Source organism: Trichosurus vulpecula, chromosome 8 (genome assembly GCF_011100635.1).
Source record: "Trichosurus vulpecula isolate mTriVul1 chromosome 8, mTriVul1.pri, whole genome shotgun sequence".
Classification (NCBI taxonomy): Eukaryota; Metazoa; Chordata; class Mammalia; order Diprotodontia; family Phalangeridae; genus Trichosurus; species Trichosurus vulpecula.
Genome location: NC_050580.1, coordinates 174,483,545 through 174,555,633, shown reverse-complemented (window position 1 = coordinate 174,555,633; position 72,089 = coordinate 174,483,545). Strand labels below are relative to the sequence as shown.

The window sequence follows — 72,089 nt, the reverse complement described above, 5'->3', positions numbered from 1 at the left end:
TTTTTTAATAAATTTATTTATTTTCAGCTTTCAATATTCACTCCCACATGATTCTGAATCCCAAATTTTCTCCCTATCTCTCCCCTCCCACCGCACCAGGACAGAGCACATTTTGATTACCCCTTCCTCCAATATGTTTTCCCTTCTACTACCCCCCACTCCCTTCTCTTATCCCCTTCCATTCTATTTTCCTGTAGGGCAAGATAGATTTCTGTACCCCGTTGCCTATATATCTTATTTTCCAGTTGCATATAAAAACAATTTTTAACATTCATTTTTAAAACCTCGAGTTCCACATTTCTCCCTTCTTCCCTCCCCACCCACCCTCATTGAGAAAGCAAGCCATTTGATATAGGTTATACATGTGTAGTCATGCAAAACACTTCTATAACAGTCATGTTGTGAAAGACTAACTACCCTCTATCCATTTATTCTATTCTCTACTTTGACCTGTGTAACAACAATGTTACTTACAGCTACTGTGGCTGTGTAAGGCCAATAACACCAGCACACAGGAGGGCTGCTAGCACAAGTTCTTTAATCTGTTTTTCTAAGGAAAGCAATTTTAGAGGGTTTATAATCTCACTTTAATCACATGTACATATATCATTCACTTAGTTCAGGGGAAAAAGTCAGCATTCTGAACTTCAGAGCAAATACGAACAAATTACAAGCAGAAATTATATAAACAGAGCAAAACAACACAAATCAACAGACAGGATTCTATTTATCTGACCGTAGCAATACATACACAGTTACCAGAGAGAGAAGCACCAACATCTGGGTTTTCAAAGTCAAGGGGCTCTTTAAGGGCTACCCAGAGTCTCCACACCAACACTCTTCCAATAAGTGAGCCCCCAACAAAATGCTAACCTCAGAGTATGTATACACTTCTTCAGGGTCAGAGTGCCTTACACCTCTCGAGGGCTTCACATCTCTTGAGGGTTTCACACCTCTCATGATCTAACTAGCAAAAGGGTCTGGGCCTTCCTACAAACAAGGGCAAGACTCAATCAAAAGCACTTGATTGCCTTAGTGCTGAGAAGCACTCCAAAACAAAAGACAACAAGAAGTTCAACTTTGCTTGCCATTACACCCCGTTTCACATTTTAGGAAACTGAAGCAAACTAAGGTGGAATGACTTACCCATTGTCACACAGCTAGTAAGTGTCTGAGGATGAATCTGAACTCAGGTTTTTGTGACTCTAAGCCCTATGCCCTATCCACTATACAACCTAGCTGCCTAGAAACTTGGATGGACCTTCTATAATGAACTTATGGGAGGAAATTGAAAGTCACATAGGATTGACAGGTATTGATGGGTAGATTCTGACATCATTGAAATAACAAGGTCATTAGACTATTGGGTATTAGAGGCAATCAATTTACAACTTTATCCTATACCCATTTCCTCCAAGATAAGACTTAATGTATGGCTAGGATGGGCTATATCTTTTATTTTTATTTTATTGTTTAGTTGTTTCAATTGGATGCAACTCTTCGTGACCCTGTTTGGGGTTTTCTTGACAAAGATACTAAAGTTGTTTGCCATTTCCTTCTCCAGCTCATTTTACAGATGAGGAAACTAAGAAAAGCAGGATTAAGTGACTTGCCTAGGGTCACACGGCTATTAAGTGTCTGAAGCCTGATATGAACTCAGGTGTTCCCGACTCCACCAATATGACTAAAAACATGACTCAAATATGACTAAAAATATTTCTACAAATCCAAAAAGTATTTGACAAATGCAAGTTCTTATTACCCATCTAATGTTGGAGTCACATAACAAATGCCAAAAGTTTTTGAGATGCCAAAGGATATTACAACTCAGTGAAAAGGATTTTTTTGAGATTTTTTTTCAAGAGTAGAAAGGAGCTGAAGAAAAATGAACTTCTAAAAAATAACATTACTTTTTTCCAAAAATATTTCAAGGTTACGAGATATCATTTCAACTTTCTAAGACCTGAAATGTAAGTAGGTCTTTGCCTCTCTCCTCACTGTTTTCTTTCCTCCAATATCCAGAAAACATTTACTTTTTACTCTTCTTTTGGTTTCTGACAAGTTAGGAGATACCTGTATTAGGAAGTTGGCAAGATTAGGGTGGAGACAAGGTTTCTCCCCAGAGAGTTCTGCTGACTACTATGAACCAGAGTTGTGAGAGTCTGTGAGTTTATATAACATCACAAGAAAGCAGAAACAAAATGGGGAGCTTTTTCACATACTGCAGGTATTTGATTATCTGGAATAGCTCTGTTGGCCTGATTTCTCTCTCTCTCTCTCTCTCTCTCTCTCTCTCTCTCTCTCTCTCTCTCTCTCAGTATGGTCCCTTTGACACCATGGTCACATCAGTAGAATCCAGCTGACCTGTTTCTAACTGGTCTCTTTTGTTTATATTTTAAAAATTCTATTTAGATAATAAGGAAAATTCTTCTCTTATGCATTGTAAGGTGATTATTGTGCTTCTTATGTAATAAAGCTCACTAGATTCTTGATCCTTTATCTTTTGACAGTCTTTAAAAGGGGTACACACTTACAATGGCCCCACTCTACCTTATGGCTTAAATGCAGTAGCAAGCTTGAGACAAATTGAAAATTAAATTAATAAATGTTTGGTACAAGCACATAATGCCATTTACTAGCTGTAATCAGTGCAGGACTCTCAGTTGACAGCACTTGAGAGACAACAGAAAAGAGTGGTTTAAATGGTCCATTCCATCACTTCATGCTGTCAGCCATAAAAAGGGGAGTCACCCTGGAGTTGGTCTCTGAAAATTGTTACTGGTTGGATCCTGTGCCTTGAATACTCTCCCTCTTCATCTCTGCCTCCTGGCTTCCATGGTTTCCTTCAGGTTCTAGCTAAGCGCCACCTTTCATGAGAAGACTTTTCTGATCCCCTTTAGTATTAATGCCTTCCTTTGTTGATTATCTTCATTTTGTTTCAAATATGTCTTATTTGTCCATAGTTATTTTCATGTTCTTTCCCTCATTAGACTATCATCACCTTGAGATCTGGGGTTAGCTTTTGCCTTTCTCTAAATCCCCATCACTTAGCACACTGCTTCATCATATTTGTTTTTCAGTGGTTTTCAGTCACATCTGACTCTTCATGAATCCATTTGAGTTTTTTGGGAGAGATACTAGAGCCATTTGCCATTTCCTTCTTTAGCTCATTTTACAGATGAGGAAACTGAGGCAAACAAAATTAAGTGATGCCAAGGGCCACATGGCTGGTAAGTATCTGCGGACAGATTTGAATTCACAAGGATGAGTCTTCCTGACTCCAAGCCCAGCACTCTATCCATTGCTCCACTAGCTGCCCCTGGCACATAGTAAGTGCTTAATAAAGATTTACCGACTGCTTAGCTCTCATCTATGTGGTGCTTTCAGGTGTATAAAGCACTTTACATATATTTTTCTATTTGATTTGATCCTTATAAGAATCCTGTGTGGTTATTATCCTCATTTTAGTTGAGAAGACTAAATCACAGAGCTATTAAGTGTATTAGGAAGGATTTGAACTCAGGTCTTTCTGACTCCAAGTCTGATATTATGCCATCTGTTTTAAAAATAACAAAATTGATATTATCAAGAAGTTTACAATCCAACTAGTAGTACTTGGAGTCAGAGGGCTCGGATTCACATTCAGGCTTTCACACTTAATACCTTTTAAACTTGGGAAAATTACTTAACTACTCTGGGCTTTGGTTTCCTTGTCTGCAAAAAGAGGGGATTGGACTAGATCACCTCTAAGTTTTGGATTGCTCTCAATCTCTCAGCCAAGGATCCTAGAAGCTTATGACTTTAATAAATATGCTACAAAGGTCAAATGTGATAATAACATATTGGGACCTGGATAAAGGGCTATCAGATTCATGAGGAGGAAGCAATCACTTTAAGTTGGGGAAATCAGGGAATATTCAGAAGAGAAGCTGGCATGTAAGCAGATCCTTGAAGGAGGATAATGATTTCTGGAGGCCAATATAAAGAGAGAGTATATTGCAGGCATGGTAGACAACCTACAAGAATGCACAAAGTTCAGAAAATGAATTAGGAAATTGGAAAACTAGTAGTCTAGTTTGATTGGCATGTAGAGCATGAACTGGAAATAGAGTCAATTGAGGCTGGACATGTATGCCTGACTCAAACTTAGGAGGGATTTTATATGGCAGACTAAAGAATTCGTAATGTTTCTTTTTCCTCTTCACCCTTCTGCCTTTCAGGTACATCTTCCAATTTTCTGAACCATATAAAACAATCTGACTGTGATATAGCAGAAAATCTTCAATATCTCCTTATCTATTGGCTCCTTTCCTGCTACCAACAAAAATGACCCAGATCTCAAGACCCCATCATTAAAGGAAACCCGGCCATTTCTCCAAGTTGTCATCCTATACCTCCTTCACAAATACAACGATAAACTGGTGATAAGCATTCCATTTATTTTTTCAACCAAGCTCCTAGATAAATTGTTTACCCATTGCCTCTACTTCCCTTAAGTCCACTCCCTTCACAATTCCTTTCCATATAGCTTTCAACATTCTTATGTGAGTAAAATTGTTTTCTCCTAGATTACGTGCTTAACTGCTAAACATGATGGCCTTTTCTCAGTCTTCTGCCCCTTTAGCCTGGCTATAGTTTCTTGCTACTATTGGCCACAATCCTCCTCCTGGACATCCTTTTTGTCCTTGCCTTCTGGATCCCTACTCTCTCCTGATTCTCTTTCTACCTCTCTGGCAATGTTCCCCTAGTCCTTCTAGATACATTGTTATCCATTCTTTGCTTCTACAACATTGATGTATCTGAAGCCTATCCTGAGACCTCTTCTCTATACTTTTGCTCTCTCTTTGACCTCATCCTTATGAATTTAATTATTGTCTCTAAACAGATACCTCAATAACTCTCAAATTTTATTTTCACATGTCCAGTGGCCTTCTGAGAATTCCACCAGGATATCACAATCATAACTCAAACCAAAATTGTTCAGAACAGAACTCACAATCCTCCTATCCCCAATCTTCTTTTCTTCCAAACTTTCCTATTTCTGTTGAGAACATCATAATCTTTCTAGGCACCCAGATTCCTCAGCTTGTTGGAGTCATCCTTGACCCTTAACTTTATCTCACTCACCATATCCACCTTTATCTCACATTATTTGTCTTCATGAACTCTCTGTTCCAGACCAGAGGCTCCCAAATCTTTAAAAAATTACTCGGCCCACCCTGCTGGAAATCCACTTTCTTTAAACCTTTAATGGTTTAAAAAAAAATATATATATATATATGTGTATATATACATATATATCATTTCAATTATAGATATATACATGTACATACACATATATATTAAATGATGCATCTTACATTTAATAATTTATTGTTAATTTGTGTTATTTTTCCTTCATCGAAATTTTGATGACATGATATTGCATCATGTAACTGTATGGTATCATATTGTAAACAAGTCATTACACACACATATTCCTGCTGATGTATGCTGGACTTCCTGACAGTACACTACATGCTTGCCTGCCAACAATTGCTTGTTAAGACCTGTCAGCAGACTTGACCACTGATTGGTTATAACTTGTGTTTTGTGTGTTTATTTGGAAAATAATGTAATCACTGTGAATTTAACTCTGTTATACAACAGATGAAACATGTATGAACAGTTTTTCGAAACTTTCTTTTCTTCTCTTCTTTCTTTATGCTTCCACCACCCTCTTATTTTTATTCAATGCCCCCCAATTGCAGCCAATACTACTACTACTCCCCCTGGATTGTTCCAGCACCCCAAGGGGCAGTGTTGCCCATTTTGGGAGCCTCTGTTCCAAACCATACAGACTACTAGATGTTCCCAAAACTTGATACCCATATCCCACCTCTTTGCATGATCCCAAGCTCATGCCTCAAATATATTTTTTACTCATTGCCAACTCTCAGAATTTTCAACTTCAAGATTCAGCATATATACCACTAACTCTGTGAAGGCTTCCGTGATCCCCGCCAGGTCCCATTTAGTATTCTCTACTTTAATTTACATTGTACTCATTTAGTTGTACATAAATGATACCCCACTTCACCAAGTAGAATACAAATGCATTAAAGGTAATGACTCTGCTTTTTTTTTAATCTTAGTGACTAGTCATTTCAAATACTTTGTAGATGCTTTTGTTGATGCCAGCATTGAGCAGAAGGAGATCAGGATAGATGGCATCTGAGAAATTATGCAGTAGTTTCAATAATCTTCAGTTGCTATCGTAACAAAAGCTCTTCTAAGCGATATCAATATTCTTTTAGTGTTACTATATAACTATGGATCACTGAATGCTATAATCTCAGAACAGTCAAAATTGCAGCCAACTCAAAGGACAATGGAAAGATACATTGTGGGTGGGAGCAGGCTATAGGATATTATCAGTAGCAAACCATAAGAGGAAAAGTACCCTAATATAAATCAATGTTATATTTAATAGCCAAAGGAGGTATGACTGCTGTGTAGTGAGAACAAGAGACCATAAAGACATTCTGAGAACTACAGTAGAACCTCTGAGATACAACAAGAAGCAGAGGAAATTCTTGAAAACTGTATGCATTCTTCTTGGTGGATTTCTAGAAGGATATGGATGAGAAAGAAGAGGAGACACATTGCCACCTGCATTCATGGAGGGGGTACCCATTTTGCTAATATCACATATCCATCTGAGTGTATTAGGTAATTCCTACCTAAAGATTGGATCCACTGTCATCCTAAAATCTATTGCTTTCATGTTTTATTTTAAATAATGGAAAACACTAACTACCTATTCTGAAAATTAGAAAATGGCATATCTCATTTTATAGAAAAGAAAATCTATTTTCAATGAAAATATAATTCATTTTCTATGGTTTTGGGATGTTGACAATGACAACTTTTAAATTCATGTTGCACTTTCAGAACTATAGGCAAAAATGTATTTCTACATTGTATCTGTCTTAGTGGATGAATGCAATTAAACTGAGTACAAAATCCTATAACATTATGCATGAATGTTGGTTATCCTGGGATATATAAGAGCATTAATGGGATTGGAGAATAGAAATTGTCAAAAGCTTCTCAAAATTCTCTTGGACCAAAACATCTTTTTCATTCCAGTGATGAGTTTCTAGTCTATAACTTTCCTTAGTTAGATATGGCCCATTAACAGCACACAGATGTTACTTAGGCAGCCCTCATGTTTCCAAGTGACAAATGAGGTTCTAGAGTGAGATGCCTTCATGCCACTCAGTCAAGTATTTTAGCTGGATTTTTTTAATGGGCTGATATGGTTCCATTCAATAAATATCAATTAAGCATCTATTAAGTCTTAGTATTAGTCTAAGGTATTGTAACAGGCTCTAGGGGTAGAAAGATGAAAAATGGCATGATTCTTGCCCTTCTTGAAAGACTATATAATAATTGGAGTGGGAAAAGGGATCAGAATGCATGCATATGTATGTATATACACACATATGTATACATACACAAAAATAGAAATATGACGTAAGGTAGAACTCTGATAAGGGAAAAGGAGGCATCTAGACAAAATGATACAAGAAAATTTGAATAAAATAATTTTAAAACCACATTTAGCTACTTTTTTCGGTCTTGGATAGTTTGGTTTTGCTCTAAGAAATTGAATGCCTCATTAGAATGAATAATTCTATTTCTCCCCAGAACCATAACTAGGGAATAACAACTAGAGTTTTGCTCTAGGGCATTGAATTTCAAGGTCCCTTACAGTACTTGAGGTCCTCCAAGAGCATAGAAACAACAAAGTTTCATACCTGGGAAACATGAATAATTATATCAGCTCCTTTTTCACTCTGACCTGGGTATAGACCAGAGGTGGATTAGAATCTCTATCACTTTATTCTTTACATTTTGTTTTACTACTTCCTGGTGCCTCATAGATTCATTAGCTTCCACTTGCTCAACTCTAATTTTTAATGAGTTAGTGTTTTCATTTTGTTTTTGAGTCTCCTTTTCCATTTGGTTGATTTTACCTCTCAGGGTGTCATTTTCTCTCTTTAGATTCTGTATCTCCGTAGCCATTTCATCAATCTTATTCTTTAGGGACTTGATTTCGTCTTCTTTTAGCTCCCTAATTTGGTTTTTAAAATCCTCCTTTAGCTCTTCCAGCCATGCTTTTTGGGCTGGAGACCAGTTCATATTACTTTTTGAGGTATCAGACACGTCTATAGTGTCATTGCCGTTCTCTTCCATATTGATATTTTGATCCTGCCTGTCTCCATAAAAAGAATCTATTGTCCTCGGTTTTTTTGTATTCTTCTTCATGTTTGTTGTTTTCCCTTTTCCTGGCGTTACAACGAATTTCTATCTTTGGGCTCTCTGTCCCAGCTTTCTTATTCTGGGGGTTGTGAGTCTAGAATTATAACCTTCAGTTTCCTGAGGTGTGGGGGAGGGGTCTGGCTCCCTGGCATCTCACTCCCTATGGGTGCTCTCCAGCACTTGCTTTTCAGCAATGGTCTCAGCTGTTTGTTGTTTGAGCTGATGACTGGCGCTTCCCCTGGGGGAGCAAGATTACGTCTGGGCTCCTGGTGTTGACCCCTGCCGACTCTGCCCCTCTGGGACTAATGAGCTTCTAGTATTTGTCCTGTGAGGCCCTACTACTTTCTCCTCTGTTTCAGTTCTCTTTTTTTTTTTTCCCGAGGAATTCTTAGGGTGAGGGGGGGAGGGATTAGAGCCTTTTACCTGGCCATTGAGTCTTCCAGAAGTTCAAGAAGCGAAGTTCCTGGGTTTTGCAAGCGTCAGGAGTGGGTGTTTTCACGGCCGGTGGCGTTGCGCTGCCTCTCGTGGCTCCCACAGACTGCCGTCCTGTGTTGGGAGTCCTGGGGATCTCTGCCGGTTTCGGGCGCCCAGCTTTCTCCCAGCCTGTATCCCACGTGGATTTCCCGGCCGGCCACTTCCGCTTTGGTCTGGAGCAGCTCCGCAGCCAAGCACTCTCCGAGCCTACAGGATCATGTCTTCAGCCTTTCAGACTCTCCCGGCTCAGAAATTGGCCCCACGCAGACTGCTCGTGTTTTCTGACTCTCTCAAATCTGTTCAAATTCACTTTTTTATAGGAATCTGACAGACCTTGTGAGAGAGCTCCGGTAAGACGCTGCCTTCATGCGGCCATCTTGGCTCCGCCCCCAGAGAATCTCTATCACTTTAACACTGGAGTTGAATCCAGGACTTAACTTATGAATCAGTGATCAGAGAAAAGGTATAGGAACAAGGGTTGGCATAGAATTCTGTTTTTCTACACTTGCAGAACCTTCCACCAAGCTGAGAGGGTCTGGGGCTAGCAACTGTCTACTAGAGCTTTACACAGGGGCAGGATTTCAGTTTTGTTGCCTAGACCTCAAAAGTGGTCTGGATTCTGGAAAGTTCAATCTGGGGGAGGGGGAGGGCAGTGATCAAACTATACCCCAAAGAAACCACTTAGAGTACACTGAAAGTTTGCAGCTCCCTGGCCTGAGCTACCTCTGTGACCCTTTAAAGAACAGAGCACTCCATACCCAGAGAATACTGTGGAAAGATTTCAGATAATACAAGCCAGAAAAAGTACAAGACCCCAAAATTCCCTCCAGAGGCGTGTAGAGAGAGCCTGGCTCAAACACACAGCTCCAATTCAAGAAGGCTGGAAGAACGAGTAAATTTTAAAAAAAGAAGATTCCTGTGTCAGGGATGCCCAAGATACACACCTAGAAGAAGAGAATAATTTTAAAATATCTAAAAGCAAAGCCTCAAAGAAAAAACATAACTGAGCAATGAGCCACTAGAATTTTTAGAAGAATTGAAACAGGTTGTTATTAAAGAGCTAAATATAATATGAATGAAATGAGAGTAGTTAGAGGATGGAATTGAAAAAGAAATTTGAAAGCTTTGGGGGAAAGACTTGAAAGGAGAATTAAGGGTTTAGTACAAAACCTTATATAAGTTGAAAATTATAATCAACAATTATAATCAACAAAATAGGAGATAACGATTCCACAGGATGAAAAGAAATACTCAAAGTCAAAATATTTTTTGAATTCCATATTTCATTTTTTTTAAATTTTCAGCATTGATTTCCACAAGATTTTGAGTTAAATTTTTCTCCCCATTTCTACCCTCCCCCCACTCCAAGATGGCATATATTCTGATTGCCCCATTCCCCAATCAGCCCTCCCTTCTGTCATCTCACTCCCCCTCCATCCCCTTTCTACTTATTTTCCTGTAGGGCAAGATAGATCTCTATGCCCCATTGCCTGTATATCTTATTTCCCAGTTGCATGCAAAAACAACTTTTTTTGAACATCTACTTTTAAAACTTTGAGTTTCAAATTCTCTTCCCTCTTCCCTTCCCACCCACCCTCCCTAAGAAGGCAAGCAATTCAACCTAGGCCACACATGTATCATTATGTAAAACACTTCAACAATACTCATGTTGTGAAAGACTAACTATATTTTCCTTCCATCCTATCCTGTCCCCCTTTATTCAATTTTCTCCCTTGACCCTGTCCCTTTTCAAAAGTGTTTGCTTTTGATTACCTCTTTCCCCTATCTGACCTCCCTTCTATTTCCCCCCCTTTTTTATCCCCTTCCCCCTACTGTCCTGTGGGGTAAGATACCCAATTGACATTATATGTTATTCCCTCCTCAAGTCAGTTCCGATGAGAGCAAGATTCCCCCTCACCTGACTTCTCTTCCCTTCCTACAGAACTGCTTTTACTTGCCTCTTTTATGTGAGATAATTCATCCCATTCTATCTCTCCCTTTCTCCCTCTCTCAATATATTCCTCTCTCATCCCGTAATTTGATTTTATTTTTTTAGATATCATTCCTTCACATTCAACTCACCTCCAGCTACCCTAATACTGAGGTCTCTTGAATTATACACATCATCTTTCCATTTAGGAATGTAAACACAACAGTTCAACTTTAGCAAGTCCCTTATTATTTCTCTTTCTTGATTACCTTTTCATGCTTCTCTTGATTTTTGTGTTCAAAAGTCAAATTTTCTATCCATCTCTGGCCTTTTCACTGAGAAAGCTTGAAAGTTCTCTATTTTATTGAAAATCCTTATTTTGCCTCAGAGCATGATACTCAGTTTTGCTGGGTACGTGATTCTTGGTTTTAATCCTAGCTCCATTGACCTCTGGCATATTCTATTCCAAACCCTTCAATCCCTTAATGTAGAAGTTGCTAGATCTTGCGTTATCCTGATTTTGTTTCCACAGTACTCAAAGTGTTTCTTTCTGGTTGCTTGCAATATTTTCTCCTTGACCTGGGAACTCTGGAATTGAGCAACGATATTCCTAGGAGTTTTCTTTTTGGGATCTTTTTCAAGAGGCGATCAGTGGATTCTTTCAATTTCTATTTTACCTTCTGGTTCTAGAATATCAGGGTAGTTTTACTTGATAATTTTTTGAAAGATGATATCTAGGCTCTGGCTTTTAGGTAGTCCAATAATTTTTAAATTATCTCCCCTGGATCTATTCTCTAGGGCAGTTGTTTTTCCAATGAGATATTTCACATTGTCTTCCATTTTATCATTCCTTTGGTTCTGTTTTATAGTATCTTGATTTCTCATAAAGTCACTAGCTTCCACTTGCTCCAATCTAATTTTTAAGGTACTATTTTCTTCAGTGGTCTTTTGGACCTCCTTTTCCATTTGGCTAATTCTGCCTTTCAAGGCATTCTTCTCCTCATTGGCTTTTTGGAGCTCTTTTGCCATTTGAGTTATTCTATTTTAAGTTGTTGTTTTCTTCATTATTTGGGTGGGTGGGGGGGTCTCCTTTAGCCAGTCATTGACTTGTTTTTCATGATTTTCTTGCTTCACTCTCATTTCTCTTCCCAATTTTTCCTCTACTTCTCTTACTTGCTTTTGATCCCAATTTTTCCTCTACTTCTCTTACTTGCTTTTGATCTCTTCCATGGCCTGAGACCCATTCATATTTTTTGGAGGCTTTTGATGTAGGCTCTTTGACTTTGTCAACTTCTTCTGCCTGTATGTTTTGATCTTTGTCACCAAAAAAAAAGATTCTAAAGTTAGAGTCTGAATCTCAGACCATTTTTCCTGCCTGTTCATGTTCCCAGCCTTGGGAACATGACCCTTGAGCTTTTTCTCAGGGTATGACTGCTTGTAGAGTAGAGAGTACCTTGTTCCAAGCTTTAGGGGCTGAGCTGCTATTTTCAGAGCTACTTCAACACAGCAAGCTCTGTCCCAGTAGCTCTCCTCCTCCCCCCAAGAACTGCCAACTAGGACCTTGGATCAGATCCAAGCAGGGCAAAGCAGGCTGTGCACTCCTGCTCTGATCTGCCACTTAATTCCTCCCACCAGGTGGGCCTGGGGCTGGAAGCAACTGCAGTTGGAGCTCTGTAAGCAGCCGCAGAGTTGTACCACCTTTCCTGCCCCTCTGGGCTGGGGCCAACCTCGCAGTCCTCTCACTATGATCCAGCAGTTTTTCCGCTAACCTGCACTGTTATCTTTGGTATTTGTAGGTTGAGAAGTCTGGTAACTGCCACAGCAGCTCAATGGTTCAGGGCCCTATGGCCTGTTCCACCTGGCTCCATTCTGGTTGGTCCAGGCGCAGCCCATGCTGGGCTCTGCTCCATTCTGCTCCCAGCTCCATGCAGTAGACCCTTCCCAGCGACCATCCAGGCTATCCTGGCCTGGAGCCCTGCTTCCCTCTGGTATTTCATGGGTTATGCAGCTCCAGAATTTGTTCAGAGCCACTTTTACAGGTGTTTGGAGGGACCTAGGGGAGAGCTTAAGCAAGTAGCTTTGTAGCCGCCATCTTGTGAAAATATTTTATTTATTTACTTATTTAACATATTTAGTTTTCAGCATTGATTTTCACAAGAGTTTGAATTACAAATTTTCTCCCCATTTCTACCCTCCCCCCACTCCAAGATGATGTATATTCTGGTTGCCCTGTTCCCCATTCAGCCCTCCCTTCTGTCACCCCACTCCCCTCCCATCCCCTTTTCCCTTCCTTTCTTGTAGGGCAAGATAAATTTCTACACCCCATTGCCTGTGTATCTTATTTTCTAGTTGCATGCAAAAACTTTTTTTTTTGTTTTTGAACATCTGTTTTTAAAACTTTGAGTTCCAAATTCTCTCCCCTCTTCCCTTCCCACCCACCCTCTCTAAGAAGTCAAGCAATTTAACATAGGCCACACGTGTATCATTATGTATAACCCTTCCACAGTACTCATGTTGTGAAAGACTAACTATATTTTGCTCCTTCCCAACCCATCCCCCTTTATTGAATTTTCTCCCTTGACCCTGTCCCCTTTCGAAAGTGTTTGTTTTTGATTACCTCCATCCCCATCTGCCCTCCCTTCCATCATCTCCCCCCTTTTTTATCTTCTTCCCTCTTCTTTCCTGTGGGGTAAGATACCCAACTGAGTATGAATGGTATTCCCTCCTCAGGCCAAATCTGATGAGAACAAGATTCACTCCTTCCCCCCTCACCTGCCCTCTCCCCTCCTCCCACAGAACTGCTTCCTCTTGCCACCTTTATGTGAGATAATCCACCCCATTCTATCTCTCCCTATCTCCCTCTCTCAATATATTCCTCTCTCATCCCTTAATTTGATTTTATTTCTTTTAGATATCTTCCCTTCATCTTCAACTCACCCTGTGTCTGCTCTCTCTCTCTCTCTCTCTCTCTCTCTCTCTCTCTCTCTCTTTTTATATATATATATATATATATATATATATATATATATATATATATATATATATATATAGATACATATATATACACACACATACACATACATATATACATACATGCACATTCACTTTATATATATATATATATATATATATACACACATAAACATATATATGCATATTCCTTTCAGCTACTATGATATTGAGGTCTCATGAATCATATACATCATCTTTCTATGTAGGAATGTAAACAAAACCATTCAACTTTAGTAAGTCCCTTATTATTTCTCTTTCTTGTTTACCTTTTCATGCTTCTCTTGATTCTTGTGTTTGAAAGTCAAATTTTCTATTCATCTCTGGTCTTTTCTCTGAGAAATCTTGAAAATCCTGTATTTTATTGAAAGTCCATATTTTGCCTTGGAGCATGATACTCAGTTTTGCTGGGTCATCTCTCTCAAATGAAAAACAATTGTCCTGGGAAGATAGATCAAGGAGATATAATTTAAGACCTTAAGCATCACTGGACATTCTCAAATTTATGCCCTACTGTTGTTTTTTAGTTGTTTCTGGTCATGCCTAATTCTTTGTGACAACCTCCACCCCCTCACTTTGGGGTTGTCTTCGCAAAGATACTGGAGTAGTTTGCTCTTTACTTCTCTAGCTTATTTTACAGATGAAACTGAGGCAAACAGGGTTAAGTTACTTGTCAAGAGTCTCACCACTAATAAGTGTCTGAAGCCATATCTGAACTCATGAAGATGAGTCTTCCTGACTCCAGGCATGGGACTTTATACATTATACCATCTTGTTACCCCCAAATCTATGCCTTGCCATAGCAGGCATAGCATATTTGAAGAATTCATTTGAGAATACTATTCAGACTTATTCAACCATAAGGTGAAGTGAATAGAGAAATAATATACTATCTGCCTCCTGAAAGAAATCCCCAAACAAAACTTAAAGAAATTAATCCTCCTATTAACACTTATACATATGTTGTAACAAATCATGGGATCTGTTCCTTGCCAAACCAGGAGCAAATAATGCCTTGAGTTTTCCAATAAAAACCTTTCTATCAACTCTTAAGCATAGCAGTCCCTTAGCTTCTTCTAGAACTATGGCCCTGTTTAGATGTCCCTGAAATATGCCAGAATGAATAGGATCATTCATGTATATACCTTAATGAAATGTTTATTCTATTTAATAAATTTATATTTTGGAGCAAATTTCTAATTTGTATCCATCTCTGCCCTCCTCCCTTATCTCCATCCTCTCAAAAAATGAGCAAATTAGATGACATTGATGAAGCATCTTTTACTTTTGCATGTCCAAAGGGACTGGTTTGGTTTCCTTATTTAAGGCTCCAGCATGAGAAGCAAGGTGATATTGGATCTTTAAGTGTGGGTTCGTGCATTCTCATATGCTGCAACTGGAAGCACTGAGGAGAAAATTCAAATGGCCTTAGAGATGATTAAAATGTTTGTGGACTTCTGTGTCATGGAAGGGGTATGAATTAGAACAGGTGACATGGTGTACTGGAAGGACCTTTGGCCCTTTAATATTTTGTTTCAAGATCCATCATGGCTCTGTGACTTTGGGCAGGTCGCTTAATGTTTCTTAACCTCAGTTTCCCCATTTGTAAAATGATGATACTGTCATTATGAGAAAATCACATGGTGGACACTGAAGACACTATCTTAGTTGTAGTCATTCTCATAAGAGGGTTGTTTTAAGTGTCCTGTAACAATACTAAAAAGTGTCATATAGCTGAGAATTGGGTGTAAATATTCCAGAGTATTTAAACAAACACGAAAAATTTAGTTCTTCCTTTCACTTCTATGAAATAAGGCACAGTAGAAATCAACTGGGATTCCATAGGAATGTTGTTTGGATTTTTGCAAATAGACCTTTTCCTAATCTATATTAGTCTTAATGAAATTCAACAGGCAAGGGAAAAGGTCAAGAACTGATCACATATTGCTGATCACGGCATCTGCTGATGTTTCCTTAGAATTTAATTCCATGGACTAATAAAACATACTTGCTATTAACATGCTTGAGAGGATGTGGGGAAAAATATATGGAATAATTACATTTGGAAAGCCAAATAAAATGCAGTATTTTCAGAAAGATACACATGGTACAACCAAAGGGGTAGCATGCCATATTTACTATTCTGCTTGTATAATACATATCTGGTTAGTTATGTTACAGCTGAAATGTGAAATGTCAGTTCTTATTAATGAAAGAGAGAGAGAGGGGCAGACTTAATGAAGAGTGACTTATGCACATCAAAAGACTGGGTACGTATATGGAAGCAGACTCATAACACAAATGTCATCTAGTTGGAGGTTGTTTGTAATTCTCTGGAAATGTAATGCAGGAATGCCCATGGTCAGACTGAGAAAATGATTCAACGCTTAATGCTCCCCCACCAAATCCAATTGATTGTGAATAATATCATCCATTACACCAACCTGTCTCTAAAAATTAGTTTTTATTTATTAGAGTAGCAACTTCAAGTCATCATGACTCACTGAATGGGAGGCAGATCACCTAGCTCCTACATATCTACTCCAGCAAAATCCTGACACACCTACCAGACTAAAAAATGATTAAAAATTCAATGACAAATGATAGTAAGGGACTCCTTCCATTCCAGAATTTTACATAAAATCTGTTTGACAGCCCAAGGGCAATAAGAAAAGGTGCCACTGAAAAGCTGACATCATTGTAGCTGCCTAGTATGACTAGATGGACTAAAATATGACCTTATGTCTAGTAAGAATCAAAGATTTCCTAGAGAAAGCCCTATGGTGGTCATAAAGTCCCAGATTAAGGATCTTGGAATCCCAGAGGGAGGAGTTGACTAACACCACACCATGCAGTGTATGAACACAGACAATCCATGTGCAGGGGCTCAGAGATCTCACCTCTGAGCTTGGCAGGAGGGAAGTTGGCCAGAATTTGAAGCAAAGTTAATTTTGGTGCTAATGTTATTGGGGGAAAGATTACACTGAATGGACCACAAGGACAATCTAATATAACAAGTTTTATGTTCATCTAAATGATTGGAAAAGGAAAAGACACAGAGAAGCCTATTATTTGACATCATGCAGACTTCTTTTTAAGTTTTTTTTATTAAAATCAACCATTTAAAATTAAATTTAGCAAAGTTAATTTATGTATATAGACACAAGAAGTAGCATAACATAGCTGATAGAGTGCTGGGTTAAGAGTCAGATAGATGGAGGTTCAGTGTCACCTCTGACATTAGCTGTGTAACCCTGAGCAAGTCACTTCATCCCTCTCTGTACTGGTGGAGAGTATCTTCACACTGGGAATTAACCAGACTGAGGAAATCAGAAATCACATTCTTTGTGATTGGGTATACATGTAGCTGAAGACAGGACTGCCAACTGAGAGACCCTGGTTTATGGCTAGCCTACGTATTTGTTTGCTAAATTGGCAGTTCACTTCTGGGTCTTTTCAAAATGAAGTGGATAAGTGAGATAAGCATTATGATAATATTCTATAATGTGCTGTTTTGCCCATTAGGATGCAGGCTCCTTGAAGGCAGTCAGTATCTTTTTTTTTCTTAGATTTGTATTCTCAATGTTTATTATAGTGCCTAGAACATAGGCACTTAATAAATGCTTTATCTACACTAATCTTTAAATTTTTAAGTGCTATGTGCCAGGAACTATGATAGGCAATGGGGATATAAATACAAATGATAGTTATGGGAATTTTATCATTATGTGATTAGTAATGACACAATTAAAAGAAACAAAAATCATATTAATATCTAACTATCTTAGGTGATCCTAAATAAGTCAATTGTTTTCCACTTTACTTTGCATGCTACCTAAGATTCCACCTAAACCATCCTTCTGCTTTCTTCAGGCTAACCATCTCTAGTTCTTCTAGCGTCTATTGACAGGAAATTCTGTTTAATAAATGCACGTGACCACAAACCAAGCCATTGGCTATGGTATTTTATTTCAAAGAAAAATGTTGTGGTATCAGAAAGACAAGGATCAATTGAAAGGCATATTCTTTGCTCAAAGATCCAATTTGAAGGAAAGGCAGTTTAGAATGATTACTTCAAAAGGCATTAATGCTTTTCTTAAATTAAACTGGGCAATGCTGATAAAAGTCAGAAAACAGATTATTCAAAATGTTGGCTAATTGATGTCATTAGACTCCATTTTCCCTTTTAGGTACAAATGGACTTCTCTGACTTCCCCTTTGGGAATAAATTGAAATCTTTTTTCAATAAGCTTGCATTTAGTTCTGGCTTTTCTAATATATGCTGTGAGACCTTGGCCAATTCACTGAAAATGTTCAAAGTCTCAATTTTATTCTCTCTATTAAAACATTTTATTTGGTACTTCTGTACACACACACACACACACACACACACACACACACACACTCACAAACAGAATAAGTGCATCCACATCTCTAGCTCTAGATCTATCTTTCTATCTCTATCTATATATTGTTTCCCTCTTCCCCTCCCCACACCCCCTTCTTGTAGATTTTAAGCTCCTTCCAAGGAGGGATTGCTTCATGTTTTGTTGTTATATTTCTAGTGCTTAGCATAGTGCCTGTTAGTAGGCAACTTGTAAATGTTTGTCATCCAGCATTTATTTTGGATCTTTGTACCCTCAAGCACTGTGGACTGAGTTCTTCCAGCTCTAACATTCCATGACTATGTAAACTAGGTTGGGGGGGGGGTAGGGAGAGTCGTCAAGTGCAAGGGGTGTTTGGAGCAGAATGGGAAGAAAGGGGGGGCCACACAGAGTAGGCTGGCTCTTCATTCACCAGTCTGCTCCTTCCCTTCATCAGGAAGATGTATAGTCACTTTGTAACCACAGGGGTTTCAAGTATTATCCCAGAGACTGCTTTTTAATGTGTTGAATGGATATCTTTGTTTTGTTCCAAGAGAAGCCACTTTCTCAGCTCAACTATTGATTTTCTTTAAGTCAAACAATACCATAAGACCTATGTTTCTTTGGCAGAGAGTGGGTCTTTGGGGGAATGAAAAGCTGGAACTACACATGGTCCCTATCAAAGCGGACACATAAAAGTTGGTATTTTCTTTTTATTACTTGAGGAAAAAATGTGCAGTGGCAATTATAGTAGCCAAATGCTCTAAGCTCCAATCTATTTACTGTGCCTGATCTGGCCACAATATGAAGATATACTCTAGAGTGAGGGGCGGGGGGAGGGGAGGCTTTAATGTCCTTTTAAGTGAAAACAAATAATAAGAGAAGAAATGCAGGAGAGCTCCTCTTTGGAGGAGCAGCAAGCACACAAATCCCCATCATTTGTTAACAGGATTTGTGCTACTACCTCCCCCTCATCACTTTGAAACTGATTTGAGCTGTTCACATGCCTCTCAGAAAACATCCTCCTGTGTCATTGTTAGCAGGGCATCCTTCTGTTTCCTGGCTTCTCCCTAAATGTAGTCAAAAAGATCACACTAAAAGCCTTTGGGTATCTCCAATCCACATAACAGGAATAAAGTAAATGCTATATAATTATGTTGTATAGTTTGGCTCTTTTGGTGTATTAGATACAATCCCGAAAAGCTTTATGGAAAGTGGTAATTTGTAGATTCAGGTAACAAGAAGTTGCCTTTCCTGTAGCTGTGTTGTTTATTTTCTGTCATTGCTTCTTCTGTTACTGCCAATAAAAAAATGTAGGTTTCTCAAGGGTTGAGATTGTTTCATACTTTGCTTCCCCATCCCTCATGCCTACCATAATTCCTGGTATACAATAAATGCTTAAGAAGCACTGGTTGATTGATTGTTACTTACTCATGGCCGCAGTTCAGAGGTGTACAATTGGGGATAGGAAAGAAGAGGAGGGTACGTGCTCTTGAATTAAAATGTATATTCTAATAGGAACCACATGAAATGCTCATGATATTACATATGTGGCTAGACAAAAAAGAATAAAAGAATCCATGATATCAAGGACCTCGCATTCTATTTGGGAAAACAACATGGGCATATATAAATGTATACAAACACAAAATGCAGGGTGGTTAAATACAACGTAAGAAGGGATAGCACTAGAAACTGGGGAGCTGGGATCAAGAAAAGCTTTGTGTAGAAGGTTGCGCTTGACCTGAGTCTTAAAGGAAGATTAGTATTCCATGATGATGAACTATGGAGGGAGTGCATTGAATATTGGGGCTTACTCATATCCCTGGGAGATGGATAGAAACTTAAGGTGTATTCTAACAAGAATTATACATCTTTTAAAATAATTTATTTATTTTTAGTTTTCAATATTCACTTCTATAAGATTTTTAGTTTTAAATTTTCTCCCACTCCCAGTCCTAGCTCCTTTGCAAGATGGCATAAAATCTGATATAGACTCTGCATATACATTCATATTAAATATATTTTCACATTAATCATGTTGTGAAGAAGAATTAGAATCAATGGGAGAAACCTTGAGGAAGAAAAAACACAACAAAACAACAACAAAAAGGGCAAATAGTATGCTTCTATTTGCATGCAGATTCCATAGCTCTTTCTCTGAATGTGGATAGCATTTTCCATTGTGAGTCTTTTGGAGTTGTCTTAGAACCTTGCATTGCTGAGAAGAGCTAAATCTATCAAAGTTAGTCATTGCGTAATGTGGCTGTTACTGTATACAATGATCTCCTGGCTCTGCTCAATTCACTCAGCATCAGTTCATATACGTGTTTCTAGGTTTGTTCTGAAGTTCACCGGGTCATCATTTCTTATAGCACAATAGTATTCCATTACATTCATATATCATAACTTGTTCAGCCATTCCTCAATTGATGGGCACCTTTTCAATTTCCAATTCTTGGCCACCACAAAAAGAGCTGCCATAAATATTTTTGTATATGTGGGTCCTTTCTTCATTTTTGTGATCTCTTTGGGATACAGACCTAGAAGTGATATTGCTAGATCAAAGGGTAAGCACAGTTTTATTGCCTTTTGGGAATAGTTCCAAATTGCTCTCCATAATGGTTGGATCAGTTCACAACTCCACCAACAATGCACATCTTCTCCAACATTTATCATTTTCTTGTTTTGTCATGTTAGTCAATCTGATATGTGGGATGTGTTACCTCAGAGTTGTTTGATTTGCATTTCTCTAATCAATAATGATTTAGAGCATTTTTCATATGACTATAGATAGCTTTAATTTCTTCATTTGAAAACTGCATGTTCCTATCCTTTGACCATTTATCAATTGAGGAATGACTTGTAATCTTATAAATTTGACTCAGTTGTCTATATTTTAGAAATGAGGCCTTTATCAGAGACACTGGTTGTAAAAATTGTTTCCCAGTTTTCTGCTTCCTTTCTAATCTTGGCTGCATTGGCTTTGTTTGTTCAAATACTTTTCAATTTAATGCAATCAAAATAATCCATTTTGTGTTTCATAATGTTTTCTATTTCTTGTTTGGTCTTAAATTCTTGCCTTCTCCATAAATCTGACAGCTAAATTATTCCTTGCTCTCCTAGTTTGCTTATAATATAAGCCTTCATATCTAAATTGTGTATCCATTTGCACTTTATCTTGGTATACAGTGTAAGATGCTTGTCTATTCCTAGTTTCAGCAATACTGTTTTCCAGTTTTCCTAGCAGGTTTTGTTAAATAGTGAGTTCTTGTCCCAGAAGCTGGAGTCTTTTGATTTATCATACAGTAAATTACTATAGTCATTCACTACTGTGTCTTGTGTACCTAACCTATTCTACTGTTCCACCACTCTATTTCTTAGCCAGTACCAAGTAATTTTGTTGGTTGCTGCTTTATAATACAATTTAAGATCTGGCATGGCTAGGCCACCTTTCCTTGCATTTCTTTTCATTAATTCCTTGATATTCTGGACTTTTTGTTCATCCAAATGAATTTCATATTTATTTTTTCTAGCTCTATAAAATATTTTTTGGTTGTTTGATTGGTATGGTACTGAATAAGTAAATTAATTTAAATAGAATTGTCATTTTTATTATATTAGCTCAGTTTACCGAAGAGCCACTGACATTTCCCCAATTATTTAGATCTGACTTTATTTGTGTGAAGTGTTTTGTAATTGTATTCATATAGTTTTTGGGTTGTTTTGGCAGGTAAGCTCCCAAATATTTGATAATGTCTGCAGTAACTTTAAATGGAATTTCTCTTTCTATCTTGCTGTTGGGCTCTATTAGTAATATATAGGAATGCTGATGATTTATGTGGGTTTACTTTATATCCTAAAACTTTGTTAAAGTTGTTATTCCAAATAGTTTTTTACTTGATTCTCTCGGATTCTCTAAGTATACCATCATGTCACTTGCAAAGAGTAACAGCTTTGTTTCTCTTTGCCTGTTTTAATTCCTTCAATTTATTTTTCTTCTCTTATTGCTAAAACTAACATTTCCATTACAATATTGAATAACAGCGGTGATAGTGAACATCCTTTTTTCACCCCCCCATCTTATGGCAAATGCTTCTAGCTTATCTCCATTACATGTAGTACTTGCTGATGGTTTTCAATAGATGCTACTTATCATTTTAAAGAAAGCTCCATTTATTCCTATATTTTCTAGTGGTTTTAATAGGAATGGGTGTTGTATTTTGTCAGATGCTTTTTCTGTATCTATTGAGATAAGTATATGATTTTTGTCAGTTTTGTTGTTGATGTGGTCAATTATGCTGGTAGTTTTCCTAATACTGAACCAGCCTTATTTCCTGGTATGAATCCTACCCGGTCACAGTGTATTGTCCTTGAGATAAGTTGCTGTAATCTCTTTATTAATATTTTATTTAAAATTTTTGCATCTATATTCATTAGGGAAATTGGTCTATAATTTTCTTTCTCTGTTTTGGCCCTTTGCGGTTTAGGTGTCAGCCTCATATTTGTATCATAAAAAGAATTTGGTAGGTGTCCTTCTTTGCCTAAGGGATCAGACATTTTTTAATTGCCTATGTAACAAGGGCCATCCCATGGACCTTGGTAAGAATTTCCCTTCCTAGTTCCAGTCAACTCTGTGTGCACTTTAAGGCCTGTTTTCTTCCATGTGATAATCTCCCTAGCATTTAAAGGATTTTCCATTTTGATATATTATGGTGAACCATGGGTAGTTACAGAGTTCTCCCCCTGACCTATGACACTGGTAGAACTGAGGTGCTATGTCAATTGAAAGAATGTTGAAATAGATCAAGCATTTTCACAACTTAAAAAAAAAAATTGTCAGATTAGTAAATGGATGGTTTGATAGCACTTAGAAAAAGTAGTAGTAATGTGATACTCTAGAAAAAAAATTGGTTTTCAGGACTCATTTTTCTCTGATTAGCTGTCTGTAGTCTAGAGATGCCGCCTATTCCAGTCCTGCCCCTTCTGTGGATTACCCATATCTGAAATCTTTCTTAATGGATACTACTATGTTCTGCACAAGCTGCATAATTGATACGACTCTGCCTTTGACATTAAAGGCAGGAAACTAATTGGATAAGGCCAAAGTGGACTCTACTCTCCCACAGAACAGCTATCACTCTTCTGGATTATCCCATGTCATTATTGTGTGGGACATCCCATGTGTCTTACTCTGAAGAACTAGCAAAATTCCCTGCATTCCAGATTAGGAAGACAACTGCCTTGTACTCAGATGATCAATTCCTTTTCTCCTTCTGGTGAGCCTGAAGATCATCATATTCAAAGCTTGAACCCTGTGTATCCTACTTCATTCACACATCTGGTTGTATCATTTGTTTCTAGCTGCTATAGCCTTGATCCTTCTTTCATTTCCCAACCACCCTCCAACCTACTCACTTAGATGTGTAATAATAATAATGATAACAGTTAGCATTTATATACAATGCTAGTCCCTGTGAGCTGGGGTTAGTTGTAGTTTTCTAGCAATTAGCAAATATTATCTCATTTGATCTTTACAACTTTGGAAGGTAGGTATTATTATTGTCATACTCATTTTACAGTTAAGGAAATTGAGGCAAACTGGGGTTAAATGACTTGTCCAAGATCACACAGCTAGTACATGCCTGAGGCTAGATTTCAACTTAGATCTTCCTGAAACCAGGCCAGTGCTCTACATACCATCTAACCTCCCCCTAGAGTTAAAGTCTAAAGTTAAATACCTTCCTTTTTGTGAGGTAAAGTGTACCAATTAAAAAAATAATTTAGCTTTAATTTGCTTCTTCCATGGCAATATTTAAGTTCCAGGGGAAAAAAAAAAAACAACAACAGTTGCTACAGTTGCTACAGGCTAGGGTAGCTAATTACTAGGTACCGGAATTCCATTTACTATCTTTGTCATCCCAGAGTAATCTTGCTTCCTCTTTTGTTAGGGTGATTATATTATTAGATCAAGGAGATAAACATAGCAAAAGAATATGCAGATTTCAGTAAGTTATTTCACAAAGTCTTATATCTTTGTAGGTAGGAAGAAGAAATGTGAGTCAGACTATTATACAGTTAGGTGGATTTGATAAAAGTGTTCTTTAATGGATGGATGCAGTCATATCCTTGAACCAACTTGAATGTGTGAACCAGAGCTGATGGTTAAATTTTCACTTTGAACATTTAAACCTTGGAAATCACCAAAGGTTACAAATCAAAGTTTGATTATTATTTTGTTGATTATCTAATCTTTATAATTTGATGGAGAAAATGTGAGTTATGCAGATTAAACTTAAAAGTGTACATTCTCTCCTTGCCCCCCACCCCCGCCAAAGGGAGAGAGCTGGATGTTAAACATTTACCAGCACATCTCTGGATAAACGGACATGGAGCTAGTTTCATGTATTATGTTGTAGAGTGTAGTTCTCAGTCTTTCCCTGTTCAATAGTTATCAATGACTTTGGTGAACACATAGATACTATGTGCTTCCCTAATTTCCAGTTGGCAAAGAGGTAGAGCTCATACATCAGAAGATATAAACATGATTCATAAAGTTATCAGCAAGCTGAAACATTAAGCCAATTCTACTTCTATTCCTAATCAATTTCTTCTTAATAAAAGCTTGCATGTGGTTCAAAAAAATCCAGGGCTGTAATGGAGTGCATTTTGAAAAGACTTGAGATGTTTTAGTGGATTGTAAACTCAATATAAGTTCATGATTTTGCATAGCTGGCAGAAAGACAGTTTAGGCTGTAAAAATAGTAGAATACTGGAAGGTAGTGCCAATTATCTTACACCCTGGCCAAAATACATCTGGCTTATATTATTCAGATCTAATCAACATGTTTTAAGAAGATTATAAATAGAGGATGACCAGTGAAGAGAGTCCAGGAAGGTGAATGGATTTGAATCCATGCCACATGAAGAAAGTTTGACATAAACAAGAATTTTATAGAAGAAAATATTAAAGATATAACTGTCTTAAACAGTTCAACTGCTATCATTAAGAGAAGTTTCAGATGATCCTAGATGGTGGAGTAGGAGGAAGTAGTACAGACTTGCTCTCCCCAGCAAATATTCTAACAAAGAACAAGTTATAGTGAGGAAATCTAAGGAAAAATCACAGGAAGTCATTTTTTCCAGCCCCCTTCAACAGAGGGAGACCAAGAGAAGTCTGCAAACTGGAGATAAGGTCTATCCAGGAGAGTGTTATACATAGCTTTCAGCAATGGGAGTTAACTGAGGCCTATAGCTGTGCATGAGGGCAAGTAGGGGTTCCAGATCCATCACAGACAGGCTTGATGCTATACCAAGAACAGGAACATGGCCAAATGCTGCTGTCACATGTACCCCAAAGCTAGGTAGACTGAAAAATAGAGGCAATCTTTGGAGTGGTAGATAAGGACAAAAATTATTTACGGGTTTGAGGCAAGCAGCAGCTGTATGTATATGGTCCTGGGTTCCTATCTCCAGCCTAGTGTAAAGCCTACAGGAGAATAAAAATATCAAGGAGCTCTGATCAAGATGGGAGAGGGCTGGGGGGCAGAGTCAAGATGGCGGCTGGAAAGCAGGGACTAGCGTGAGCTCCCCACCAAGTCCCTCCAAAAACCTATAAAAATGGCTCTGAACCAATTCTAGAACTTTAGAACCCACAAAACAGCAGAGGGAAGCAGGGCTCCAGCCCAGGACAGCCTGGATAGTCTCTGGGTGAGGTCTATCCCACATGGATCAGAGAGCACAGTGGAGTGGAGCAGAGCCCAGTGTAAGCAGCATGGACCAACCAGACCAGGAGCCTGGCGGAGCATGTCCTAGTGCCCTGAATCAGTGAGCTGCAGCAGTTACCAGACTTCTCAACACAAAAACACCAAAGACAACAGAGAAGGTTAGTGGGAAAAGCTGTAGGAGTGGAAGGAGTTCTCAGTTCGGCTATGCCCCGGGGGCAGCGGAAGTGGGGCAGCTACAGAAGTACAGCTGCAGTTGCTTCCCGCCCCAGGCCCACCAGGTGGGAGGAATTAAGTGGTGGATCAGAGCAGGAGTGAAGAGCCTGCTGAAGATCTAAGTCCAGTCCGGGTTGGGGGTTCTTGAGGAAGGAGGAGTCTGGTGTGGCAGAGCCGGCGCATCCCCCCAGTCTTGGAACATAGTTCTTTAAACTCTACAAGCAGTTGTACCCCACTGAAAAACTCAAGGGTCAAGTTAGTTGGCTGGGAATATTGCCAGGAAGTGAAAATGCACCCAGATCCAGTCTCAGACTTCAGATTCTTTCTTTGGTGACAAAGAAGACCAAAACATACAGACAGAAGAAGTTAACAAAGTCAAAGAGCCTACAACAAAAGCCTCCCAGAAAAACATGAACTGGTCTCAGGCCATGGAAGAGCTCAAAAAGGATTTGGAAAAGCAAGGTAGAGAAGTAGAGGAAAAATCGGGAAGAGAAATGAGAAGGATGCGAGAAAACCATGAAAAACAAGTCAATGACTTGCTAAAGGAGACCCAAAAAAATACTGAAAATTATACTGAAGAAAACAACACCTTAAAAAATAGACTAACTCAAATGGCAAAAGAGCTCCAAAAAGCCAATGAGGAGAAGAATGCCTTGAAAGGCAGAATCAGCCAAATGGAAAAGGAGGTCCAAAAGACCACTGAAGAAAATACTACCTTAAAAATGAGATTGGAGCAAGTGGAAGCTAGTGACTTTATGAGAAATCAAGATATTATCAAACAGAACCAAAGGAATGAAAAAATGGAAGACAATGTGAAATATCTCATTGGAAAAATCACTGACCTGGAAAATAGATCCAGGGGAGATAAGTTAAAAATTATTGGACTACCTGAAAGCCATGATCAAAAAAAGGGCCTAGATATCATCTTTCAAGAAATTATCAAGGAGAACTGCCCTGATATTCTAGAGCCACAGGGCAAAATAGAAATTGAAGGAATCCATCGATCGCCTCCTCAAATAGATCCCAAAAAGAAATCTCCTAGGAATATTGTCACCAAATTCCAGAGTTCCCAGGTCAAGGAGAAAATACTGCAAGCAGCCAGAAAGAAACAATTGGAGTATTGTGGAAACACAACAATAATAGATTCTGGCAGCTTCTACATTAAGAGATCGAAGGGCTTGGAATACGATATTCCGGAGGTCAATGGAGCTAGGATTAAAACCTAGAATCGCCTGCCCAGCAAAACTGAGTATCATGCTCCAAGGCAAAATATGGATTTTCAATAAAATAGAGGACTTTCAAGCTTTCTCAGTGAAAAGACCAGAACTGAATAGAAAATTTGACTTTCAAACACAAGAATCAAGAGAAGTATGAAAAGGTAATCAAGAAACAGAACAAGAAAAAGAAACTGCAAGGGACCTACTAAAGTTGAACTGTTTTGTTTACATTCCTACATGGAAAGATGATGTGTATGATTCATGAGACCTCAGTATTAGGGTAGTTGAAGGGAATATGCATATATATGTATATATATATATACATATATATATATGTTTATGTATATATATGTATAAGTGAATGTGTATGTATGTATATATGTATTTGTGTATATATATACATATATGTATATATATATATATATATATATATATATATATATATAGAGAGAGAGAGAGAGAGAGAGAGAGAGAGACAGAGACAGAGAGAGTGGGCACAGGGTGAGTTGACGATGAAGGGAAGATATCTAAAAGAAATAAAATCAAATTAAGGGATGAGAGAGGAATATATTGAGAGAGGGAGATAGGGAGAGATAGAATGGGGTAAATTATCTCACATAAAAGTGGCAAGAAAAAGAAGTTCTGTAGGAAGAGAAGAGAAGGCAGGTGAGGGGGGAATGAGTGAATCTTGCTCTCATCAGATTTGACTTGCGGAGGGAATACCATACATACTCAATTGGTTATCTTACTCCACAGGAAAGAAGAAGGAAGAAGATAAAAAAGGGGGGCATGATAGAAGGGAGGGCAGATGGGGGTGGAAGTAATCAAAAACAAACACTTTTGAAAGGGGACAGGGTCAAGGGAGAAAACTCAATAAAGGCGGATAGGTTAGGAAGGAGCAAAATATAGTTAATCTTTCACAACATGAGTATTGTGGAAGGGTTATACATAATGATACACATGTGGCCTATGTTGAATTGCTTGACTTCTTAGGGAGGGTGGGTGGGAAGGGAAGAGGAGAGAGAATTTGGAACTCAAAGTTTTAAAAACAGATGTTCAAAAACAAAAAAAAAAGTTTTTGCATGCAACTAGAAAATAAGATACACAGGCAATGGGGCGTAGAAATGTATCTTGCCCTACAAGAAAGGAAGGGTCAAGGGGATGGGAGGAGTGTGGGGTGACAGAAGAGAGGGCTGACTGGGGAACAGGGCAACCAGAATATATGATGTCTTGGAGTGTGGGGGAAGAAATGGGGAGAAAATTTGTAATTCGAACTCTTGTGAACAGCAATGCTGAAAACTAAATATATTAAATAAACAAAAAAAAATGGGAGAGGGCTTCAGTTTATTCATTCTGAATCTCTAGAATTTTCCACAGGGGGTGGCAAGAGGTAGGGAAAACCTACAATTTTTTTTGCTTGTTCTCCCCAAACCCAAACTGACATCAGGAGCTTATAACACTCCTACAAAGAGGGGAGTGATCAGATTTTTCCCCAAATTATAGTTCATGGAAAACTTGTAGATTCCTATCTCAAGCCACCCTCAGAATCCTTGAAGAACACAACGTATGATACCCCATTAGCAGCAAGACACAGAAGAATACAAAAGAAGATGTAAGAAAGTCCCAGAATTCCTTCAAAAGTATGCTGAATCCGGCCAAAATTCAAAGTCTAAATGCAGGAAGTAAGACTGGAAGAATTGTTATGATGAGAGGGATGTTAAATCTAGTATATCACAACCAAAGATTGTTAAAACAACAACAAAAAGGACAAGTAGCAATTATGACCACAGAGAAGGATACAGCATAAAAGAAATAAACAGGGTTTCCCCTTATGCTGAAATTACTATAGACAATGAAGTAATAACAATAAAGTTACATGTACAGAATGGCAAAGCATCTCAATAATGATAGGAAAATCTAAATGACAAATTGGTAGTTGTGTTGGTAATCAAAATGGGCTTCTTAGCACTTAGTTCAACAAGTGCCCTTGAAGAGTTTGGCCTTTGTTTCCTTCGATTAATTAAGTATATTTGATTGTGTCTTACTAGGTGCTAAGCCCCAGGCCCAAACCCCTATTAGGTGTAAAACCTTAGTGGGTATGGATTGGCAACTAAGGTGGGGCTAACTCGAGGGAGGGCCTACTTTACATGTCTGCAAGAGCAGAAGCTTTTAGACCACGTGGGTTTAAGTCCACCTCTCTGTGACGATTCTAGGTCACGTGGGTGAGTCACACCGCTGATGCTGAAAAAGATATAAAAACCAGGGATTGGCTGTTTATTCCTTATAGCTCTTTGCTGCAGCAGTGGTGGTGGGTGACTCTGGGCCAGCCCTTGTTCTGAGCTCCCAGGCTGAACCTAGATGTTGGTAACTATGAATTGTATTGGGTCTGTCTGTTGATATTTGTAATTTGTTTGTATTTTTTTCTGAAGTTCAGTGTACTGGCTTTTCCCCCTGAACTATGTGAATGCTGTTTGTAGCTGAATTAAAAGTAAGCTTGTCAACCCCTTCACCTTGGTTTCCTTAGTTAAGCAGATCAAAAGAACCTGTGCTGTTGGCAGCTTTCTGGGTGCTGGATGTGGGTGGATCTTATACCCCCACAGAAGCTGCTAGCTAGATTGTTGAAACGGTAGTATCAAAACAAAAAAAAAACAACCAAAAGCCATCATTATTTATAATTATGAAAAATAGAGGACTTTCCAATAAGATCAAGGGTAAAGTAAGGATCCCTATTAACACCACTTCTCTGACACAGTGCTAGAAATATTAGCTATAGCAATGAGACAAGAAAAAGAAGTTTTGCTTTTTCGTAGAAGATATTGTAGTTTACTTAGAAATCCCTCGACAGCTAGCTAAAAATTAATTGACACAATTACTAACTTCAACAAAGTTGCAGGATATAACATAAAATCAGACTTAGTATCAGCAATTCTGCATATTATGAACAAAGCCCAGCAGGAAGAGATAGAAAGAGAAATTCCATGTAAAATAATTATAGAAGGTAGAAAATACTTGGGAGTTTACCTTATAAAACACAAAGAGGAATAAAATGAATGCTACTATAAAATACATCACATAAAATGAAAATACTACCAAAATTAATTTAATTAATCAGTATATTACCACACAAATTAGCAAATGATTATATTATAGAGCTCGGAAAAACAATGAAATTCATCTAGAGGAAGAAAAGTTAAGCATCTCAAGGAAAATAATGAAAACAGTGAGAAAGAAAGAAGAGAGTAGAAGTACCGGATTCGAAAAACTATGCTAGAAAGAAATTATCATTAAAATGATTTAGTACTGGCTGAGAAATCGAGTGGTCAATCGGTGGCACCAACTAGGTATACAACATATAGAAGAAAATAAATACAGTACTCTAGAGTTTAATAAATACAGAGACAATTTTACTGGGGTAAGAACTCACCATATGACAAAAATGCTAGGAATAATGGAAAACAGGCAGAAACTAGGTAGAGACCAACACTGCACATCATATACCAGTGTAAGGTCCAAATGGACAAATGACCTAGATAAAAGAAAAATGACATCATAAACAAATTAGAAGAGCAAGAAAAAGTAGCCTTCAGAATATGAATGGAGGAAAGTCTATGGCCAAATAAGTGACAGAGGGTATTGCAGACACAAAATGGACAATTTTTTGATTACATAAAATTAAAGTTTTTATACAAACAAAACCAATGAAGCTAATATTAGGAGGAAAAAATAAATGAGGGAACAATCCTTGCAACCAGTTTCCCTGATAAGTGTCTAATTTCTTTTTTTTTTTTTAAATTTCCAAAATAATTTTATTGTCAGGATTCTGTACTTTAGTTCTCCTTCTCCTGTACAGTCTTGGTACCCCGGAGTCGACCAGTACGCCGGGCAGCAATGAGACCGACCTTTCGTCCAGCTGGGGCGTCTCTTCGAATGGTGGATGGTTTTCCAATATGCTGGTGATTACCTCCTCCGAAGGGATGTTCCACAGGATTCATGGCCGCACCCCGGACACAAGGCCAGCAGTTTCTTTTGGCCTTGTATTTGTGGTAGGCACGACCTGCCTTAAGGATAGGTTTATCAATACGACCTCCTCCAGCAACAACACCAACCGCAGCTCTGTTTGCGGAGGAGATCACTTTCTTAGAGCCTGAAGGTAGCTTTACGTGTCTTCTTGGTTTCAGGATTGTGAGAAATCACTGTGGCGTAATTTCCAGATGCACGGGCAAGCTTACCCCGGTCCCCAGGCTTTTCTTCAAGACAGCACACTATGGTCCCTTCAGGCATAGTGCCAACTGGGAGGACATTGCCAATGTTGAGCTGAGCTTTCTTACCATAGTACACAAACTGGCCAGTATGGATGCCTTCGGCAGCAATGAACAACTCTGTCCTCTTTTTAAATTGGTAAGGATCCCGGAAAGCTACTTTTGCAAGAGGAGCCCCTCGGCCTGGATCATGGATTATGTCCTTTACGATACCCTTAATGTAGCCATGCCTCTCGGCGAAGTCGACCGCCCGGAGCTTGGCGGCCCCTTTCCTGTGCTTCACTTGAGCGCGGAAGACGGAGCCCGCACCCTTCCTCTGACCACGGATCACTCGGCCCATCCTGCGCGGTCTGGCTCCGGACTTGCTAGAAAGAGCAAGTGTCTAATTTCTTAGACACACACACCCACACATATACATGGATCTAACTTAAATTTATTAGAAAAAGAGCCTTTTCTCAATCGATAAATGGCCAAAGGATATGAACAGCCAGTTCTCTGGGGAAGAAATCCATGCTATCAATATCCATATTTTTAAAATGTTCCACATCACTAATAATTAGAGAATTTGTTTTGTTCAACTGTGCATATTTGTTACAAGAATTGTGTTTCTCTCCCTCCACTCCCCCCTCCCCTGCCCCCAGATGAGGACAAGGAGGCGAGAGGGAGACAGAATAGATTCTTTATTAATTGAAATAAAATTAAATTTGGAAAATGTGAATACATTTGTTCACTATAGCTCCAAAGGGTAGAGCTAAAACCAGTGCATAGGAGTTAGAAGGAGACAGGGAGATGAAACTAAATAGATAAGAAAAAGTTCTAACAATAATATCTGTCTAAATGTGTAATTGCTGTTTCACAAAGGTACAATTGTCTATCAATGGAACTTTTCATGAAGAAGCTGGATGTCTACTTATCAAGGATATTTTAAAGAGGATTTCTGTATTGGGTAGAATGTTGGGTGAGGTACTTCTAAATTCTCTACTTATCCTTTAAGGCCCAATCAAACCAAGTATCCTTTTCTCCATTAAGTTTTCTTTGATCCCTTCCCTCATCAGATTGACTCTCGTCTGGATGTGAACTTTCCTTTCTCTGAATTTCCTCAGCACTCTGTATCTCTTATGAAATTCTAATTCATTTTACAATTATTTGTTCTAGACTTGGTGCAATGGCTAGAGAGTTAGACCTGGAATCAGGATAACCTGAGTTCCAATTCTGACACTTACCAGCTGCATGGCCATAGGCAAGTCACTCATTCTCTCTTCTCTTAGTTTGCTTATCTGGAGAATGGGGATGATAACTGCACCCAACTTCCAGGGTTGTTTTGAGGATAAAATGAGACAATATTTGTCAAGAATTTTGGAAACTTTAAAGTACTATACAAGTGCCAGTTATTATTTTCATCTCCCATATAGGACTAGAAGATCTTTGAAGGCTGAGACTCGCTTTGTACCTTTAATAGTGCCCTATAAAAATAGTGCCTTATACCTGAGAAATGGAATAAAGGATTGTAACAACAATGTTGCTAACAGCTGTTGTAGCTGTGTAAGGCCAACAACACTAGCACACAGAAGGGCTGCCAGCACAGGTTCTTCGATCTGCCTTTCTAAGGAAAGCAACTTTAAGGGGTTAACAATCTCACTTTAGTCAAACATATATACATCATTCACTTAGTTCAGGGGGAAAAGCCAGCACCCTGTACTTCAGAGAAAATACAAACAGAAATTACAAACACATTATATAAACAGAGCAAATAACACAAACCAGTCTATCCACAGCAATACATAGTTACCAGAGAATCACCAAGAAGCACCAGGAAGCATCTGGGTTTTTGGAAAGCTGGGGGGGCTCCTTAACAACAGCTACCCATAGTCTCGTCTGGTCAAATCACACAACATTCTTCCTGTGAGTGAGAGCCCCAAACAAAACACTAAGCTCTGAGTTTATATACCCTTTTCAGGGTCAAAGGATGCCACAACCATGTGTCGCAAACCTATGTGAACTAGGCTTTCCTGTGTTTCTTAAGCAGGTCATCAAAGACTCCTGGATTTAATCAAAGAAACAAAGGCCAGATTCATCAAAGGTACTTGATTTTACAACAATGCTCCAAAACAGAAAAGAGTGAAAAAAAGTCTCACCCTAATTACCAATACAAGGATAGTCCCAAGGTTGGGCATGATTATAAAAGATGAAATAGTCCTGTGTAGAGAATGAGGGTCAGCAAAAGTATTGCTTTGTTACCCCCAAGATAACAGGCTGAAACGAAGGCCTCATTTTGAATAGATATTCTGTTGAGAGGATTGGTAGAAAGATTTCGTTAAGAATTGCACAATATGCAAAGTTAAGAAGGGAGTACTCAAACAAATGAAATCAAAGTCATGAAAATATGTATCTCGGCACCTTGTATACAATTCTGCTTGAAGTATATGTTCAATAAATGGTTCTTGGATTGAGATGAATTATTCTTTCATCACCAATACATTTCAAATGGGGGCCTGCCATACAAATGTTTTATGTATGCAGCATAATTTTTTTTTACAATTCTTTTATCTTATTACCTCATAAAACTTTTTCTATATAGAACTTATTATTAGTATTTTTAGTCTCCTCCATTATATCCCTTCCTTTCAATTCCCTCCTCCCCCAAGACAAAAAGAGGAAACAGAAAGCTAGCGTTTGAGGATCTCTCATGAAATACGTAGACCTGGTGGTTTAGACCTAGAAAGTCTGAATTTTTATCCCAACCCCTATATTTGGGAACCGATCTATAAGGGCACAATATGCCATGGCATTATAAGTTTATGCAACCGTGGTGTGGGCATCAGTGCACAACTTATCCATAAATGCTCAACCACATTGTTTTACAGAACATTCTACATTCACTGTATACATGTGACTGAACCAATGGCAATGTTTCAATGGTGGCAACATTTAAATTGTAGACTAGAAATAATCATTAAAATGTTTTCCTTTTCTTTATTGATAGGCAGAGTGGTATGGTGCAAAAAGCACTGGATCTGGAGTCGGAGTTCAAATCCTACATCTGATGCTTGCTACCTGTATGACCTCTGGAAAGTTACATAATTTCCCTGGTCTTCAAATTCCCCATCTGTAAAATGACAGGGTTAGATTATACGACTTCTAATATACCTTCTGGCTCTGGATTTATTATCCTTAGATATTAAGAAAACTTTCAAATATTGATTTTGAAACTTACTAGATATGTGACCACAGGCAATTAATTGACCTCTGACTCTCAGCTTCCATATCTGTAAAATGAGGATAACACTGCTCAGACTTAACACTTGTTCAGTTGTGTCCAACTCTTTGTGAATCCATTTGTTTTTTGGCTTTTATTTTTTGACAGATGTTGGAGTGGTTTGCTATTTCCTTCTCCAACCCATTTTACAGATGAGGAAACTGAGGCAAACAGGGGTAAGTGACTTGACTAAGGTCACAAAGCTAGTAAGTGGCTGGGGGTGGAATTGAACTTAGGTCTTCCTAACTCCAGGCCCTACCTTCTATCCACTGTGCTACCCAGCTGCCACAGCACCATCTAGCTGCAAAAAGCACTTAGTAATCTTTAAAGTGCTATAAAAAAGTGGAAGTTTTTTTAAATGGCAACCAACCACATAAGCAATATGGGGAAGAATTCTGTATTTAATACGCAGCATGGCACCCTCAACCTCCACTGTACCCATGCATGCTGCACGATGGTCACACATATCTGCAGACCAATCCAATGCAACAAACATCAGCTCTGCACTTATTTGCAAGTCATTGTGCTAGTTCTGAGGGAACAAAGTCAAAATGAAAAATGTCCCCTGCCCTTAAAGAGCTTATATTTTACTGTAGACAATGTGGAAGCAGGTAAGTGAAAACATGATAATGAGCTGGGAGACAACACTAATGATCAAGGGGATCAGGAAAGCCTTCATACAGGAGACAACAAATGAGCTGGGCCTTGAAGGAAGCTAGGGATTCTAATTAGGGCACGTGAATAGGAGGTACTTTTCAGGAGTGGGTGACCGCTTTAAAGATGAAACTGGGAACTGGAATCAAGAAAATCATGAGTCATCTGGCTCCAATGGGGACATGTGATATAGTTGTATGTGTGTGTGTGTGTGTGTGTGTGTGTGTGTGCGTGTGTGTGTGTGTTTTCCTTTTTGAAAAGACAGGATTCTTTCCCTGACTACCTTCCTAAATATTTCCTCAGCATTTTATTCTTTGGATTCTTACTCAGCAACCATTCATAACATCATAAGGCCATAGATTTAAAGCTAGAAGGGACCTAAGTGAACATCAAGGCCATTCCCCTAATTTTACAAATAAAGAAAGTGAGGTTCAGAAACCAGTCTTGCTCATAATAACACCACTCCAGTAATAAACATCACATGTAGATTGGAGTTGAACCCAGGACCTCCTGACTCCGAGCCTAGTGTTCTCTCTACTACCTCATAATGACTCTCTGGTTTCCTTTCAATGGCAAAATGTCTGCCCTCCATTCTGACTGTAACCTTATGTGATAACACAATCATTTCACCTGGAAAATCATTATTCCACTCTAAAGCTGGGAGGAAAAATGTTCTCTAGTACCTCATCTGTCTTAATGAACTGAGGCTAAAAACCAGAATATTCAGCATCATTTAGGCTTTGGAGGGTAGGAAGCCTCACAGCATTCAATTGCTTTTAGGTTAAAAAAATGTTTCACCTTAGGTACTTTGCCTTTAAATAAATTAATCTTTTCGGGACACTGTTGGAAACCATTCTAAACAAACAAACACCTGTTTCTTCTCAAAGAATCAGTTTCCCACTAGAATTTATTGTTCAAGGAGTCATTCAGTGAAAAGCTCTGGATTAGAAACCATGAGGGCTGAGAATTATGAAGATGTAGAATATGTGGTCCCTGCCTCCAAGGAGCTCACAATCTTAAATTCAGAAAAGACACTAAATCCTACCCAGGAGTTAGGTGGGTGAGCCCTAGGGCTAGATAGAAAAGCTAATTGCGACACAGTAACAGCTGGAAAGGTAGTGATTATACTGGCTGTCATTTGCTGATTAAAATTGCCTTGTTCTTCCATTAGAAACTGAATTTAACTAGAGGTCTCTGGTTAATGCCAGTGGCTGACAGTTTTTAACCACAGCAATAGGAAACAAGGAAAGAAAGCACTTATAGAAAACCCAACAAGCCATGTAAATGAATGTACTGCGAAACACCTTTTTACACAGTATAGTTGAAAGATAGGCTACTGTGGTTAATTAAATGTTGTACCACTTGTTGCATGTTGGGGGTTGGATTACTTGCCACTAGAAACGTTATCGGGCTTTCATGACTATTCTCTTCCTTACTCATAGAATTATAGATTTAAAGATGGAAGGGACCTGAGGGGTCATTGAGGCCACCTCCCCCTGCATTTTACAGATGAGGAAGCTGAAGCAGAGAGAGGTTAACTGATCTGTCCATAGTTACAGCATTTGTAAATTAAAAGGAAAGATTTGAATCCAGGAAAGATTTATATTTACATATAAATATATTTATAATGTAAAACATTTATATAATATTATATAATTATAATAGATGTAATATAGTATACATTATAATAAAATATTTATTATATAAAATTCACATATAAATAAGGAAAGCTTTACCTGAATCCACGTCCAGTGGTCCTTCCATTAAGCCGCCAATTTTTGTTCTCTATAGCTCCAATGGGTGGAGCTAAAACCAGTGCATAGGAGTTAGAGGGAGACAGGGAGATGAGACTAAATAGATAAGAAAAAGTTCTAACAACAATATCTGTCTAAATGTGTAATTGTTGTTTCATAACGGTAGAAATGTCTATCAATGGAACTTTCATGAAGATGCTGGATGTCTACTTATCAAGGATATTTTAAAGAGGATTTCTGTATTGGGTACAATGCTGGGTGAGGTACTTCTAAATTCTCTACTTATCCTTTAAGGCCCAATCAAGCCAAATATCCTCTTCTCCATTAAGTTTTCTTTGATCCCTTCCCTCATCAGATTGATTATCATCTGGATGTGATCTTTCCTTTCTCTGAATTTCCTCAGCACTTTGCATCTTTTATGAAATTCTAATTCGTTTTACAATTATTTGTGTTCGGTACATCTTGGTGCAATGGCTAGAGAGTTGGACCTGGTAGGGGCCTTAGAAGTCATCAAATCCAAACCACTCATTTTACATACAAAGAAACTAAGGTCATAAAGGGGTAGAGTCATAGAGTAGAGCCTAGAGTCATACAGTTATTGTCTGAGGAAGCATTTGGAGTCCAGGAAGTATAACACTGTTCGTTGCAACGTGCTGCCTTCTGACTTGAGTCGTTATTTTGTAAACCTCGTGGCCAGGTCTCTATATGCAAAGGCACAACTCACAAATCCATGTTTAATGAAGTGGATTTATTGAAGTGAATATAGTACAGCCAGGCAGGTCTCAAGATGATAGGAAAGGGGACTGGAATGGAACTACCTCTGACCGATACGCCTTCTTAGCCTGAGAAGAATTTTCAGCTCTTCACATCCAAGGTAAATTCACCCATCTGCGAAGGATGGTGACAGCTTGTGGCTCAGCATCTCTGTTTATTCAGAAAAAAAAACATTATTTTTCTCTAAAAATATTTAGGAGTGTATATACCAAGATTCACCCTGGGACTCTATAAATCCAACTATAAAATATACATTGAAGAAAAAGAGATAGACCTAAATAATTAGAGAAAAATTAATTGCTTTTTGATAAGTAAAGTCAATATGATAAAATGATAAAACTACCTAAATTAATTTATATATTGAATCAAACTCCCAAAATAATATTTTGCATATTTAGAAAAATAAAGAAATTCATATGAAGGGATAAAAAGTAAAAATAATCTTGAGTAATAATGAAAAAAAGAGGGAAGGAGCTCTATCCATACCAAATATCAAACAATATTACTAGCAATAATTGTTAAATGATGTGGTACCAGTTAAAAAGGAAAAGAGAGGTCAATCAGAGGAATAGGCTAAGTACCCCAAACATGGGAGCAAACACAGTAGTACTAGGAATATATCACTTTGTAGTCACTGAGGCACATTCCTCCCTAATCCCATCCTCATGAAGCCTACTGGCATCACTCATATATCCCCAAATGCCACTCAAGCAAGGGTCTATATTTTATATCATTGATATAGATGGGCAAAGTTCTAGACAGCATAGTTCAAGCCTGGGGAAGATACTTCCGTTACCTGGGTAATGGTCTTTTTGTTTATCCTTCATTCTCAAAAAGAAGCCATGACATCACTGAATATGTCTTGACTTGCATGTGAATTAGATTTAAGTGAAGCAGAACTGCCCAAAGTCATCAGCCTCTCTTTCTCTTCCAGAGTCATCAAAGTCCAGTGGCCTGACAAAAGTCAAGACAACTGGCTGTGGTCCAGGATACGGTGGATGCCCTTGCCATCTTTGATGTCTGACCAACCTCTAAGCATTCTACAGCATCTGCTTTGGTTGCCTTCCTGTTCATTGAAAGAAATTATCAGTCTATTCTACATGTTTGGGGCAGATATTCCCTTAACTCACCAATCAGTTCAACACCTGCTAGTTACTCTCAACCTGCTTTAGCCTGTTGGCTGAGATGGTTTTCCTAGGGTGTGGCCACTGCCCAACCAACAGATTTTTGGAGACCCAGGTGAAAGTAAGGTGACAAGTAGATACCAAAGGTGGGTTAGCAGCCATGAAAAAGGCTCAGCAACAGGTGCCAATCCTTCCTGAGCACCCCATCCATCCCAATAACGGTCTTACTCTGCATGTCTCAGTTTGCCACCTGATTATCCTTACATGGTTCCTGAAATTGGTATTCTTGCAGGCTTCTCAGGACTCCTATTGATGATACATGACTCATGTTTTGTTCATTCCCTGCCTATCTGCCTCCTTAAGATAAAATAGGCAAGAAAAATTTTCAGATTAAATAACTCTATTAAGATTATTTCTAGAGGGGGCAGAGACAAGATGGCCGCGTGAAGGCAGCGTCTTACCAGAGCTCTCTCACAAGGTCTGTCAGATTCCCATAAAAAGTGAATTTGAGCAGATTTGAGAGAGTCAGAAACCGCGAGCAGTCTGTGTGGGGCAAATTTCCTAGCCGGGAGAGTCTGAAAGGCTGAAGACACGATCCTGTAGGTTGGGAGAGTGCTCGGTGCGGAGCTGCTCCAGACCAAAGCGGAGAAAGCTGGGCGCCCGAAACCTGCGGAGATCCCCAGGACTCCCAACACAGGACGGCAGTCTGTGGGAGCCACGAGAGGCAGCGCAACGCCGCCGGCCGTGAAAACACCCACTCTGACGCTTGCAAAACCCAGGAACTCGGCTTCTTGAACTTCTGGAAGACTCAATGGCCAGGTAAAGGGCTCTAACCCCTCCCCCCCTCACCCAAAGAATTCCTCGGGAAAAAAAAAAAGAGAACTGAAACAGAGGAGAAAGTAGTGGGGACTCACAGGACAAATAGTAGAAGCCCATTAGTCCCAGAGGGGCAGAGTCGGCAGGGGTCAACGCCAACAGCCCAGATGTAACCTTGCTCCCCCAGGGGAAGTGCCAGACATCAGCTGAAACAACAAACAGCTGAGACCATTGCTGAAAAGCAAGTGCTGGAGAGCACCCACAGGGAGTGAGACGCCAGGGAGCCAGACCCCTCCCCCACACCTCAGGAAACTGAAGGTTATAATTCTACACTCACAACCCCCAGAATAAGAAAGCTGGGACAGAAAGCCCTGAGACCCACAGATAGAAATTCGTTGTAAAGCCAGCAAAAGGCAAACATGAAGAAGAACACAAAAAAACCGAGGACAATAGATTCTTTTTATGGAGACAGGCAGGATCAAAATATCAACATAGAAGAGGATAGCAATGACACGGAAGATACATCAGATACCTCAAAAACTAATATGAACTGGTCTCCAGCCCAAAAAGCACTGCTGGAAGAGCTAAAGGAGGATTTTAAAAACCAAATTAGGGAGCTAAAAGAAAATATGGAAAAAATGGAAAAAAGGGAGAAAAAATCCACTGATGAAATCAAGTCCCTAAAGAATAAGATTGGCAAAATGGCTACGGAGATTCAGAATCTAGAGAGAGAAAAAGACACCCTGAGAGGCGAAATCAAGCAATTGAAAATGGAGGCTCAAAAGCAAAATGTAAACACTAACTCATTTAAAATTAGACTTGAGCAAGTGGAAGCTAATGAATCTATGAGGCATCAAGAAGTAATAAAACAAAACGTAAAGAATGAAAAAATAGAAAAAAATGTGAAATATCTGATTGGCAAAACAACTGACCTGGAAAATAGATCCAGGAGAGACAATTTAAGAGTTATTGGTCTACTGGAAATCCACGATGAAAAAAGGAGCCTTGACAGTATCTTCGAAGAAATTATCAAAGACAACTGCCCAGAGGTCCTAGAACCAGAGGGCAAAATAGTCATTGAAAGAATTCACCGATCACCCCCTGAAAGAGATCCCAAACTGAAAACACCAAGAAATATTATAGCCAAATTTCAGAGCTATAAACTCAAGGAGAAAATACTGCAAGCAGCCAAAAAGAAGCAATTCAAATATCGTGGAACTACAGTCAGGATCACGCAGGATCTCTCAGCTTCCACATTAAAAGACAGGAGAAATTGGAATATGATATTCTGAAGGGCAAAGGAGCTGGGACTACAACCAAGGATCAACTACCCAGCAAAACTAAGCATAATTTTCCAGGCAAGGCGATGGACATTCAATGAAATAAGGGAATTCCAGACCTTCCTGATGAAAAGGCCAGAACTCAATGGAAAATTTGATCTCCAAATACAAAACTCAAGAGAGACATAAAAAGGTAACCAGGGGGAAAAACCCCACAAACCTTATTAACCAATAAGGGCAGGTTGTTTACATCTTTATGTGGGATTATATCATCTTATGTATGTTTTTTATGTGTATATATATGTATATGTATATACATATACATATATGTCATTCTTGTGAATGGTACAACTATTATGACAAATGAAAGGGATATACATAGGTTGTGAATGCCTGTATAAATTAACTGATGTAAAGATATAAACTATAAATAAGAGATATAAAGGGAGGGCTATGAGGGAAGTGGTAAGGAGGTAGTAGAAAAGGGTAAATTACACCAAAGGAAGTGGCACAAAAACATATTATAGTAGAGGGAAAGAAGGGAGGGAGAAGAGCAGTATTTGAGCTTTACTGTCATCTGATCTAGTTCAAGAAGGGAATAACATACTCTGATAAGTTTAGAAATCTAACTTGTCCTACGGGAAGTGGGAGGGTAAGGGGGGAAAAAGGGAGGGGGGTGGGCAGAAGGAAGAGGAGAAGTAGCAAGTGGGTAATGGTAAGATAAGGGAGGGGAATAAAGAGGGAGGGTTAACTGAGGAAAGCGGCGGTCAAAAGCAAAACTTTGTTGAGGAGGAGAAGGGGAAAGGGAGAAATAAAAGCATAAACAGGGGGAATTAGGATGGAGAAAAAGACACAGATAGAAATCATAACCCTGATCGTGCAGGGGATGAACATTCTCACAAAACAGAAGCAGATAGCAGAATGGATTAAAAACCATAATCCTACAATATGCTGTTTACAAGAAACGCATCTGAAACAGGGGGATACACATAGGGTTAAGGTAAAAGGCTGGAGTAAAATATATTGTGCCTCAGCTAAAGTAAAAAAAGCAGGTGTAGCAATCCTAATCTCAGACAAAGCAAAAGTAAAGATAGATCTAATTAAAAGAGATAAGGAAGGACATTATATCCTGCTAAAAGGCACCATAAACAATGAAGCAATATCATTGCTTAACATATATGCACCAAGTGGTAAGGCATACAAATTCTTAGAGGAGAAGTTAAGGGAGTTACAGGAAGAAATAGACAGCAAAACTATAATATTGGGAGACCTCAACCTCCCCCTTTCTGAACTTGATAAATCTAACCTCAAAATAAATAAGAAAAAAGTTAAGGAGGTAAACAGAATTTTAGAAAAGGCAGATATGATTGACCTCTGGAGAAAATTGAATGGGGATAAAAAGGAATATACTTTCTTCTCAAAAGTACATGGCACATACTCAAAAATTGACCATGTACTAGGGCATAAAAACCTCACAATCCAGTGCAGAAAAGCAGAAGTAGTCAATGCATCCTTTTCAGATCATGATGCAATAAGAATCATTTTTAATAAAGTACCATGGAAAAATAAGCTAAAAACTAATTGGAAACTAAATAATTTAATTCTAAAGAGTGAGTGGGCCAAAGAACAAATCAGAGAAACAATTAATAATTTCATTCAAGAGAATGACAATAATGAAACAACATACCAAAACTTATGGGATGCAGCAAAAGCAGTTCTTAGGGGAAGTTTTATATCTCTAAATGCCCACATGAATAAAATAGGGAAAGAGGAGATCAATGATCTGGGCATACAGCTGGAAAAGCTAGAAAAAAAGCAAATTGAAAATCCCCAATTAAATACCAAATTAGAAATAATGAAAATCAAAGGAGAGATAAATAAATAAAACTGAAACCAAGAAAACTATTGAATTAATAAATAAAACAAAGAGCTGGTTTTATGAAAAAACCAATAAAATTGATAAACCTTTGGCCAATTTGATTAAAAAAAAGAAAGAAGAAAATCAAATTACCAGTATCAAAAATGAAAAGGGTGGGGTCACCTCTAATGAAGAGGAAATCAAAACAATAATTAGGAATTATTTTGCCCAACTGTATGCCCATAAATTTGACAACCTTAGAGATATGGATGAATATCTACAAAAACATAAACTGCCCAGACTAACAGAGAAGGAAGTGAAATTTCTTAATGACCCCATATCAGAAAAAGAAATTGAGCAGGCCATCAACGAACTCCCTAGGAAAAAATCTCCAGGGCCAGATGGTTTTACATGTGAATTCTATCAAACATTTAAAGAACAACTAATTCCAATACTTTGTAGACTATTTGGGAAAATAGGTGAAGAAGGAGTCCTACCAAATTCTTTTTATGACACAAATATGGCACTAATACCCAAACCAGGTAGAGTCAAAACAGCGAAAGAAAATTATAGACCAATTTCTCTAATGAATATTGATGCAAAAATTTTAAATAAAGTATTAGCAAAAAGATTGCAGCAACTCATTACGAGAATAATACACTATGACCAGGTAGGATTTATTCCAGGAATGCAAGGCTGGTTCAATATTAGGAAAACTATTAGCATGATTGACCATATCAACAACAAAACTAGCAGAAACCATATGATCATCTCAATAGACGCAGAAAAAGCCTTTGACAAAGTACAACACCCATTCCTATTAAAAACACTAGAAAGCATAGGAATAAGTGGAACCTTCCTCAAAATTATAAATAGCATCTACCTAAAACCATCGACAAGCATTATTTGTAATGGGGATAAACTAGATGCATTCCCAATAAGATCAGGGGTGAAACAAGGATGTCCATTATCACCCCTATTATTCAATTTGGTACTAGAAACATTAGCTGTAGCAATAAGAGAAGAAAAAGAAATTGAAGGAATTAGAATAGGAAAAGAAGAAACTAAATTATCACTTTTTGCAGATGATATGATGATTTATCTAGAGAATCCTAGAGAATCAAGTAAAAAACTACTTGAAATAATAAACAACTTTAGCAAATTTGCAGGATATAAAATAAACCCACATAAATCCTCAGCATTCCTATACATTACTGACAAAGCCCAACAGCAAGAGATAGAAAGAGAAATTCCATTCAAAGTTACTGAAGGCATTATAAAATATTTGGGAGTCTATTTGCCAAGACAAACCCAGGGCCTATATGAACATAACTATGAAACACTTTTCACGTGAATAAAATCAGATCTAAATAAATGGAGAAATATCAGTTGCTCATGGTTAGGCCGAGCTAATATAATAAAAATGACAATTTTACCTAAATTAATCTATCTATTCAGTGCCATACCAATCGAACTACCAAATTTTTTTTTTTACTGAGCTGGACAAAATAATAACAAAATTCATTTGGAAAAACAAGAGGTCTAGAGTATCTAGGATATTAATGAAAAGACATGCTAGAGATGGTGGCTTAGCCACACCAGATATTAAACTGTACTACACAGGAGCAGTCATCAAAACTGCCTGGTACTGGTTAAGAAACAGGGGTGTGGATCAGTGGAATAGGATAGGTACACAAGTAGGTGAAATCAACAAGTTTAGCAATCTACTCTTTGATAAACCCAAAGAGGCCAGTTTCTGGGCTAATAATTCACTATTTCACAAAAACTGTTGGGAAAATTGGAAAATGGTAGGGCAAAAACTGGGCATAGACCAATATCTTACACCATATACCAAAATAAAGTCAAAATGGGTTCATGATTTAGGAGTAAAAGCTGATACTATAAGTAATTTGAGAAAGCAAGGAATGGTTTACTTATCAGATTTATGGAAAAGTAAAGAATTCATGACCCAACAAGATATAGAGAGCATTACAAAATTCTCTGGATCGCTGCTGATTAGAGAAATGCAAATCAAAACAACTCTTAGATACCACATCTCTCCTGTCAGGTTGGCTAAAATAACAAATCAGGAGAATGATAAATGCTGGAAAGGATGTGGGGAAATTGGAACATTGTTGCATTGCTGGTGGAGTTGTGAGCTGATCCAGCCATTTTGGAGGGTGGTGTGGAACTATGCCCAAAGGGCTATAGAAATGTTCATACCCTTTGACCCAGCAATACCACTTCTAGGGTTGTATCCCAAAGAAATCATGCAAGCGGGAAAAGGACCCATATGTACAAAAATATTTATAGCAGCTCTCTTTGTGGTAGCCAAGAATTGGAAATCAAAGGGATGCCCATCAATTGGGGAATGGCTGAACAAGCTGTGGTATATGAAGGTGATGGAATACTATTGTGCCATAAGAAATGGGGATGATGCAGACTTCGTAACAACCTGGAAAAACCTACACGACATAATGCTGAGTGAGCGGAACAGAGCCAGGAGAACGTTGTGCACAGCCACAGATATATGGATTCCGTGAGGACCAACCCTGACATACTGAGCTTTTCTCAGCAACCTAAGGGGCAAGGACAACTCCAGGGGGTTCAGGATGGAGAATGCTATCTTCATCGAGACAAAGAACTGCGAAGTTTGAATACAGACTGAGGCACACTACATGCTCGCCTTTTTTGCTTCTCTTTTGTTTTTGTTTTTGGGTTTGGTTTTTTTTTTTTTTTTTGGTTCTGTTTCTACTTTCTCATGATTCATTCCATTGGTCAAAATTCTTCTCCACGACTTGACTAGTGCATAAATTAATTCAATGCGAAGTTATACATGACAGTTATATGAGACTCCATGCTGTCTTGGGGAGGGAGGGGGGAGGGAGGGGAGAAAAACTGGAACTCAAAACTATGTAGAACCGTGTGTGGTAAACTAAAAATAAATAAAGAAATTTATAAAAAAAAGATTATTTCTAATACTAAAATAACTCATCATTGTGCCAGCAGCCACTCAAACCCTGCCCTGCTTTCCCCACCAAATCCCCACCAATCCTGTTCTTTACCTTGCAAATTTTCTAACTTCTTAACTACCCTAACAGTTTGACTTTTTGATAATAAAAGTTTACTTTAGAATCAAATATGCATCTAAGAGCTGAGGGGACTCCGAAGAGCAGAGATCAGAGGAGGTCCAGGTGAGGAAGAGAAACTTTGCAAAGGTGTTTTGAAGTAGATTTTGAAGGAGACGGGACCTGAGAATAATCAGAATGAGGACATGCTGGGTGGTGGATCTGTTATGAAAATATCTGTGTAGTTACTAATTGGTGAGTAGTGCTGATTAGTGCCAATTTCTGGCAAACTAGAAATCTGGCTCTCTGTTGAGAGGAAAGGAGGCCAGGAAAGACAGGTACTAGCAGTAAGTCAATGATAGTAAGTGGCACTGCTACTCTCAGCTGAATATAATATGAACAATTGGATTTTTGTCTAGCTCCCTGATCCATAAGAGGAGTGACTTGTCTACACAGAATTTGTTGTTACCTGGTTGTACTCATGTGTTGTACTGTGGGACTTTGTGAACTTATCCCCTCTTCACTTTCTCTCCTTTGCCTGTTGGATTGGCATCATTACCCTCATGAGTACCTACTCTCTAAAACCTTATTGATTTGTGGTCTGTACTTTGAAAGGGTTATTTTTTTCTCTAAAAGATAAGCTGTTTTGTGTTGTGTCCTGTGTTTTCCTTTTTTAAAAAACAATATTTTAGTTTTTCCAATTATATGAAAAGAATTTTTAATATTCGTTTAAGAAAATTTTGAGTTTTAAATTCCCTTCTGTTCCTCTCCTCCCCCAGGATGACAAGCAACTTGATACAGGTTATGCATGTGCAATCATGCAGAACATATTTCCATATTGGTCATGTCGTAAAAGAAAACACAGACTTAAAAAAACATAAAGTGAAAAATACCATGCTTTAATCTGCATTCATGCTCTATCACTTCTTTTTCTGGAGGTGGCTAGCATTTTTCATCACGAGTCCTTTGGGATTATCTTAAATCATTATATTGCTGAAAAGAGTTAAATTATTCATAGTTGGTCATCATACAATATTGCTATTACAATGTACACTATTCTCCTAATTCTTCTTACTTCACCTTGTATCAGTTCATATAAGTCTTACCCGGTTTTTCTGGAAGCATCCTTCTCGTCATTTCTTATATCATAATAGTGTTCCATCACAATTGTATACCACAGCTGGTTCAGTCATTCCCCAATTGATGGGCATCCCCTCAATTTCCAATTCTTTGCTGCCACAAAAAGAGGTCCTCGAAATATTTTTGTGTAAATAATTTCTTTTTTATCTCTTTGGGTACAGACCTAGTAGTGATATTGTTGGGTCAAAGGGGGTGCACTGATTTATACCCCTTTGGGTATAATTCCAAATTGCTCTCTAGATAGTTGGATCAGTTCACAATTCCAACAGTGCATTAGTGTCCTGATTTTTAGATATCAATATATTGTTCTCAGATAGAGCATGTGCCAGATATTAAACTGATAAGATCAGAAACTATATTTGATCTTAGCCAAAAGGCTGAGTAGAATTGAGTAAATGTTTTCTACAAAGGAGTGAACAACATAAGGAAGGGAACCCACGACCAATTGTTTTTTTCCTAGCCATAATACTGTACTGTGCTTCCTTGCTGATCACATGAAGAGGATTTCAAATGGATATGGAAATAAGTATGCCACATTTGAAGGTGGAGCAAAAGAGAGGAAAAATAAACAACAGGGAGTATTGACTGCCTTAGAACAGAAGACCTATAATGACAGTAACAGAAATGGTATTGGAAAAATAAACATAGCACTTTAGAGCGGAAGGGGAAAAGAGAGGACCATGTTGTGGGTTGGACGTGACTCAGGAAATTGCCCTGGTACATAAGGTTTGATATTAGAAAAAAAGAGACATCATAGATTCAACAGTTAACAAAAGGAAATTGACTTAACCATAGCAGGAGACAAAGCAGCATGGAAGACACCCGGAGTTGTTTCATGTGAGGAAAGCTCCCTCCCCTGAGTTGTTCATTGTTTTCCACCAGCCAAACATCTGGAAGAGTCTCTGGAGCTCATCCTGTCTGCTTATAAGGGGGGACCAGGAAGTGAACCATTAGTCTTCTGAGCCAAAGATGTCTTGAGTATGGTTTCAATATCTTCCAAGGAAAAGCAATTAACCCTTGTACTTATTGGTGTAGAAGAATGCCCTGCCCAGCAAGAAAGGGGGGCTTCTTTGATTGTAGCATTGAGTCAACTTCCAGCTTCAAGAGAGAAGATAGCAGAGATCTTATGTTGCTGAAGGAAAAAACTCTGGGAATTCATGAGAGGAGTGGGCATTCTCTATCATGTCTGTACCCCAACTTATTATTCTAAAGGCTTTTGGGAGTTTCTGCTTGGATGAGAGCAAACCTAACTAGCTAGTTGGGCTATTATTCAGACTGAATCCCGATGGAGAGGGACTAGAGTAGAGGTTTTTCACATGGGATTCATGATCTATTATTTTTAAAGATGCTAATAGCTCTTTTTCAATATAATTGGTTTCCTTTGTGATCCTCTGTATAACTAGGTCCTGATTAGTGTGAATAAAGGAATCCTGGGAAATAGCCACATTACTTGGATTCACACTGATATTTTCATTTGCTTGGAAGCAATTACCCTATTTTACATAATTATAACTTTGAATAATGCAAATCCAACCACTTCACATGATTCATAATTCACAGTAATCAGAACAAAGCAATGTTTTATTTTATACATTTATAAACATTCTGAGAAGTGTTCAATTAGGCTTCCCTATTCTGTCAAAGGTATCTAGGACAAAAAATAGACTAAGAATTCCTATCTCCAGACATTTAGTTTTTCTCACCCACCATGAACCCAAACACATTTTACCTCGTGTTATCTATTTATTTTGGCTATATCTTTGATCTTTGAAGTAAATGTAAAAAGACAGTGGAGTTCACTATATTACTGATGAGTTCAATGTTCCATATTGGACTGACTGTTCCATCCCATATTGCCCAGTGGACAGAATGACTTGGTTAGAAATATGAATCAAAGACCAGGTAAACTGTCATTTCCATGGAACAAATTCTCAGGATTCATAGAGCTATTCAAGACTTACTGAGTTAAAATACGACCCCCTCTGCTAGGTTCATATTGGTGGCTTTGGTTCTCTGAGCTCCTCTTTACTTCTCTGTCAGGTTTCGCTTCTGTCTGTGAGGCCTGAAACCTCTACAAACAGCTTTTGTTCAAAGTAAGTCCTCATTATACAAATGTGTTTGCGATGTGAAATTCAGAAGCACTACAAAGGAATAGTTACTCCAACATCTGAAATACTCTTTCCCATGAAATGCAACCAGTGGTAAGAGGGTTCCAAACAGGCCAACTCACTGATGTCATGGTGGCACAGGGTAAAGCCATACTCCCACTCCTAGTAGGGATCCTAGAATGAAAGGAAACCAAAAGAGTGGACATTATTCTTTGGGCTTCAAACATTTGAACCTCTTAGGATGAACATTTCTAAGACATCAAAACATCCTTTGTTTCTCAGAATAATTGAGAAATACATGTATATATCATTAGTGATCTTACTATGGGGTGATCTTACTCTGTCTTTATTCTCAGGTCTCTAAAATTTTCATTATATTCAATTCTAGTACATGCTTATTTTTGTGTGAGTGTGTTTTTAAACAATAGGCTTTAAGTATCCTTATTTGAAATAAACATTAAAGTGTTACTCCTATTAGGGAATGAAATCGGGTTCTGTGGGATACATTCAAAACACTAAATAAGACAGATTTTAGATTTGGAAAGATTTGCAGTAATTAGGTCACCTGAGGGAAGAGCTGGTGAAAAAAATGATTCTGTACTTTAAAGAGTTATCATTGCCAATTGGGTCCTGAATCACTTGTATAGAGCTCCTATTATGAAAATGCTACATAAGTTAGAAACCAAGTTCACAATTTTTTAAAGGAGAGAGAAGAAAGGCATTCCTGAAGGAGATAGATGGGGTGAGGGGAGTACAAAGTCTGAACATATGTAACTTACTAATTTCTTAAATTGGCACCAGACTTAGTTTTGTTGTTTTTATTCAGTCATCCAGTTGTTTGTGACTCCATGGACCATACTGTCCATGGGTTTTTTGTGGCAAGGATACTGGAGTGGTTTGCCGTTTCCTTCTGCAGTGGATTAAGGCAAACAGAGGTTAAGTGACATGGCCAGGGTCATACAGCTAATAAATATCTGAGGCTGGATTTGAACTCAGGGCTTCCTGACTTCAGGCCCAGTGTTCTATCCACTGAACTACCTAGCTGCCTAGACTTAGTTTACCCTCCTGCAAATCACTTAATGTCTCTATAAGGGCCATATGTTTGAAAGGATTTGTGTGTGCATGTGTATGCATGTATTTTTACAGGTCAAATGAAGGCTAATATACAAAGCAGGGAATGATTTGTAAGTTTATTGAGGTCCTCTTCAAAATCAATCAGTCAAAAAAGCTTTTAATCATCTCCTATGTGCCAGGCAACATATTAACTATAAGAGATAGAAAGGCCTAAAGAGTCACTGACTTCTAGGAATTTGCCACACTCTATAAAGGGAAACAACATGAACACATATATATCTACAAAAGAAATGTATATTGAACATATGCCAAATAGACACAGGTTAATTTTTTGGAGTGTGGAGAATCACTAGAACTTAGAGGACCAGAAAAATCTTCATGTAGATCAGAGTATAGAAGTTTGAAGTGGGGAGACCAATTAGCAGGCTAACTGTGATTGCCCAAGTAAGAAATGATGAGAGCTTGAATTAAGGCTGTGGCTATGTGAGTGGAGAGAAAAAGTACACATGCCAGAAATGGTGGAGAAAAGTTCACGGAGTCCCAAGCCTGTTTCATAAGCTGTGCTTTACTCCCAAATAAGAGACTAAAAAGTCCTTAGTGGTAGAAAAAAATCATCATTCTTGGGATTGCTATAGAAGGGAGTGTAGAGGGAAGTTCCCCATACTTTGGCAACCATTCCGAATGATGGTCCTTTTTGCTACCTCTCATATCGTCAGAACTTTATCTAAACTATAGGCTATTATAAAGCACTTTGCCAGTAGGATCTCACATTGTTATGCTGAGTTAACATCAGATTAAATAGCTATACAAATAAGAAAACCAGTACCAACACTAACAGGCATTAACACAGGACATTTGATTTCTCAATGATTTCAAAGCACTTTCCACATGCTGTGCCATACTCTTCCTTTTTGCTACTTTCTCATGAGTTAGGGAAGAGGGTGATATTATTAACTCCTTTAGCTGGAAGTGTAGCCTTAGTTAAGCTCCAAAACATTGAAATGACAGGTGAAGAAAAAAATGACTTTGGTTGCTTCTCAGCAATGACTAAGTACAATGTAAACCTTTGAGAGGCAATATTAAATATGGGACTTTGTTCATGGAACTCGAAATTGGGTCCCAAATCAGTGGAGAGCGTCGGCAATAGGGGCCATTATCTAGACATAGGTGCAGTCTAATAAATTTTATGACAGGTTAAAAAACAAAAAATGACACTGATTTTCAGTAGCGATGGAAGGCATACTACTATATTCCTTAATCCGGTGGGAGTTAAATTATTAGACACTTCAACAGCTCCCTGTATTCATCATATCATGGCCTTATATTATGTTCACTAGTGGATGGGAGAAATGGGGTAAACTCTCACGGAATACTGAAGAGGATCCAAGTTGATACTTCATGATCATTCTGTTTTCTCCCTTGTTAGCTCTGTGATACTCACAGACTCACTGGACCTTTGTCATATCATTTGTCCAACAGGAATAAAAATGATACTTGCCAGAAGGCAGATGACTGGACCAGAAACATTGATTAAGTGTATTGCGTATGAGGCAATAAGCTTGGTGCTTGAGATATAGATGCAAAAATGAAATAGTCTCTGCGGTTACTTTCAAATAAATAGAAGTTACATTCAAATAAAGTACCATCTCATGTACACAAGTTAGTAAACACAAAATAACATATGTACAATACAAATATGGAAAGAGTTTTCATTACTAGGGCCAGGAGGGGTCAGGAAAAGGCCTTATATAAGAAATGACATTTGAATTGTGTTTTCAGGAAGTTACAGATTCTATGTGGTAGGGGTAAGAAGAAAGTGCATCTCAGACACTGGAGACTACTTATGTAAGGCTGTAGAAGCAGGAGGAAGTCTGTTATGGGAGTGAAAGGGAGACTTTATGAAGGGAAGTGATATGATCATCTTTTGATGTGCCCTATAGTCCTAAGATCTATCTATGCCATAATCTCTATTCAAAAGGGAAAAAGAATATCTCAGCCATTGATAATTTTAAGTATTGTACTCCATACCACTCAAGTTTCAAATGGTGTCACCAAATTCCTTTGGTTCATATTTTCTGGATTCAAAAAATCTAATAATGTGTTAAAAATGTGGTCCTGTAATAACAGTGTACGGGATAGCTACATGTGACAGCTCCAATCCCCTAAAGTGACATAAAATCAACTCCATTTCTTAAATCTACACCATTTTCTCCCTTCCACTTTGAATGACTTTATTTAGGCCCTTGCTATCTCTCACCTCATTAGTATAATATTTTCCTAAGTAGTTTCCTGCCTTTCATTTTCCTCCTTTGTCCAATTTATCATCCATACTGTTTTTCCAATAACTTTCCTTTATATTATGTCGCTCTGATCATGCCATTTCTCAGATCAAAATCCTTCAATTTGTTTTCCCCATTGCCTCCTGAATTAAATAGTCTTGCTCCTTATTCTGGTTTTCAAGACTGCACAATCTAGATCCAACCTGCCTTTGAAGCTTAAACTCATTCACATGGTTTACATTATAGCTAAAATGGAATGTTCACCACCTCCTGTTCCCATTCTTGGTGTTGTCCCATCATTTTTTTGTTTTGTCTCATTCTTCGTAACCTCACTTGGCGTTTTCTTGGCAAAGATACTGAAGTGGTTTGCCATTTCCTTCTCCAGCTCATTTTACAGATGATGAAACTGAGGCAAATAGGGTTAAGGTACTTTCCCAGGGTCACACAGCTTGTCTGTGTCTAAGACCAGATTTGAACTCAGGCAGATGATTTTTCCTAACTCCAGGCTTGACACTCTATCCACTGCACCACCCGACTACCCAACTCTATCCCCATTCATCCCTCTTCCAAATACATGTCATAGCTTATGCTATGTACTAGATAAGGAATGAGAAACCCTGCCCACCCCACCCCCACACATCAAGGTCCAATTCAGGTGCCATCATCCCCTGGCTTCAGCCCTCACTGATTATCCCATAAACCACTCACTATCCCCTACCCCATCTCCAAGCTGGAAATGACTTTTCCCTCCTCAGACACCTCATAGCATTTTAATTGGCTCTCTCAATTACCTTCCTTGTAGCCTGCCTTTTATCATAGTTATTTGAATATGTGACATACTTTCTATTAGATTGTAAGCCCCATAAGGGCAAGGACTCTGCCTTATCTCATTTTCGTAACTACTTTGTCAGATACAGAGTGTCACTCACAGGGCAGATGCTTAATGAATATTAGTTCAATTGAGACCCTTTTGAAGCAGATTTTAAATTGATCAAGAAGTAGAACCTTCACATCATCTGGTGAAGGATACAAGGTCCTACCATTATATGTACTTACTTACACATAATATATTTGTATATATATATATATATATATATATATATATACATATATATATGTATACACACACACACATATACATATATGTATCTATACGTGCGTATATATAATACACAGATACATATACACATACACATACACATGCATACATACACACACACATATACATATATATGTAACACATATACATACCTACACAGTGGTGGGATTCAGCCAGTTCTCACTGGTTCAGGAGAATCAGTATCAAACTTTAGGTTGAGTTCAGCAAACTGGTTGTTAGCAGGGGCGGGGCCTGTGCCTGGCATGTCAGCAGTGGCGGTGGCACCTCGGCTCCGAGAACCAGTTGTTAATGTATTTGAATCCCACCACTGTGTACACACACATATGCGTATACATACATATACCTACGTACATACATACATACATATGTATGTGCGTACATATGTACGTATACACACACACATACACATATATTCCCAGGATGATCCTGTGTTTTTTAAGGTCTAGGGAATAGCCAAGATATTGTATAATGAAATCAAGCATGGCATTTCCTCTTTGTTGACCTCACCCAAAGTGTAAAAAGGAGGTAGATTTCCTAGGCAACCAGAGAGTAGTAAAAATAGTACTGTATTTGATGACTGAATATGTGAGATGACATTCTAGCTCAAACACTTACTTGCTGTTTAATTGTTGGGAAGTTGTTTAACTTCTCTGAGCAACAATTTTATTTGCAAAATGAGAATGGTAATATCTGTACTGCAAGCTCATTCCGGAGTATGTTGTAAAGATCAAAAGAAATCATTCACATAATATACTTTGTCAACAATTGAAGTAAAATACAAATTATATCGTCATCATCACCATCATTAATTTCTTGCACCAAATGCTACTGTTAGATCTTTACCCAGCCCTCCTCCTGTGCCTTCTGGCTTTATCAGCAGTACCTGTTTGTTTCCCAGCACACACAGATATTTGGGTACCCAACTACATTTTACTACTGGATGAGGAAAAGAGGAGGTAAGTACAAGTTGGTCAGGCTTGCACAACTTAACAGAACTGAGTAATGGCTTCGATATTGATGGTGACAGCATGGACTTAATCTTAAAAAAAGTCTCCCTCTAGAGCAACTTTTCATCATTTTCCTTTAGTTTACTGGACTTTCTTCTAGGGTCTTTGTTGTACAAATTCTATAACCTGTTCTCTTACCCCTTCAAATCTCATGTCTTTAGGTATCCTTCTGTTCTCTTTGATCAATCAATCAATAATTCAGTCATTTGTCATATACTAGCTATTTACTATGAGCCAGGCATTGTGCTAAAATTAAAAAAAAGTAAAAAAAAACACAGTCTCTGCTCTCAAGGAGCACACATTCTAATGTAAATATCTAATCATATAGAAGACATATAGAGTATACAAAGGTAATCTAGGGAAGGACACTAGCAATTGGGGGGACTACTCAATCAGTCAGTTAATTAACATTTATGAAGTATTTACTACGTGCCCAAGCACTGTGCTGTGTGCTGTAGACCAAAAGAAAAGCTGAAATTCCCTGCTATTAGGGAGCTCACATTCCAATGGAGGAAACAATATTCAAACATCTGTGAATATTTAAGATACACACAAGGTAAACTGGGCAGCTATGTGGTGCAGTGCATAGAGTGCAGGCCCTAGAGTGAAGAAGACTCATCTTCCTGAGTTCAAATCTGGCTTCATAAACTTGGTAGCTATGTGAACTTGGGCAGTTTACTTAACCCTATTTGCCTCAGTTCCCTCATCTCAAAAATGAGCTAAGGAAGGAAATGGCAAGCCACACTAGAATCTTTGACAAGAATACCCCAGATAGGGTCATGAAAAGTTGGATAAGACCAGACATGACTGAATAACAACAAATAAGGTAAACCAGAGGTAATCCCAAATGGAAGGCACTAACAGTGGAGGGAACCTAGCAGAAATGGAGTTTGAGCTGAGTCTTAAGGAAGCCTGGGAAATCACCGGGCAAAACTAAAGAGGGAGAACAGGCATGCAATCATCCTATGGGGTGTCATGGGCTGGAGCACTCTTTAATATTTGTGTACCAGGTTATTCCTTTGCCTTCTACTCAACAGTTTCCAAACTGTTGTCTGGCCACCACTGTCATCAGCTAAGTTTGTATATCTTGAGGTCTCAAAGGACTCTCCCGCCCTACAAATTCTGCTTTTTCTCTATCTCTTTCTTCCATCTTCTCACATAGGTTATGCTCATCTCTTTACAACATCTGCATATGCTATTGTTCATTTTTACCTCAAACATAACATTTTAATAGATTCTGTTCCTTGACCAATTACTTCATATCTGCTAGCTTAAACTATTTCTGAATTTCTCTCCTCTGTTCCCCTCTTTTTTTCCTGTTGTTTCTTCTGAATAGCTCTTTACCCACCCCCACATTTGGTATCCTTTCCTGTGATAACATGCTTGTCTTTTTTTTCAAGATTTCCCTCATTGTGCCATGCTGTGGGGGCTATTAAACCTAACACATTTATTGACATCCTGCCTGATTTTACCTTGTAAGTCCATTACTGTTAGGTTCTAGGGGTAAAAAAGACAAGCAACTATTGGCTGTCTCTTGAGGGCCACCTGACACAGTAAAGGCCAAAAAAATATAGGGCCTTCCATGTTTGCTTAACATATACAATATTTTACGTATCTTCAAATTGGGCCTTTAAGTTTATTTGAGGCCAGGATTCCTTTTAATGTAATTAACGGCAAGTATGAAGAATTGACTGGTATGTGTACACATACATACATATACACACATATATGTGTATATAATACTTATATACATATGCATATACATACACACTATGTATAGAGACTCAACAGAGATATTATATATATAATATATATTTGTGTGTATATATATATATATGTATACACACACATATATAAGATCTCCTCTGTTGAGTCTGCATTTTATGAATCTGCCATCCCAACCAAAATCTTACTCACTGCCTCACCTCCCTTGCTTCAGTATAATGAAGTTTGGCAGTTTGATGCTATCTTAATTATACTACCACTAGACTATCAAGCTCTCCTGTGCAGAAAATCTGAAAGATTTAATGGCCTGGACTGATCTTGACCCCAGTTTGGAAACCTCTCTTTAATCAGCCTGATTCTGAGTTCAACTTCCTTTCCAATGGCCTATCTTGTACATCATGAAGGCTGCCACAAGTCATTTCCCTCCTTCCCATTGTGGTCAGATTGAGGCAATCATGCATAGTTTACTTGGGAAGCAGCTGACATTTGCACAAATAAAAGTGACTGAAGAATTTCTCATTACTTAGATGTCTTTTAAGGGCACATTGCCTACCCAGAGTACATCCGTCTCAAGGTAGATAGATTAGGTTTGTTCAGTTCTCTGTCCTGCCCCTTCTCTGGACTAGCCCTCCCAGGTAGTATCGTTTGGCCCCAAGAATGCTTTCTTTTATTCAGATTCTACTGTTGCCATGTAGGGACCTTTAATACCAATGACCTTGAGCAAGTCACTTAATTTTGGGGAGTATCATTTGTAATATGATGGAGTTACACTAGGAGAGCCGATGACCTCTTAGATCCCTTCAGAAGCTTGAAAACTATGATCTAATGATTAACCTCATATATCATTTGCCTCCATATTCCAATTTCCCTTCATTTTTCCCCTTTCTCCATTGCATGCCAAGAACACCAAGAGGAAAATTATGACCCAGAGACTAATAGTTCATGTAGAAGCACCACTAAAATAAGAGGAAAAGGAATCTTTAATGCTTATTGTCTTATGAGAGGTATTGGGAAAGAGAGTCTGACTATGTTAGCAGAATCTAATGTTGGTTGAGGGATTAATAATCTAAATAATTATAAATCACAATTGCATAGCACTTAATGGGTACAAGGCCCTTTGTGTCCTTTATGTCACTTGAGCCTCATGATAGCTCTTTAGGTAACAGGTAGCAGGAGTGTTGTAATCACTGTTTTATTGATGAGAAAACTGGACACACCATAATCTTTATAAGCCTCAAAATCACACTTTGTTAATTGCAGTTAGTAAACAGCAAAGTCAGTACTCAAATTCAAGTCTTCTGACTCCTAGGCTAGGAAATGGCCCTAGAAATGTCATACAAGGTTTTGGGTTCAAATCTTAACTGTGTTTCTGTGCTTCAGTGTCACCATCTGCAACATGAGGTAAGTCAAGATGGCCTCTAAAGAGCCTTGCAGCTTTAAGTTTATGTTCCTATATGATCCTTTTTACTATGATCCTCTTTACTAGGTTGGTGAGTTCACTGGGGTAGGCAAATTGACTTGAAAGTTTATGTTCTTCTAGATATAAGTAGCACTTGGTACTGGGACTGGAGACTTGAGGTGTAATGTAAGGGAAAGCAGGCAAGAGCTAAGGTCTCCTGCATTCTCAGTAAAGATAGCTCCAAGCTTACCATCTGTTGGCTTTTACCAATTTGATACAATATTTAATCTAGTCCCTCAACTTAGAATGGGAATCACATCATCTTGGAGTTTGAAGAGACCAAAGATATCACTTAATACCACCTAAATCTGAACAAAAACGCCCTCTACCATATGCCTGACAAGTTCAGATGACCTACTATATTTTACTGTCTCATAAAGTCATTGAATTTTTAAAGCAAAGAGTTAAGCCTGAATCCTTGGGAAATAACAGTAGAGATATCTTTTCAATATAACATTCAACCATTAATGAATACTCCCATAATTTAACTAGTTATTTTAAAAATTGATTTTTTTCTATTAACAAAATGCTCATTTCCTCTCCATACCACCTTCCCCCATGCTTATTTTTTTGGCAGGGGGAAGAAAATCAAAACATGAAACAAACATGCATTGTTAGGCAAAACAAATTCCCGAACTGACCACATCCCCAAAATATATGCAGTCTGGATGCTAAGTCTATCACCTGTGAGGAGATGATTGGTATGCTTCATCATAGATACTCTGGAATTGAAATCGGTCATTTGGTTGATCAGAGTTCTTCAGTTTTTCAAAGCAGTTTGTGCTTCTCCTGGTTCTATTTATTTCCATCTACATGATTTCATACAAATCCTCCCAATTTCTCTGAAACCATTCCTTTCTCCATCTCTCATAGCACAATACTGTTCTATTACATTTATATATCATAACATGTTCAGCCATTCCCCAATTTATGGGCATCTCTCTTAGGTTCCATTGTTTGGCTACCAGGAAAAGAGCTGCTATATTTTTTTAATACATGCAGGTTATTTTTCTCTTTCTTTGATCTCTATTTGAGTATAGACCTAGAAGTGGTATAACTAGGTCAAATGGCATATATAGTTTCAAAACTTTGTGGGCAGAGCTCTGAATTGCTGGATAGTTCCATCAATGGTGCATTAATAAACCTGTATTCCACAATCTCGCCAACATTTGTTATCATCCTTTTGTTTTGGTCAGCTTTTTCCAATCTAAGTAGTATGGCATAGCCACAATTGTTTAATTGTATTTCTCTAATCATTAGTGATTCAGAGCATTTTCCATATTGCTATTGATATCTTGGATTTATTCTTCTGATGAATGTTTGTTATGTTTGACTATATATAAATTAGGGAATAATTTTTATTCTTGTGAATTTGTATTAGATTCTGGATTCAAGAAGACGTGAGTTTGAATTCAGCCACTGGCATGTACGAGCTGTTTGACCCTGGACAAGTCATTTAACCAATATTTACCATGGTTTCTTCAACTGTAAAATGGGGTGAAAATGGGCTTCCTCCTCTGCAGGGTTGTGGTGAGGATCAAATGAAAGATTTGTAAAGTGCTTAGCACAGTGCCTAGTATATAGTAGGTACTTAATAAAAGCTTGTTTCCTCCATTTAGCAACTATATCCGTTTTTTCTGATTTGTTCTTTGACCCAATTGTTTAGAATGGTTATTTTCTTACATTTTTCCAATTTTCAATCTTTTGGCTCTATTTTAATTTTTCTTATTGTCTCATGGAGTCTACTCAAATTTTCAAGGAATCTATTACTTGTATAAGGTTTTGCATATCTTGTGCTAAACTGTTGTTTCTCTTTCCAAGTCGCTCCTTTATGGCTCTTGTTTCTTTTCCATTTTTTTATCTTTAACATTCTTTTTTATATCCACTCTCCTGGGTTGGAGAAAGGGAGACAAGGCCCTTTTCTTTTTCAGAGATCTGTCTCCCAATCCCCTCTCCTGGAAATAGTGAAAAACAATTACTTTCCAGTGGGATATATTTGTTTGTTTTTGTGTTGGAAAGATGGAAAGCTGTGGCTTCTTTTTGGATTTATGATTCCTATTCAGTCTGATGTTTGTTTTTGTTCATGTAGCTGTTGAGGAGCTGAACTATACTACTTCTTCCTACTCTTTCATGTTGACTGATCCCTCTTAATAACAACTTACTTGGTCTTATTTACTTGAATTTCCTTCTCTTTGAATCCTTCTCCTCCTCCTCCCCTTCCCCCATTTGCTGCTTCTCTTCTTTTTATCCTTCCCATCAGATCTTTCTTTCATTTTTTTAAAAAAAAGTGTTCCTTCTATTCAAATTCTTCTTTTATATCTTTTTCATATTTTCAATGAGGATACTTTTAGTGGTTGATTAATTTTATTATCTGTATAATGAGAAGGTTGGACTTAATGACTTCTAAGGTCTCACTATGCTTTAAATCTCTGATACTATGATCCTGTGAGCCTAAGGTTATTCATAACCATAGATGTAACCCTGGGGTCAGAGAGACACAGCTGCTAACTTACTCTTCTGTGCCCTTTGTGGTATACAGCATCAGTCCCTGTCCCTGATACACATGACCACTCCTTGCCTTTGTACACAGCTGCAAGCCCCATTCCAGGCCCCATGCTGGAAAGCTTGGTACATAGGGCATTTTTAGATAGACCTCTCCACCCTCGCCAATGTCCAAAGTTCTCTGGCTCATTCCCTATGCAGATCTGGCCTGAAAAAAAGTGATTCACTGTGGTTTCTTGTGAACTTTCTAATTACTACTCAGTCTGGTGAGTAGTTTTGGAAGAGAACTAGGTTGTCCTGCTTTCTCCTACTCTAGTAACTTTGCTAGCCTCAAGAACTCTCTATTTCACCATCCCCATCTTGATATTAGTGAGCTAAATAAGAGATTCCTGGACCTAGGTCCTAGGTCATTATCAAGAATTTGAATGGCATAAAATATAATAAGATGTCTATCCAACCAGACACCTGGAAAATACTTAGGCATCTTTGATGTCCCTGTCTCTTCAGTTTACAACAGGTTAACATCATGCTCGATTTTCATGTTGAAAATGAAAAATGACAGGTTTTTATTTAGAATGCATAGGCACTGTGCACGGCTCTCTGGTTTTCCCAAGGAGGCAGTATTTTTCCAACCCAGCAACAACAAATAACCCACACTGGCTAGTCCTGTCAAAATTAAGTTGACAGAGTCACTCTTTTAAAAAATTCAATATTTTTTTTAAAAAATCTAATATTTCAAGTATTATTCACAATGCAAATAACACAAGATTTGTAACTATATACAACAAAATATTTTATTTAATACAAAAGTAGTATGAATATGCTGGAGTGGCAACCCCTTTAAGTTATTATAATGAATGACAGAATCACAGAGTTAGTTCGAAGGGACCTAGAGGCCTTCAACTCTAACCAGAATGTGAACAACTCTCTCCAACAAACTACAGCACATCTAACACATCATTGTGCAACTGGAAGACATCTTGTGAAGTGGAACTCACTACCTCTCAATGCAACTCATTCCACATTTTGATAGCTCTATTGGTCCAAAGTTGTTCTTATATCAAGACTCAATCTGCAACTTGTACTGAATCCCAATTTTGTTCTCTGAGGTCAGGCAGAATACAGTGAATTATTTTTTAGGGGAGAGCCTTTCACATATTTGAAGATAGCTATTATTCCCTTCCCATTTTCACAACCCAAGTCTTCTTTTCTCCAAGATAAAGATCACAATTCTTTCAACAAATACTCATATAACATTATCTGAGGGCCATTACTGTTTTCACTCTTCTGGATTCTCTCCATTTTATCAATATTTTTGTAAAATGTAGCACTAGTTATTATGATATGGAAAATTTATTCAAGTTCTATCAGGTTGCAATAGGATTCATGATGTCACTCAACTATTTTAAGGTAAACATGATTTTCTTTAAAAAATATTATCGCATAAACATTTAAAGTTTCAGAGAGGTAAAAATCGGTCAGGATGAATCTATAAAAGTTTGCTTCACAAAAAAATCATGTCTAACACTGTGTTGACATATGCAAGAAAGGACAATGTATTTAATAATTAAACATTTAGTCACATTGGTGTTTACAATGCCACCCTGCTTTTTTTTTCTTTTCAAGTTTGTTGACAAACTTTAGATCACTGCCATTTAAATTGATATGGCATATTTTCAATGTTCCAATTGTACAAACAAATTTTGTGCTCCTGAATTTGTTTTTGGCATATTTATCTTTTGTGTTTCTATAAAATGTGCTCAGTCACCTTTCACTGAGTATTTACTGTACAGATTAGCATATGAACATCAAGTACCCTACGTAAATAGAGCAATATGGTTAACTGAATTTTCAAGGGAAGTCAGAAAAGAAATCTTTTAATCTATCCCTCCCTCAATTACATATTTTTTCTGGAACTGTGATCTTAGTATCATACTAGGCTATCTAATGCAGGAAATATTGGCAAGGCTTCTTATCTTTAAGGAATCTACCTTTTATCTTATTTTTTAGTTAAAATGTATTATCCAAAACTGTGAATAATCAGTGTTGGAGAGACTATGTATGGGAAGAATGGCACAAGTCATTGTTGGTAGAGCTATGAATTAATCATATCACAGAATTTATAGTTGAAAGAGACTCTGTCGGCTATCCACTACAATTCATACCCAACTAAAGGGTCACTCAGCCTCTGCTTGAAATGATCCGAACAAAGGGAATCCTTGCCTCCCAAAACCCATTCCTCAGTGGAATAGCTCTGATTATTAGGAAAATTTTTTGACATCAAGTGCAAATTTGCCTCTTTGTATCTTCTACCCATTGCTCTTGTTTATTACTTCTGCCCCCCCCCCAAAGAAATATTGTTTTAGGAAATAATTTTAAATTATGCTTTTTAAAATTCCTAAATATTTTATGTGCTTCAATTTATCAATCCCATGGCTGGGCGTATTTACCAAAGAGATCAATAGCAGAAATGGAGGTGCAGCATACATAAAATACTTGTAGTAGCAGTTTTTAAAGCAAAGGATTGGAAACAAAATGTATACCCATTGGTATATGAATATAGTAGTATATTTTTGTGCATAACAAATTAGGAATTTAGAGAAACATGGGAAGATTTGTATGAACTTATGCTAGTGAAATAAGCATAACTATAAATAGATATAAATGTGTATATCTACATATGTATGTATAATATTTAGTACACTAGCAGAAAAAAGAGATGCAAATATATGCATGTATGTGTTATAATTTTTTTACCAATGTTATTAATTGCTAATTAGTATTCTGTTTTTAGTAGTAATATTACTACATTAGCAATATTATATACTACTATATTAGTAAATTAGTAATATTACATTTTGCTAATGTACATGAGCATAGATAAATAAAAAGATAGATAAACCATACCAATATGAAGGAAAAAAAGCACTGGAAGGAATAAAAACAACGTTACTCCTGGCTAAAAGGTAATGAAAAATGCCGCCTTCCTCTTAGTAGCATGGTGCACATATATTTTTAGATTTTCACACTGAATCAGATGGTTTTGTTATATTAAATAATAGTGGAAATGAGAGAATTGCTTTACTTTGGTTTCTAGAGGGAAAGTTCCAGTGTTTCTCTTTTGAAAATAATTCTGTATTGTCTGGATGTCTATTTATGACAATATGAAAGGCATCTCTTCTCATACACATGACTTTAGAGTGTTAACATGGATTGGGGATTTATTGAAATAATCGTGTTTTATGTTATTTTTGTTGTTTATATGAATAATCATAAAAATTGTTTTCCTAATGTTGAATCTTCCTTGCACCCCTGGCATGAATACAACTAGGTCATACTAAATTTTTTTCTGGATTTAGGGAACAATATCCTACTGTACTCTAAGAAATAATGAGCAGGGTGCTCTCAGAAAAACCTGGAAGACTTGCATAGGCTGATGCAAAGTGAAATGTACTGTGTATAAAGCAACAACAGTATTGTAAGATGATTAGTCATGAATGACTTAGCTATTCTCAGGAATAAAATGACTCAAAACAACCCTAAAGGAGTTATGATGAAAAATGCAATCCATGCCCAGAGAAAGAACTGATGGTGTCTGAATACAGATTGAAGCATGCTTTTGAAAAATTTTGTTAATTTTTCTTGAGGGCTTTATTTCCTATGTTTTCTTTCACAACATGACTATTATGGATATGTTTTGCATGACTACACATGTATAACCTAGGTGGAATTGCTTGCCTTCTCAATGGGGGTGGGGTGGGTAGGGAGGAAAGGAGAGAATTTGGAACTCAAAGTTTTAAAAATGAATTTTAAAAATTGTTTTTACATGTAAGTGAAGAAAATTTTAAGAATATTAAATAAATAAAGGGGACAATGATGTTCCAAACTAGACTTTTTACTGATTTCTGTAAACATCCTCTCCTGTCCAATCTCTGTGCCACTGCTTATACCACAATTGTTCTCCCTCAGTTCTCAGAGATTCCCACTTACCCATTAAGGGTTAGATCAAACCTATACCACTCTGTTATATCTTCCACGATTACTCCAGTTAGTAATTGTCTTTCTTTTTAGGATATTACATAGCATTCAACTTTCATATATTTTAAATACTTATACTTATGACATATAAATTTGGAGTATTTTTATAGGTAATTGAGTCTTTCTTGTTACCCTAATTTAATCAGAGCTCCACAAGAGCAGATACCATGTTTTATTCAGTATTTGTTTCTCCCCCAGCACCTAGTACATGTGCTTTAACATAGGACTTGCATTGTATAAATAAGGTTCAGTTCCTACTCTATAGGAACTTACAATTTAATAGAAGGGAATAAGACACACACATATAGAGAAATTATATACAAATAGCAATTTTATGCCAGAGTAGAGGCAGTATGATATGGTGGATAAAGTCCTGGCCTTGGAGTCTGAAATACCTAGGTTCAAGATTTGTCCCTGATGTATACTGACTGCATGAGTATAGACAAGTCACTTAACTTCAATGCACCTCAGAAAGGTTTCTAAGACCAAAACTTAGCAACCAAAATTTAAAAGTATAGTTGTGGTAGGGAGCAGTATGGGGACACATGTGATTTTACTTTGTTAGTGATTTCCTAATCATCTATGTTCCTAATGACAAAGCCATCTTTGACCTTTCTTATTCTTCCATCCAGTCAGTTTTGTTAATTATGCCTCTTCATTACATCAGATATTTCCCTTCCTTTACTACCCGCTTCACCATCTTCATTCTAGCCCAGGGACTTATTTTTGTTGTTATTCAGTCATTTCTCAGTCACATCTAAACCTTCATGACCCCATTTGGGGTATTCTTGACAGAGATACTGGAGTGGTTTGCCATTTCCTTCTTCGGCTCATTTTATAGATGAGGACCTGAGGCAAAGAGGGTTAAGTGAGTTGCCCAGGGCCACACAACTAATAAGTGTCTGAGGCCAGATCTGAATTCAAGAAGATGAGTCTTCCTAACTCCAGACCCAGAACTCTATCTATTATACCACGTAGCTGACCCAGGTTCTTATTACTGAGGAGGTAATTGGGCATTCCCCGATATCCTATCATATAACTTGAAGTATCAGTAGGTTTTCATTAGAACATTCCACATAGTGTCAGATCCGTGTTGTAACCTGTCTAGTATTTTGTCTCTGACAGAGATACCAAGGAACATGGTTGACCTTTCTATTATCAACCTCTTGAGGACCTGGCCCAGACATCCTAGTTTCCCTTAAAAACCTGTTATTATCCTATCATCCCTGAATTTATCTCAAAATGTTGAAGCTATTTTTATTTTCCGAACATATGACTCTCTTTGATAAAAGTAAAAAATAAGAATTTCATTGAACTGGAAGACACTATAAAATGATAATAATAAAAGTTATCATAAATGACACCACTATCACCACCACTAATAATGACAAAAATAACAGATACCATCCATGCTGCGAATGGAAGGTTGTGGCAAAGTAGGTAAATAGCAGTGAAGGTGATATACAGTAGGGATTCTGTGTGTCCTAACACTGTTGTTATCTATGAAGAGCAGATGGACATCCTGAAATACTGACCAAATGGACTCCAGCAATACCATTGATTGGTGTAGTATCTAAGCCAGAGAGATGAAAATATTCCTTTAAATCTAAGAAATAGCTAGAGAACCATACAACTATAGGATGACCCTACAGTACTTGAAATTACTGTGATGACAAGCTTGCCACCAAAAAGAATTGGAGTGACTGGTGCTCCATGTTTTCTACCACAAAAAGAAATCCAACAGGACAAATCAGAAATATGAATCCCCTCCCACCAGTGGAAATGGTTCAGTGTGGATGGCACTGGTCACTAAAGCGGGCAAACCATGAATATGAATGAAATAGACTGAAGAATGAATGTCTTTATCATGCACCATTATGATTACATAACAAAATTAGGAATAGCTTGCTAGTTAGAGGCCAAGGCTTCATGCCACTTTATTTCAATGGTACCCTCAACTCTAAGTCATATAACAATGAATTTCTGACCAATGACAAAAAGTTTGGCAATATACCACCAATCCAATAATGTGAAGAACAAGTAATATAAAATGTGGCATTTTCCAGGGAGACCATTTAATCCCACTGTGCTTCTTCCTAGGCTTAAACCCATTACCTCCACTCCTGAATAGAACTAGCTTTGAAGTCAAAAAAGGGTTCCACCAAAATATCCTATTAATTACTTGATATATGAAGATGTCCTCAAAGTACTTATAAGAACATTAAACAGGGCAGGGTGGAGCCAAGATGGCGGCTGGAAAGCAGGGACTAGCTTGAGCTCCCCGTCGAGTCCCTCTAAAAACCTATAAAAAAATGGCTCTGAACCAATTCTAGAACTGCAGAACCCACAAAACAGCAGAGGGAAGCAGGGCTCCAGCCCAGGACAGCCTGGACAGTCTCTGGGTGAGGTCTATCTCACATGGAGCTGGGAGCTGGGAGCAGAGCAGAACGGAGCAGAGCCCAGCATAAGAGGCACGGACCAACCAGACCAGGAGCTGAGCGGAGTGTGCCCTAGCACCCTGAATCAGTGAGCTGTGGCAGTTACCAGACTTCTCAACCCACAGACACCAAAGACAGTGGAGAAGGTTAGTGGGAAAACCTGCGGGGGTGTAAGGAGTTCACTGTTCAGCCACCGCCCCCGGGGCAGCAGAGGTGGGGCAGCTACAGAAGATCAGCTGCAGTTGCTTCCGGCCCCTGGCCCACCTGGTGGGAGGAATTAAATGGCGGATCAGAGCAGGAGTGAAGAGCCTGCTGAAGATCTAAGTCCAGTCCGGCTTGGGGGTTCTTGGGGAAGGAGGAGTGCTGGTGTGGCAGAGCTGGTGCATCCCCCCAGGAGAGGAACATAGTTCTCTAAACTCTACAAGCAGTCATTCCCCACTGAAAAACTCAAGGGTTAAGTTAGTTGGCTGGGAATATGGTGAGGCAGCAAAAAACGCGCCCAGATTCAGTCTGAGACTTTGGATTCTTTCTTTGGTGACAAAGAAGACCAAAACGTACGGACAGAAGAAGTTAACAAAGTCAAAGAGCCTACACCAAAAGCCTTCAAGAAAAACATGAACTGGACCCAGGCTATGGAAGAGCTCAAAAAAGATTTGGAAAAGCAAGTTAGAGAAGTAGAGGAAAAATTGGCAAGAAAAATGAGAAGGATGCGAGAAAACCATGAAAAACAAGTCAATGACTTGCTAAAGGAGAGCCAAAAAAATACTGAAAAATATATTGAAGAAAACAACACCTTAAAAAATAGACTAACTCAAATGGCAAAAGAGCTCCAAAAAGCCAATGAGGAGAAGAATGCCTTGAAAGGCAGAATTAGCCAAATGGAAAAGGAGGTCCAAAAGACCACTGAAGAAAATACTACCTTAAAAATTAGATTACAGCAAGTGGAAGCTAGTGACTTTATGAGAAATCAAGATATTATAAAACAGAACCAAAGGAATGAAAAAATGGAAGACAATGTGAAATATCTCCTTGGAAAAACCACTGACCTGGAAAATAGATCCGGGAGAGATAATTTAAAAATTATTGGACTACCTGAAAGCCATGATCAAAAAAAGGGCCTAGATATCATCTTTCAAGAAATTATCAAGGAGAACTGCCCTGATATTCGAGAGCCACAGGGCAAAATAGAAATCGAAAGAATCCATTGATCGCCTCCTCAAATAGATCCCAAAAAGAAATCTCCTAGGAATATTGTCACCAAATTCCAGAGTTCCCAGGTCAAGGAGAAAATACTTCAAGCAGCCAGAAAGAAACAATTTGAGTATTGTGGAAACATAATCAGAATAACCCGAGATCTGGCAGCTTCTACATTAAGAGATCGAAGGGCTTGGAATACAATATTCCGGAGGTCAATGGAGCTAGGATTAAAACCTAGAATCGCCTACCCAGCAAAACTGAGTATCATGCTCCAAGGCAAAATATGGATTTTCAATAAAATAGAGGACTTTCAAGCTTTCTCAGTGAAAAGACCAGAGCTGAATAGAAAATTTGACTTTCAAACATAAGAATCAAGAGAAGCATGAAAAGGTAATCAAGACAAAGAACAAGAAAAAGAAATTGCAAGGGACTTACTAAAGTTGAACTGTTTTGTTTACATTCCTACATGGAAAGATGATGTGTATGATTCACGAGACCTCAGTATTAGGGTAGCTGAAGGGAACATGCATATATGTATATATATATAAGTGAATGTTTATGTATGTATATATGTATGTGTGTATATATATATATATATATATATATATATATATATATATATAGAGAGAGAGAGAGAGAGAGAGAGAGAGAGAGAGAGAGAGAGAGAAAGAGAGAGAGAGAGAGAGAGAGAGAGAGAGAGAGAGTGCACAGGGTGAGTTGAAGATGAAGGGAAGATATCTAAAAGAAATAAAATTAAATTAAGGGATGAGAGAGGAATATATTGAGAGAGGGAGATAGGGAGAGATAGAATGGGGTGGATTATCTCGCATAAAGGTGGCAAGAGGATGCAGTTCTGTGGGAGGAGGGGAGAGGGCAGGTGAGAGGGGAATGAGTGAATCTTGCTCTCATCAGATTTGGCCTGAGGAGGGAATACCATACATACTCAATTGGGTATCTTACCTCACAGGAAAGAAGAGGGAAGAAGATAAAAAAGGGGGGGGGATGATGGAGGGGAGGGCAGATGGGGGTGGAGGTAATCCAAAACAAATACTTTGGAAAGGGGACAGGGTCAAGGGAGAAAATTCAATAAAGGGGGATGGGTTGAGAAGGAGCAAAATATAGTTAGTCTTTCACAACATGAGTGTTGTGGAAGGGTTATACATAATGATACACATGTGGCCTATGTTGAATTGCTTGACTTCTTAGGGAGGGTGGGTGGGAAGGGAAGAGGGGAGAGAATTTGGAACTCAAAATTTTAAAAACAGATGTTCAAACACAAAAAAAGTTTTTGCATGCAACTAGAAAATGAGATACACAGGCAATGGGGCATAGAAATTTATCTTGCCCTACAAGAAAGGAAGGGAAAAGGGGATGGGAGGGGAGTGGGGTGACAGAAGGGAGGGCTGACTGGGGAACAGGGCAACCAGAATATACGCCATCTTGGAGTGGGGTGGAGGGTAGAAATGGGGAGAAAATTTGTAATTCAAACTCTTGTGAAAATCAATGCTGAAAACTAAATATATTAAATAAATTTTTTAAAAAAAGAACATTAAACAGATATCTCATTCCGTTGAAACTTTCTCCAACAATATGAAAATGTCATTTTAACTTGATAAGTATAAAATTTTTAAGGTGTGTCAAAGGAGAATAGAGACTGAAATCATTGAGCTTAAATCTGGAGGCCAATTGAACCAATGCATAAGATATTTCAAATATCTTTGTTTCATCCAAATAGGGCATATCAAGCATAAGACAATGAAGAAGAAAATAAGGCTGCATATGTTAAGAGACAGGTCAGCATCCTGGAATCAAAGTTTAACCCAAAGTACATATTTAGAACAATTAGCAAATCAAACCAGTTGTAATGCATAGTTTTTGATACAGTAAAATACATGGCAATGGTTCTAGAACAGAGGTTCTCAAACTTTTTGTGTGTCATGAATCCTTTCTGTGGTCTCATGAAAACTATGTATTCCCTCAGAATAAGAAAAGACCAGAGCTGAATAGAAAATTTGATTTTCAGATGCAAGAGAAGCATAAAAAAGTAAATAGTTGCTTTTGCGGGTTGGCGGGGAGTGAGGCGGCAGCACCATGAAAGCCTCGGGCACCCTGAGAGAGTATAAGGTAGTTGGACACTGCCTGCCTACTCCCAAGAGTCCAGTGCTGCCTCTTTATCGGATGCGGATCTTTGCTCCTAACCATGTTGTAGCAAAGTCCCGATTCTGGTACTTCGTTTCTCAGCTGAAAAAGATGAAGAAGTCTTCTGGAGAAATTGTATACTGTGGACAGGTCTTTGAAAAGTCCCCTCTTAGAGTGAAAAATTTTGTCATCTGGCTGCGCTACGATTCCAGGAGTGGGACCCACAACATGTACAGGGAGTACAGGGACCTGACCACCGCTGGTGCTGTCACTCAGTGCTACCGAGATATGGGAGCCCGTCACCGTGCCCGGGCTCACTCTATCCAGATCATGAAAGTGGAAGAAATTCCTGCCAGCAAGTGCCGCCGGCCCGCAGTCAAGCAGTTTCACGATTCCAAAATCAAGTTCCCTCTGCCCCACAGAGTGCTACGGCGCCAGCACAAACCATGCTTTACTACCAAGAGACCCAACACCTTCTTCTAAGTACAGAGACAAGGAGGCACCTGTTTTATTTGACCCGTTTAAATAAATTTCTCAATTGGAAAAAAAAAAAAGTAAATAGTTGTAATGTTAATGGTTTAGGAAGATCTTCCCCAACCATTAATAGGCCTATGTGACCTGCTTTGAGCTCTGGCCTGGCTCACAGCTGTAATACATCATGAGTCACAAATAGCCTATTGAAGGAAGAACTTGCCTAAGAAGAATTTGCTTAAAGGGGAAGCTTGCTTAGAGGAAGCTTGCTTGAAGAAAGGCTTTCACACTTTTTGCTCATTTCTAATTAGGTACTGAGTCAGCAGAGTTGTGATGCCTTCTGTCTCTGAGAAGTATATATATACTCTGAGTTGCTATTTTGCTTTGGAGGCTCACTTATGAGAAGGACCTTGTGATTTCCTGGTTGAGACTTTGAGTAGCCAAATGTTCAGAGCCCCTCAACTACTCAGATGTAAAGGCTCTCTAGACACAGTGATGTATGTAAAGTATGTAGCAATATTGCTTTGATTCAGGCAGTTAAGAGCCCTGTCTGTTAGTTTTTGTGCTAATTTCACTGCTTGTATTTTCTCTGTATTTTCCCTGACATTCAGGGTGCTGACTTTTCCCCTGAATTAGTGAATGAAATTGAAAGTGGGATTGTTAACCCTTTTTTGAACAGCCTTTTCTAGAAAAGCAGATCTAAGAACCTGCGCTAGCAGCCAACCTGAGTGTGCCAATGTGGTTACCATTACAATAGGAAAGAGAAAATATAAGGGATTCAATAAGGTTAAACTGCTTACGTTCCTACATAAGAAGATGATACTTGTAACTCCTAAGCACTTTCTCATTAATAGGGCAGTTAGAAGAATTATACATAAGCAGAGGTCATGGGTGTGGGTTGAACATGATGGAATGCTTATCTAAAACAATAAAATTAGGGGATGAGAAAGAGTAATGCACTGGGAGAAGGTGAAAAGGAAAGGTAGAAGAGACTCAATGATCTCACGTAAAAGAGGGGGCAAAGAGGGGAAAGGAGTGGGGAGTGCTTGAACCTTGTTCTCATCAGAATTAGGTCAAAGAGGATGTAGCAATCAACTGAGTGTAGAAATCTATCTTTTACTAGAGGAAAGTAATAGGGGAGGAGGATAAGGGAAGGGAGGAATGATAAAAGGGAGATTGGATTGGGGGAGGTAAAACTCATAAACAAAACACTTTTGAGGAAAGACAGGATAAAACAGAGAGTAGGATAAAGGGGGAAGGAGGAATAGGAATGGAAGGAAATACACAGTAATCATAATGTGAAAAAAA

At 38.1% G+C, this 72,089-nt stretch overlaps 1 protein-coding gene and 2 pseudogenes across 1 annotated transcript; 1 reads left to right on the top strand and 2 right to left on the bottom strand.

The window, feature by feature from the left end:
* Positions 1-31,033: 31,033 nt before the first annotated feature.
* On the bottom strand, positions 31,034-31,854 carry LOC118828832 (annotated as a pseudogene).
* Positions 31,855-47,497: 15,643 nt separating this feature from the next.
* LOC118830411 lies at positions 47,498-47,613 on the bottom strand (annotated as a pseudogene).
* Positions 47,614-70,262: 22,649 nt separating this feature from the next.
* On the top strand, positions 70,263-70,857 carry LOC118829340 (60S ribosomal protein L18a-like). Its single transcript, XM_036736357.1, has one exon. The coding sequence runs from the start codon at positions 70,263-70,265 to the stop codon at positions 70,791-70,793; it is 531 nt and encodes a 176-aa protein (XP_036592252.1). The 3' UTR covers positions 70,794-70,857.
* Positions 70,858-72,089: the final 1,232 nt, after the last annotated feature.

Bases quoted from the DNA above. Each gene is read 5' to 3' on its own strand.
- LOC118829340 (XM_036736357.1), top strand. From the start codon at position 70,263: ATGAAAGCCTCGGGCACCCTGAGAGAGTATAAGGTAGTTGGACACTGC.